Genomic DNA, 72,089 nt, shown 5'->3' with positions numbered 1-72,089 from the left:
GGAGACAGCACAAGGGCAGGTGAGAACCAAACAGACCCCAGGCAACTATTTCCCTCTCTGGGAAAAATCAAATAAACACTGGCTAAGGAGATCCTAGGAATGGGAATGGCAAAATGTCCTCCTAGGCATTCTCTGTGCCAACTTGCCTGGAGATGCATGGCAAAGCGTACTTGGATGCTTCTGTCAAGTTTTCAAAGTTCAGTACTCAGGAAAGCTAAAAGAAACCCAGTTAGAGAGAAAGCAGGTCATCAAGACTGAAAGGATCAAGAAAAAGGAAGGAAGAAAATGATGAAAGGGGGATGGAGGGAATGAGGAAGAGGAAGATGATAGATAAATTGGACCCAGCAGAGTTGTTTGTTTTGTTTTGTTTGTTTTTCCTTGTTTGTAAAGTATTTAACCACACTGCACAAAACTCCTTTTAGGAAAAAAAAACCTGAAATGTATCTGTGTCATGTTTTGTTTTAAACCATGTAGTGTCTATTTTTGTACGGTTAACACACTACCAAGTGTGTCTTTAGATAGCCCCATCCTGTGAGTATTTTTAATATCCACCAACCTTGCCTTGTACAACCTGGGGGTTGTAAATTGTCATAAAAATGTACAACAGGTTCTCAGTGCACAGCACAACTTAGTTGACTGAGGAAGGGTGGGTGTTTTTTTGTTTTGTTTTGTTTTATTTTCATTTTCACTTGTCTCTGATGCAGCTTATATGAAAATAATTGTTGTTCTGTTAACTAAGTAGGACTCTGTAGTTGCAAAACTGCAACCATTTTATATAACACATGGATACAAAATATTTCTGAATCCTTTTAAATAAATAAAATTTTAAATAAAAAGAAACATAAATTGAATTGACTGTTGTTTTACATGATTAAGAGAAATATTCTTAATTTTTCAAGTACAGCCTAAAATCAAATGACATTGTTATTTACTTTCTCGTGTTTGTTGAGTTTAGATGGCAATGTTTTGCTTTCCTTGTAGAGGAATCTGTTTAGTAGTGAGATTACCTAGTGTGAAATTTTACCAAAATTCCCCAGTAAGATCCTCTGGGTCTGTGTCAGGTTGGTTTGGTTGGTTGTTTATTTGTTTGTTTGCAGTCGTGGATCAAACGCAGGATCCCCTATGCCCACTGGGTAGCCAAACACTATCCCAAAGTCCCATTAGCAGTAACTACAGTCACTTTGAAGAAAAGACTGTTTAGCTTAATTAATAGTATTATTTCTCTCAATGAAAAATTGTATATTTGAAACTTCAGCCTGTCCTCGAGTCAGTTTTGGTACTGTGTATCCATGTAGAGAAATATTCTTTTTACCCAGATTTTCTAATGAACTTACACAGAATTATCCAAAATGAATTATTAGCAGTATTCATAACGATATTAGCATTAATATTAAATTATTATTGCTGGTTCCAGTGGTGTATGTCATACTGATCCCAGCACGCAGAAGAGGCTAGCCCTACTTGTCTTTAATTTCTTCTTCTTTTCTTTAATTATTTTGCTCTCTGTTCATATACTATTCTTGTTTCAACATTAGTGGGTGATTTCTCTAGTTTGTTTAAAGCTTTTTCAAAGAGGAGGTGTTTTCATTCATTGTTTATGTTACTCTATATCATTAACTCTATGTATTTGGGTATAATTTACTTCTCTTTTTACCAGCTTTTGGAGTTGAATTTAATTTATTTCTTGTTACACAGTTATATGATGGTCAGAGGTCATTAATGAGTAAAAGAGGCTGATTCTCTGAACAGTGATTTAAGTACATCAGTAAAAATTTTAACATGGCCGAGAGAGAGAGAGAGAGAGAGAGAGAGAGAGAGAGAGAGAGAGAGAGAGAGAGAGAGAGAGAGAGTTGCTTGGTAGAAGGGCTACTTTATTTCTTCCTCTACATTTGTTTTTCTCCTTACTCTGTGCCTAACATAAAGCTGTTCTTTGCTAAGGTACGGCATATTTTAGAAGAAAAGGTGTTTCCCATTACAGAACATAGATTTTATATATAGTCATTGGCATGCTGGTAAACTGGCCGTTATGGAAAAAGGAATAAAACTTCCTCGTAGCATTTGCCAATTTCTGTGTTATAAATGTTACTCCCACAGCCAGCTTCCAGCTTGTTGATGTGATTGCTGACCATGAATATGGGAAGAGACAGAATCAGTCCTTTCTCACCACATATGAGCCAGGTGGGGGCTCATCCTCCACACTGACTGCCGTGTCTATGAGAGAGCACTTGAATAGTTCAATTGAGGTGAGAAGCCCCTTCCTAAATGTGGGTGACACCATTCCATGGGCTAAGGCCTTGGAGTTGATAAAAAGGAGAAAGTGTGTTGAGCACTAGAATCCATCTCTGCTTCCTGACTGTAGATGCCCTGTGAGCAGCTGCCTCAAGCTCCTGCTGCTGTGCCTTCCCCACCATGATGGACTGTTGCATCAAACCATGAGCAAACTCTTCCCCCCTTAGGATGCCATTGTTCTGTATTTTGTCATGGCAACAGGAAAAGTAACCATGACTGTTTATCAGCCTTGAAAGGCTCCCAGATCCCTGCCTTACTGTTTTACTTGACCTGTCTTGAATTTGGAGTGATTTCAGAAAAGTTCTGTTTCTATCAATGCCAATGTATGTAGGAACTGTAGCTTCTGCATTAAGAGATAAACACTACAGTAATGACCATCAATACTGCTATGCCATGCTCATTCCTGCACCGTAGTAATATGAACCTGTTCATGGTCAACTCTGCTTGCTTCCTCCTCAGGACAGCAGTTCCTCCATGTTGTTTCCATTCACCTAACACTGGTCTGCCTGTGCTTTTGTTGCTGCTCATGTCTGAATTGTTGGACTACAGATATGTTTTTATTTACAGCACTGAGCTAGTTACACAGCTGCTTATTTTATACAAGTCATTGTAGAGGGATGCTGGAAGTCAGCAGGAAGAAAATGGAAACCTAGCAAGATCCAGAGACTTCTGGCAACAGCTTTGTAAGAGAAAGAAAATATCCCTACAGTTGCTGGCCCAGCTCCCAACCCAGGATGGGGTTGTCCTGCATCTGCAAGAATAATGGTGAACATTGTCAACACAGATTCAAATAATCCTGGCTCTTAGATAGTCCCATAACACTCGAGGGCTTGCAGCCAAACTGGATAAGCAACCTGAAGTTTCACAGTGATTTTCAGATTGAGAAAGGAATCCATGTAATGTCTTCAGTGGAAACCACAGCAAAAAGGAGCATATCACCCAGATTCGTACTGATTTGGGGCTATCTCTGGAACTCTATGGACTTTCTATTGCTCTTTTTCACCAGATCACTGCCAAACAAATCAAATGTGGCTCATCAGGGTGCCTGACTTAAACCCACTGAGTACACTATAATAAGCAGGTATAAAGATCTTAGCCTCCTGTTTCTTTGACCAGAGTATGACTAAAAACAAGAATTTACACCAAGATTGAAGATATGGTTCTGGCCACTGATACTGCCCCTCCCTCTTACAGGTACCTATCACTTGCAGAAGAGAATAGAACCTCTAATAGAATAGTTCTAATGTTATTCCATACACAGGCTGTTTCTGGGGTGGGAGATGAGCAGGACCACAGCTCCAGCTCTTACTTCACCACTGGCATACATCCAGAGAGAAACTATCCTATTGCATTATTCCTTACTCCCATTGGAATTTCATCAGGAGGAGACCAGGATAAAGAGTCTTAAGCATTACATCACCCTCATCTCCAGTACACACAACTAATGAACACAATAGGAGAGATGTCCAGATTTAAGCATGACACACCTGGTCCCTGATGGAAACTCATTGAATATGTCAGAATGAGAAAATACCATTCCACTCTACCCTTCAGAATTATAGTGTGGCCATAAGTTCCATACTGGATGGCCATGCCTATAGTAGCATCAAAGAAGACTACCCTAATTACTGTCTTCCAGCCTACACAGTATCTGCATTTTTGCCTCCAATATCCTACCAATATGAATGGTCTTCAGCTGTTGACAGGAATGGTTGTGATTGCCACAGAAGGAATGTTGTGGCTCTTACCTTCACATCTGTTCATGAAACACCTTGTCAAGGACTACTGTCTAGTAAAAAGATAATGGCTTCAGGTTCCTCTTCAGTACTGAAATAGCCAGTATCAGAGACTCATACAATAAAGAGCCAATAGCTACAGTTCCCAAAGACACCCTATCAACCAGTGGAGGCAAGGACTCTCAAAATGTAAGTATACACATGGTATTCTATATTCATATGCTTGCTGTCTATACCACATGTGCATAAAATACTAGAATATTCCTATTCTTGCCAACAGAGATGACATGTGTCTCAGTTTCCAACACATTAAGAACATACCCAAATTCACTAGCCACAACCAAAGAAGCTATTGATAAAAATAAACCATGGCAGCCAAGTATAAGTAGAGCCAATATTACTTTGTAAATCAGTATTTCAAGGTGCATCATCAGGTATCCCTTTCAACAGATGTATAAAGCCTAGTGTAGACATGAGGTAATATGAAACAACCACAAGGTCTCAACTTTCTCTTTGCATATGCTAAAGAAACCTAAAGGGATGAAATGCCTGATGAAAAATTAAAAAATGATGATGGACCAGCAGTGCTCACCAACATCTAGTGTGCCCTAGAAAAGCTGAGGAGAAATTACTCTTTGATGTATGTCACTCTGTAAAAACACTGGGGCTTTAGTGTTAGACAAGTAGGTCAGAAAAAGAAACAGAGGAGGAGGAGGAAAGCAAGGAGAAAGTAGAGGAAAAGTGGAAATGAAGAAGGGGAGAATAGAAAGGAGGAAAAAGGGAGGAGGGTAGTGATTTGGAAAGAGGAAGAGATGAAAGACCATGTCAAGCTATGGAGCACATATGACAGAGGTAGGATCTGAGTTGAGGTTGGGAGGTGGAAGCTCAAGACCACATACAGTTAACTTAGACTTACAAAGAATCTGGAGAGAGAGAGAGAGAGAGAGAGAGAGAGAGAGAGAGAGAGAGAGAGAGAGAGAGAGAGAGAGAGAGAGAGAGAGAGAGAGAGAGAGAGAGAGCAGAATATCTAAAGAGCAGATACAAAGAGAGAAGTAGTGGTTTAGCAGTGGAAGTCACTGAAGCAACCTAGCAGAAGGTATGGACAAAAACACCCAGAAAACACTATCAACACTGTTCTCAGTATCAAGTATATTTACATCTATCCAGACAGGTAGACTGGCATCTACACTCAATTCTGGTGCCCTCACTGTGTGATGGCGTTCTCACCACACACTGGCAGGGAGGAAGGCACCCTTTTCTTCTTGACTCTCCTTTCCCATCCACTTTCATTCTTTTTCTTCCCTCTCCCTCTCCCTCTCCCTCTCCCTCTCCCTCTCCCTCTCCCTCTCCCTCTCCCTCTCCCTCTCCCTCTCCCTCTCCCTCTCCCTCTCCCTCTCCCTCTCCCTCTCCCTCTCCCTCTCCCTCTCCCTCTCCCTCTCCCTCTCCCTCTCCCTCTCCCTCTCCCTCTCCCTCTCCCTCTCCCTCTCCCTCTCCCTCTGTGTGTGTGTCTAAGTTTTTCCATGTTTGTCTTATGTTTATTGCTCTGTAATTGGATCTACTCTATCTGACATATTTTCCTCTCCAATTGTGTTTTCTCTCTCCTCCTTTCTCTGTTATTCCAGTGTCATTTTCTAGCATCACATTTCTTGGTTTTTTATTCCTGTCTCTTCTAGCTTCTAGCCTCTTAGTGCATACCTTCCCTTATGGTGTTACTGGAGCCATTATCATTTATAATCTTACAATTCTTTATGTAATAAATCAGAAAGAACATTCAGATAAACAATTGGCATTAATACCATTTAATACTGTGATTGTTTCATTACAAGATGAGCAAATTGGTATATTTATGTATCAGTATTTATTAAATATAACCAACTATGTATATTTATAGTTAGTCAGCTATCAAAAGCACAATACGGAAGACCCTGCCTTATGCATGCCTTATGACAACCAATTACCTTTCAAGCACACTCAATGGCCTTAAAATATACCCCATCTCCTGGGATCCATTTCCTGGCACACAACTCCTTCTGCTTTCCCAGAGGTTATACTAGTACCAGGGACCCCAGAGGCAATGTTGGCAACCAAAACCCCAGAAATCACTAACACAGACCACAGAAATTTCAAAAGAAACACCCTACTGACCTAGAAAGACTTGCTAGTCACCAGAACCCCAGGCCACTCAGACCAGAAAACAGAAACCAAGATAAAAACATTCTCAAAGCATCCATGTAACAAAGATAAACTCAGACATCAGCACCTAAACCTATAATAATCCCTAAACCCAGATGACCAGAGGCCAGCTTAAAAACATCAACATCATCCAGGGCAATATAGCACAACCAGAGTCCAGCTGTCCTACAACAGCAAGCCCTGGCTATTCCAACACAGCTGAAGCACAAGAAAATGACTTAAAGTACAATACAAATCTGAGTTATAGAATGGCTCACTTAGTCATTTACAATTTTAGAAGTTGTAAAGTTGAATTATCTGGAAACTAGGTATACAGATTCATCGATAGATGGGTAAATTATAAAGTGTCTATGACTGCAATAGGTAAAAATCAGGCAACGAAATCCTGTTGCAAGAATGATATTGAAAGAGAAGAAGGAAAACAAGGAGGAGGAAGGGGGAAAAAGGAGGAAATAGAAAGGTGAGAAGAAGGGAAGAAGGAAGAAAGAATGAGGAAGAGAGGAGAAGGAGAAAGAAGGAAAGAAAAAAGAGGAAGAGGAGAGGATGGAAGGGAAAGGAGAAAGAAACATGAGGAAGTAATTGGGTGGAATAATAGAGGAATATACACATGAAAACTATTCTAGTAAAATATCCTTTTCCCAGAGGAAATGGTATATAATGCTAAGACTGTTTAAAGCTAAGTAGAAGGAAAACTGGGTTTGTTTTCTTTACAACCAATTTCTTACATCATGCCTGTAATATTCCAAGATACCTTTATTATTAAAGTCGAACATAGCTGTGCTAACAAGGAAAGATGTGCACTAATAAAGTTCAATTGGGAAGATGTGGCCATTTAGGGCAGTCATTACCCACGTGATATGGGTAGTGGAATACAAACTTGGGTTCTCTGGACAAGCAGCAAGCACCTTTCACCCTTGAAACATCTCTCCAACCCCTTATTTTTGATAACAATTATTCTAAAAAATAAGAGATAATATTTTACTGTAATATTTATCTGACATAAAAGGTTGAGCATTTTCATAAAAAAACAATAGAAGTTCAAATGTAATAGCATCTCTCAAGTTCAGGCTCCTGCTTGAGAAAGGAAGGATTCTCTGCGACACTGTGTTTAAGCAGTAACAATCACCAGCTCAGCAAATGACATAAACTACAGAGATCTCCCTGGATTTGTTAGTCATTTCCCTTCTCAAACCTTAGGAGAAGGCCTTGGGTCAGCGCACCTACCAAAGCATGTAAACACCTCTGGGTGCCTATGGTCCATCTCCTATTAGACATGGGTTAGTGCTTTCTCTTTCTCCAGGGGGCAGTAGATATATCACTGGATGAAGACAAATGACTTCATTGCTTAAAAAGCAAATGGCTCATACCGAAAAGTCTTTGCTGCTCTCTCTTCCCTCTTGTTTTTGCCGTTCCCAGAATTCATCTGTGCCATTCAACACTTAGTTTCTGATGGTCTGCAGATGATGAAGCATGTGTGCTTTCTCTCCCACTATTTAATAGAAACACCACAGGCTAATTCATTCTGTGTCCACTGTGATCCATCACGGAAACACAGAAGTCACTGCTCTAAAATTTTCCCTATGTGGCTTCTTATTCATAAAAGATGTGCCTGCCAATGCAGTGTCAGGCAGTCCAAACAACACCCCCAGTGCAAAGAGTACATACTATGTGGTAGTGTTCAAAGAAAGTTCAAAATTCCCGACTGAACAAAGTGAAGGAAACAGGAAGAATCATTGGTGGTGGCTGAGATGCAAGATTTCAAGACCAACTTAGTAAAACTCTAATCAAAACGGTGAACATGTGATCAACTGTCACAATTTTCTTACCAGTCCTGTTATAATTGTTGATGAAATTACCCCATGGTACCCTTTAAATGAATACAGTGTTGAAGCCTTTCCAGAAAACGCTGAAAATTTTTCAGCTCTAGACTGAGGAGAAAGTGGTTTGGTCACTAAAGCATTTGCATTCAAATGTGAAGGCCTGATTTTCATTCCCACAACTGACATAAGTAGGTAGTCCGTTCTTATAATCTCAGCATTGGGAAAGCAGATGCAAACAGAGACCAGGAGCTTAGTGGCCATGAGCAAAAACACTTGGCAGAATTCCAGGCCAATGAGAAACCTATGTTTCACAAAAAGTTGAGGACAATGTGTGTTTCACCTTAGCATGTCCCCTGATCTCCATACACATATGAGTGCATGCTCATGGTCACACACACAAGACACACACAATTCACAATTGCATCTTTGTTGGGTTAAGGGTTCTCTATTTTGTCTCATACAGATAGGCAGGGTGGGAATGGCTCTAGAGCTCAAGCTATGACTTCATCCTATTCCTGGAGATTTTCAATCTCTTGAACTCTGATGCTCTAAGATGACTCAGAGGTAGTGTTGCAATGGTTTCTCCTATTGACTATAGACCATGTCACCAGACTATCTATTTTGCATTCCATTATATCATGTGTCATTTTATTACCCATGATAAACACTAAAACTCCAACTTCTCAATTCAATATCCTATTCCTCATGCCTATTCCTCTTATTTTCTCACTGTGGGTATCCACAGCTTGAAGAGACAGTTTTACGACTATAGAAAGATAACAAAATATAAAAGTATGTTCTATGGGGATGTGGTGAGGTGTGGGGGAAGGGGGTGCCTCAGCGGGCTCACGCTGAGGAATCCCTTCCCCGTGAGGGACCAGACACATGACAATATAGTATAGAATAGAGTTTATTCAGGGCATGGGGAGGGTAGTAGAAGGAGGAGGATGAAGAGGAAGAAGAGGAGGAGGAGGCGGCGACTGGCCATGGCCATGTGGAGAGAGGGAGGAAAGGAACAAGGAGAAAGGGGAAGCAAGGGAGCAAGAGGAAAGAATAAGAGAATGTAAGAGAGAGAGGAGGGGCCAAGCAGCCCCTTTTAGAGTGGACCAGGCCTACCCAGAGCTGTTGCCAGGTAACTGTGGGGAGAAGAATACCTGGCTGTTGCCAGGTAACTGTGGGGGTGGAGTTCAGACAGAATAACAACACAAAATTCTTATAGTAGTCCAGAAACATTAGTGTTGATTTGGAAACAGGCACTGAAAGGGGTTAGAAGCACAATGCAAATGTTGGTCATATGAAATTGCTGAGCAAAGCCAGCAGCTGGGTGATCATGAATGCACGTGTTTCTCTCTGCTTTAGACGTTAAATGGAATGTGAGCTGTTTCAAGTCTCTACCCCCATGATATTCCTCCTATGATGGAGTATAACCTAGACCTGTGAACTAAAATAAACACTTTCTTCCATAAGTTGCTTCCTGCCTGACCATAGAACAAAATATATAACTAATGTTAGTCAGGTAAAAGGTGTGCATCTCTCTTAGCTCAGCTTGTTTAATATATGCGTTATATTTGTAGACCTTCCTAGATTAATTGAACTCTGGGTACCACGAAGAAATATGTGTTGCTAAAATCATCTAAACACTTTAAGTCTTTACATAAAAAAAATATTTGAGCATCTTTCATACCTCCAGACTCCTGGGCCAGTTCTACAGACAGAAGCCCTTGTAACTTTTAGTACTCTCTCTGGATCCATAAAACCAACTTAATATGAATAGAAATTTTCATTAATCGTTGAAAATAAACTTTTAAAAAACAAAATGAGACTTTTGGAAAGGTTTGTTTGTTTGGTTTGGTTTGGTTGTTTGTTGTTGTTGTTGTTGTTTTGAGATTTTGTGTTGGTGTATGTTCATGCTTACATACAGGTGTATCTACTTGTTAAAGTTTTAATGCACAAGTAAGTGTTGGTCTACATGTGCAAAATTGCATGTCCATGTAGAAACCAAGGGGTTGACACTAAATGTTTTGTGTAGTAAATATTCACCACTTTTTTGAGACAGATCTCACACTGAGATTGAAGCTTGTTCATTTGGCTAGGCTAGCTGTCCAACAGACTCCAGGAATCTAGCTGTCTCTGCTTCCCAGCTCCAGGATTATAGGGATATATTGTCACACCTGGATGCTATGTTGGGATAGAATTTGGGTCCTTATACTTTGATAGCAAATACTTTACCAACTAAGCCATTTCCAGCATCTGGTGTGTGTGTGTGTGTGTGTGTGTGTGTGTGTGTTTTCAGGTATGGGTATAGCTGAAGTTACAGTCATATACTAATCAGAATCCAATCATTAAAGAGAGATTAAATGGATGTGGCATCTCATACAAAGACTGAAGTCACAAGAATAGTTTATTTAAGGTACAGTGCTAGAGTCTTGCACATCTATTGAACTTGACCTACTTTAACATGATTCGTCTCTAGATGCATGTATTCTATGAACACACATAAAGAAGATGATAACTACAGATTAGGAAAAGATATTTACCAACCCTACATCTGATAGAGGGCTAATATCCAAAATATACAAAGAACTCAAGAAGGCAGATTCCAGAGAACCAAATAACCCTATTAAAAAGTAGAGTACAGAGCTAAATAGAGAATTTTCAACCAAGGAATCTCAAATGGCTGGGAAACACTTAAAGAAATGTTCAACATCCTTAGTCATCAGGGAAATGCAAATCAAAAAAACCCTGAGATACTACCTCACACCAATCAGAATGGCTAAGATCAAAACCACTGGTAACAACAGATGTGGAGAAAGAGGAGCACTCCTTCATTGCTGGTGGAACTACAAATAGTAAAACCACTCTGGAAATAAGTTTGGCAGTTCCTGAGAAAATTGGAAAGAGTTCTACCTGAAGATCCAGCTATACTGCTCCTGGGCATACACCCAAAGGATGCTCCAACTTATAACAAGGACACATACTCCACTATGTTCATATAGCCTTATTTATAATAGCCCGAAGCTGGAAACAACCCAGATGTCCCTCGACCAAAGAATGGATACAGAAAATGTGGTACATATACACAATGGTGATTAAAAACAATGACTTCATGAAATCTGCAGGCAAATGGGTGGAACTAGAAAATGTCATCCTGAGTGAGGTAACCCAGACACAAAAGAACATACCTGGTATGCACTCACTGATAAGTAGATATTAACCCGATAGCTCACAATTCTGATGATACAACCTACAGGCCATGTGGAGCATAGAAGGAAGGAAGACTAGGGGTGGATGATCTAGTCCTGCATTGAAGAGGGAACAGGATGATTGTGGGAGATGGAAAAAGAGGGAGAAAAGGGAGGAAAAAGGAGGAGGAAGAAATAAGGGTGGCAGTATCAGAATCTGGAGGAGATGTGAGAGAGGTACAGAGGGTTAGGAAATAGAATAAAAATAGGTAGCTGGGGTATGAGAAACCAGGGATAGCCACTGGAAGATCCCAAACACCAGAGAAAGATGAAGCTCCCAAGATCCAATGGGATTGACTTTAGCTGTAATGTTCAAAGAACAGGGAAATAGAACCTGTGGAGACCACCTCCAATAGACACTGGCCCCTGGTAGAGGGAAGGCGTCACCTACCCATCTCAAAGTTTCTTAACCCAGAAATGTTTATGTCCAAAGAAAGAACAGGGACAAAAAATGGAACAGAGACTGAAGGAAAGGCCCAACCAGGTAATGGGCCCACCTGGGGATACATCATGTCTGCAGACACCAAACCCAATATTGTTGCCATGGTCAAGAGGCGCTTGTCGACAGAACAAAGTGTGGCAGTTCCTGGGAAGGTCTAGCTAGTAACTGAGCAATGCAGATGAGGATACTTAAAGTCAACCATCAGACTATTGCAACCCCATTGGAAGAACAATGTCCTACAACCCAGCTCTCCCACAGACTAGACCTCCAACCAAGGATTATACCTAGAGGGATCCATGGCTCCACATACATATGTAGCAGAAGATGACCTTGCCTGGCCACAATGGGAGGAGGGTGTTGGTCCTAGGGAGGTTTGATGCCCCAGAGTAGGGGGATGCTGGAGCAGTGGGGCAGGAAAGTGTGGGTAGGTGGGGGAGCACTCATACAGGCAAAAGGGAGGGATGAGGGCAGATTTGGGATGAGGGTTGGCAGAGGGGTAACCAGGAAGTGGGGTAACATGAGATGGGGAATCGGTGGAGGATGTAAATGGGAAGTGGGATATCATGGGATACATGTGAGATGTAAACAAATATAATGATTAATAATATTTTCTTTAAAAAGGAAAAAAAAGCTTCAAAATATTCAGCCCTAAAGTAAACATGTGTCAAACACTCTGCCAGATCTATAACTTACAAATGTTGAGGAATGAGGGGTAGAGAGCATGTGAGAGCCAAAGTGGATAACCAAGTGGAAACATCTTCCCAACATGGTGGAACATTTTCACTAGGAACGCAGCATACACAAAACCTGTGAATGTTCAAGCCAGAAAAATTCCAGCATAAAGTAGACAAATGAACACAAACCTCTGGTGTGCATTTTACAGTAAAATTATTTTGTTCCTTTCATTGCAATATAAATGAAATTATTCCAAAATGGTTAAAAAGGAAGAAGAGGAGGAGGAGGAACAGGAGGAGGAGAAGAAAGAGGAGGAGGGGGAGGAGGAGACAGGTGGAACTGCCAGCAGAGTTTTTTAGCTCCAACATGAGCCCCTGTGATTTTCACTGGCATTGTTATGAGGCTTCCTCCCCACCCTCCTTCTCTCTGCCCTCTATCATGGATGTCAGAAGTTGATTTTTGTATATTTATGCTATTTATGCTAAAAAGCACTTTATAGATTACATCAAGAAAATACTTTGGATGATTTCTAATAAAAGGAGTACACCGTGTATTTAGACTATTCTAAAAGACATTGTAATTTATTACCATCTCTTTGCCCCTAAAAAGGGCCAAAGGACACTAAGGAGAAATCTAGAAATGGATACCCAAGGATAACACAAATTACAGATTCTGGGCATCAGAAGATAAGAATATAAGAAAGTTGTTTTTCATACAGTACCAATCTGATTTGGATGGTTATCTGGTTTATCAACATGGCATGCTCCTGTACTGGGTAATGAGGGAAGACAAGAAAATTTGAGGTGGTTCTAAACTTCTGCCTCAAGACCTTTCCCTTTTTCTGCTTTTAAAACCATGACTTGTAGGCAGAATTCAGGAAACTAGAAGGATTTATCTAGGCATATTAAGATCTGCTACCTCAAGGAGACTGTCATCCTTACTTTAAACATAACATTCCTTCTTTTTTTCTTCTTCTAATTTCTCACAGTGATCATTTCAGAAAACTATGAGAGGACTGTTAGTTGAAAAAGAGGGGGCTAGAGAGACATCTCTCTTAGTAAAAATGTTGCTACACAACATGAAGTTCTGAGTTTGAATACACACACACACACACACACACACACACACACACAATCTGAGCCTGGGTATAACTGCTTGTAATCCCAGTGTCAGGGAGGCAGAGGCAGGTGGACGGATCCCTGGGGCTCTCTGAACAGCTAGTTCAGCTGAAAGAATGAATTCCAAGGCATTCTGAGACTCTGCCTCAATAAAAGTAAGGTAGATGATGCCTCTGACCACCACGCAAAGCCAGGAACATGTGTATATACAAGTATACACACACACACACGCACACATACACTCATAGACACACAGTCACACACAAACTCCAAGGAGTATCTAAGATGGGAATTCTAAAAAAAAAATCTTTTCTGGGCTCAAACACTGCCATGGCAAAATATTTAATGTTCTGAAGTCAGAAATTTAAGCAGAGACATGCACTTAGCATAGCAGTGCCTTTTATTTTCTTTGATTTTTGTCTAAAAGTGCCTAAGTTACTCACTGTATGAAGTGTTCTCTTCCATAATCAGGCTTTTAACCCAAGGAATTATACATTTTATCAACTGTTTTATGAACTGTGACCCTCCCTGAATTTTTTACTTAGTTATGAGTAATTACTTTGAAGCAGTGTGGAATCGACTTCGTTCAGAAAGCAGCCCTCTGCCTCCCAGTTAACTTCCAGCAGAAAGCACGTTAAGAGATGACATCTGAGAAAGGCCAAGGCCACAATTTAAGTTCCTGTCATTTCACAGAACCTCAAAGCAGAGCTTATAATAGCTTGCATTTGAGACTCTGGCTGCCTGTTTTGGGTTTGTGAGTCAATTTAGATTGCAGCTCACAGGCAAGGAGCACCATCTCTCCTCCCCTGACAAAGCTATAATTGCTTCATATTAAAACAAAACAAAACGAAATAAAACAAAAACTTCTGCAAGGGCTGGAAAGATGGCTCATTGATTATGAGTGCACACTGCTCAATCAAAGGACCCTAGTTTGATTCCCAACACCCACATAGGTGGCTCACACGTTCCAGGAGTCTCTTTTGCTTCTGGCCTCTGTGAGCATCGCACTTGCAGGTACACGTGTGCACACACATACATTCACACAACTAAGATAAAAAAAAAAAGAATCTTAAAAAGAAACATTCTTGGTCTGGGCCAGCGCCCTGAGCAGACCTTGGGCGCAAACTCCACAGCCAGCCTCACAACACCCAGAAGCAGCTCCACTCCCAGGCACTCTAACACGCTCAGTATCAGAGGATCACAGGATCACAGGAGCTTGCTTATACCAGGATCTCAAGGTCCCAAAGGCAGCTTGACTCCCAGGAGCTCAGACACATCCAGTATCTCAGGATTGCAGGATCACAGAACACAGGATCACAGACACTGCTTGACTTGGAGGAGTTCTGACACAACCAGGATCACAGGAAGGACAGGCTCCAGTCAGACATAGCCAGGGCAGGTAGCACTAAAGATAACCAGATGGCAGGAGGCAAGAGCAAGAACATAAGCAACAGAAACCTAGGCATCATCAGAACCCAATTCTCCTACCATAGCAAGTCTTGGATACCCCAACACACCGGAAAAGCAAGATTCAGATCTAAAATCACTTCTCATGATGAAGATAGAGGGCATTAAGGACATAAATAATTCCCTTAAAGAAATACAGGAGAACACAGGTAAACAGTTAGACGAAACATAAAAATCCCTTAAAGAGTTACAGGAAAACACAATCAAACTGGTGAAGGAAGTGAAACAAACTATCCAGGGTCTAAAAATGGAAGTAGAAACAATAAAGAAATAACAAAGGGAGATAACCCTGGAGTTAGAAAGCCTAGGAAAGAGATCAGGAGTCATAGATGCAAGCATCACCAACAGAATACAAGAGATAAAAGAGAGTATATCAGGTGCAAAAGATACCATAGAAAACATTGACACAGCAGTGAAAGAAGAAGCAAAAAACAAACAGCTCCTAACCCCAAACATCCAGGAAATCCAAGACACAATGAAAAGTCCAAACCTAAGGATAATAGGTATAGAAGAGAGTAAAGATTCCCATTTTAAAGAGCCAGTAAATATCTTCAACAAAATTTGTTGGGAACTAAAAAGGGGCCTAGGGAAGAGAAGGATGATAGACCCACACCCTGCCAGAGTTCCACCTATACTCTGGTCAGGTGGACCTGGGAGGGCTGCCACATGCTATCCACTCAGCCCCAGGTGGGCATCCAAGCCTTTGACCTACTCTTCGGGGGTGAACAAGGGGCAGCCCAACCTGGGAGCCCCAGGGTTACTTTCCTAAAGTCCCAGGGTTATAGGAGAGAGGGATGAGGGAATGAGAGGTTCCCACATTGGCAAGAGTGAGTGCAGCTGATCTTGACTGGAGCACTGGAAGGCCTTCCATCGGGAGATCAGAAACAGCCCATTAGGAGAAAGTCTATCCCATACTCCAAGCGCAGTGGGCCTTGACAAGCAGAGACTTTCTATGGTTTTAGAGCTTTATTGTAGAAAGGCAAGGAGAAAAAGAGAAGGGAGAGAGAGAGAGAGAGAGAGAGAGAGAGAGAGAGAGAGAGAGAGAGAGAGAGAGAGAGAGAGAGGAAGGAAAGGCTAGAGATAAAAGAGTAAGAGGGAGAGAGGAGAGGTGAGAAGAGGAGAGGAGAGGAGAGGAGAGGAGAGGAGAGGAGAGGAGAGGAGAGGAGAGGAGAGGAGAGGAGAGGAGAGGAGAGGAGAGGAGAGGAGAGGAGAGGAGAGGAGAGGAGAGGAGTGAGAGGGTGAGAGTGAGAAGTAAGAGAGAGACAAGTAAGAGAGCTAGGAGGGGATAAACAGCCCTGTTTATGGTCTTTAGTGTTGCTAGGTAACTGGGGAGGAGTTTAGCCTGAGTGACATCTAGCCATGCTTCTCTTATGGGGGCTGTGGGGGATGGTAACTTAGGCAGGAGCCAGAGTTCCAGGAACATGAGGGAACGCCTACCGTGTCATGTAGGTGAATTATCACCCTTCCAGGGTTCAGGCCTCAGCTCAACTGGAGACTAGCCTGTCTGTGCATAGCCCAATGCCCCACAAAAATTATAGAAGAAAACTTCCCTAACCTAGAATAAGAGATGTTCATGAAAATACAAGAAGCCTACAGAACTCCAAATAGACTCAACCAGAAAAGAAATTCCTCCAGTCACATAATAATCAAAACATCAAATCACTAAACAAAGAAAAATTTAAAAGCAGTAAGAGAAAAAGGTCAAGTAACTTATAAAGGCATACTTATCAGCATTACACCAGACTTCTCACCAGAGACTATGGAAGCTAGAAGATCCTAGGCAGATGCCATACAGACCCTAAGCAAACACAAATGCCAACCCAGGCTACTATACCCAGCAAAACTCTCAATCACCATAGACAGAGAAAACAAGATATCCCATGGCAAAACCAAATCTACACAATATCTTTCCACAAATACAACCCTACAAAGGATAATAGATGGAAAACACCAACACAAGGAGTGAAACTATACCCTAGAAGCAAGAAATTAATCTTTCAACAAACCTACACAAACATAATTCCACCTCTAACAAGAAAATTAACAGGAATTAACAATCACTTTTCCTTAATATCTCTTAATATGAAAATTAATATTACCAACACATTCTAATCGATTAAAATTCAAAAATATGAGGAATTACAAATTTGTTGGCTATCATTGCATGGTCTCTCTAATTTGGTAATAGGAGAAATAGATCCAATATTGTACAATCCATAAACACTTTCTGCTTGTTTGTACATGACAGGGGCTTGCTGTGTGCCACTTAATGGTCTTGAAATCATGCTTCTCCTATCTCAGCCTCTCTATTTGTAGGATTGATTATTTGATATTTTTATACTATACTATCGTTTTCAGAACAGCTTACATATTTCAAAATTACTTATACAGCCAAAAGAAATGTAGACAATTAATTTGAGAGGTGGTTTGTAAGAGAAGAGCAAAGAGTGAGATCTAAGGCTTTGCTTGATATTTATAATTATTGTATCAATTTTGAAGAAGATGACTTTATAAGTTACTCTTATTCTGAGATGAATGCTTTTCAAATTCATCATAGCCAATGAACCAGAATCTTACCCTCACCTAAAGTGTGTGTCACCTTCCAAGCAATTCATTAACTGTTCATTGAAACAGTTAATGAATTACTTCATGAGTAGGCCGTCTTAATACACACACCATTTCTTAAAAGAATGTAACCTGTTCCATGTGGGCTGAGAATGATGACAATCACTCACGTCAAATAGCTTTGAGCATAGCAGGAAATCTGTATCCAAAAATCGTGCCTACAGTTCATTCCTTGGCACAGCAGAACTCTCAACTCTTAGCTTAGCTTCTATGGAGACAAAATCCTTTGGAGATGTGAGGAACATTCAAGTACAGCCTTATTACAATAAATTCCAATGTCCAAAAACTGTCCTTATTTGTGTTTGTACCAAGGTAAGAGTCAAGAGTTTAAGCTCTACTAAAAACAAAACAAAACAAAAAAATGTTATCTATTTATGGTCATTAAAAAAACAGTGATATATTATTTTAAAATATCATACAGTTAATATATTTTGAGTTATTTAAAATTTATAGTGAGAAAAATATATGTATTTTCAGTATTGCTGTATATAACATCTATATAAGACTGTTCAACTGATTGCTGTTTTATATCAAACAACTTTTATAATACTCATTTTTATTGTTACAATACTTTATAAATTTCAAAGAATATGATAAAAAATGAAAGGTATTGCAGGTTTGGGGGGCTCTCCAGGAGGAGTTGGAGTACAAAAGGGAAAGAAGAATGAGATATAACTCTATATACTCAAAATATATTTTTAAATATTAACAAATTCAGATAAATCAAAATTATGTATCTTTTCTCATCATAATGCAATAAAACTTACTTCTAATATATGGGTGCTCACTACCACAACTCCTAGGTTAGTTGTATAATCTGTGTGCCCTAATTGAATTGCCCCTTTTGAACATTGACTTTCTGTACTACTTAAAATGCATGTGCTTTGAGGTAACAGAACTAAGGATAGTACCCATGATTGTTCATATTGATTGTTAGCTTGGCAAGGTCTGACATCACCTAGGTGACAAACCTCTGCTAGTCTCCGCAAGAGATTTCTACTTTGGGTTCTTTAAGGTGGATAGACCCACCCTAAATGTGGGCAGCACCATCCCTTAGGCTGGGAGCCTAAACTGAATTAAAACAAGAAAGTCAGCTGAGCACCAGCATGCACCTTTCCTGGACTGCAGATGAAACTTGATTCCTTGCCTCATGCGCTGCCTTCATTTCTTCCCCACCATGAGGGACTTCATCACTTCAAACTGTGAGCCACAATAAACCCTTTTTTCCCCAAATTGATCAGGTCAGGGATTTTGTCACAGCAGCAAAATTAGCAACTAATGTGGTGATTTATTCACATCAGCTCTTATATCACAAGGAAACCATGTCTCATCCAAGTTCTGGCTACTTCTCTTGCTTGGTTCAGTCACTTGCAGCAAGTGGCTTTCTCATCAAAGGCTGTCTGTTTTACAGAACCAAATGGTAAGGGAGCTAGAGAGATATTTTTAAGTTGGTACATTGTTTCCACCAAACAATTTTGGGGTTTTCTTAATAGGGAGAAATAGAGAATCAATATCAAACTGAATGCAGAATTTGCCCTACAACCAAGCTGAAATAACACATTCAAAGTGAATTAAAATAGCCCAATCTTCTGCAAACTATTGAATTCAAGTGACATGTGGCTACAAGAGGTTTTATAATCCCTTTTATTAGATGATTTAGGATAATACAAGATCATAATGGCAACCAATTTATTCTCTTAATGTCTTGATAAAGTTGGGATTGCCATTCTAATTCTGTGTAGCATACTTCTGTGGAATGACCTAGCCACAATTCATCTCAATTGTGTTAGCATATCTTCTGAGACTTGGAGTAGCTTGGCTTACTCAGCTGTGACACAATGCCAAAACAATCCATGTCCACATACTTCTTGTCTTCCTTGGACCAATGGATTAGCCAATGCCTGTCCAAAGAGACAGCAATGCAAGGGACATGAATGTCCATGTATGTATCCTGAATCCTAACCTTCTACCACGTCACTTCTATTAAAATCTATTCATTAAATCCAGACCCATGAACAGCCCAATTCACCCTATTTCATGTGTGTGTGTGTGTGTGTGTGTGTGTGTGTGTGTGTGTAAGACTTAGACTACATATTGAAGTCAGACTACAACAACTTGGTTCTCTTCTTCCACTACGTAGGTTACAGGATTCAAAATCAGATCACCAATCTTGGTTGCAAATGCCTTTACCCACTGAGCCATCCTGCTGCCCTAATTGTTTATATATTTGAAATATCGGTTTAGAACTCGCCTTTATTTATTCTATAGAATATTAATGCTGGAATTTGATTAAAACATCCAAAGAGCTCTGGAAATTTTCATCTACAACTGAATAGGCCATTCTACAGTTCCTATAGACTGCTGGACATATGAACAGTAGCTCTTTCCACAGACCCATGGATATTATTAGCAAATTCATTTAACTGTTTCTTCCTTTTGTCCTTTTCTATTGAAACCCAGAAAAACATCAACCATTATATTTTAAAAGTATACTCACAGGACTAGAGAGAGATGCCTAAGTAGCTAAAAGAACATACTGCTTTGCAGAGAATCTGAGTTCAGTTCCTAGCATCTACATCAAACTGCCAACAACTTCCTGGACCTTCAGCTCCAGGGGACCCAGCAACCTCTCCTGGCCTCTTCAGGCACTACATTCGCATTTACAAGCCTATACACAGATGCAATACAATAAAACTCTTTAAATAAAAGAGTATCGTCATCACTAAGGACTCCAAAACAAATAATAGTAAACTGGGTAGTTCAATGCACCAAATATTAGCTAGCTCACTTACTCTACTTAGCTAGCCTCATCTGAAAACTTAGTGCTTGCTGAAGGCCCTGGGAGGGAGCTCCCCATCCCCCTTCCTAGCTTGTCATGGCTTCTGGCAGTCTATGGCACTCTTTGCTTATCTGTATTATGTTAAACAATATTTCTGTCTTCACCTTCCTGGTTTCCTAAATCTGCCTCTCTATATTCTTCCTCTTCTTATAAACTCTAGTTGTTAGATTTATGTCTCATTTAATTCAACTTTATTTCATCCCAACTAATTTACATCTTCAAAGATTGCTTCAAATGTAATCTGGAGAGATGGATCAATAGTAAAGTGCTTGCTAGAACCCGAGTCCAATGCCCAGAATCCACCTAAGAAATGCCAACTGTGATATATAATGCCAGAGCTGGGGAGGCATAACAGGTGGATTGCTGGGGCTTGATGGCCAGCCAACCTAACCTACTGGTGAGCTCCAAGCCTGTGAAAGGCCCTGTATTAAAAATCAAGCTGTGCAATGCTTGAAGAACAACACCTGGAATTGACCTTTTAATCTCAACACACACACACACACACACACACACACACACACACACACACACTGAGAGAGGGGGGGATTCAAATAAATTCACATCTTGGGATTTTAAGTGTATCTTATTTGGAGGGGGGAATCACCCTACTTCTCATGCTGAAATAATTAATTCAAATACATGATTAGATAGCATGGTTCCATTATGGTCTTTTTATTGATGTTATTTTTTTTTTCACCAAATTCACTGGGTGGGGTGGGGTAATATGCATACCACAGCATGTATGTAAATGTCAGAAGACAATGTTTGGGGGATTAATTCACTCCTTCCACAATGTTTGTCTAAGGGATGAAACTTGGCTCACCAGGGTTAGCAGCTTGCTTCCCCCTCCTTTATAGTCTTTTCTACTTTAGCCTACCACCTGAGTATCTACAGATCTGACTATATTATTTTGTTCTGAAGCCTTCATCTTCTAAGTCAACTACTGTTTTTCTTTCAAAGTCCTCCTCAAACTGATGGTGCAAATTACAAGTAACATGAGGTATTTTGAGCATCACTTCCCTCAAACTTCACAAGAAGAATTATTTGTGAGCTTCCATAGCTAGAAAACAGAATATGATTTTGTCCAATTCATAATTTAGCCCGGTGAGCAAATGCCTTGCCCCTTTGATCTTGTACCTGGTGATCCAAGATGGGAAAGATATGACATTGGAAATCATCCCTTCTGTCCTGGTGCTGACTTTTACACTCCACTGGGTGCTTTTTAGATTGTATTTTACTACCTGTGTCAAAAACCAATACTGGTCAAGACTTATTACCCACCAATGAGCTGTAAAGAGACTGCTGAAAAGGGCATCGGAGGCTACGGGAAATATGGATCATGCTCTACTAGGGCAAAATGCCCCTGGCCCAGACTTTATTAGCATCAGAGTTTCATTACTGCCCTTTCTGCTCTGCTATAGAGCCTCCCAAAGCAGCCCAAGTCTCAAGTGTCAAGGATTTCAGAAGGATGGCAATATTGAGAACACGCCTGATCCCATCCTCAGACATCAGAACGGGGACCATATCTTCATTCATGCTGCCTCTGTGCTAGCTCATAGGGGATTTTCATATCCTCAGACATCAGATCAGGGACCATATCTCTCCATTCACTCTACTTCTGTGCTAGCTCATAAGGGATTTTCATTCTAACTTTTCTTTTTCCATCTTTCCTCTCTGACTATTTTGCCTATCTTATTTTTATAAGGACATCAATTCTTTTTTATTAAATTTATTTATTTTGAGTATAAGGCATGTGCCCATGTGGAAGCCAGAGGACAGTTTCTGAGAATCAGTTCTCTCCATTCATCATGTGAATTCTGGCAATAAAACTCAGGTCTTCAGACTTGGTGACAAACATCTTAATGCATTGAGACATTTTGCTCAGTTCCTTAAAACATTTTTTAAGACAGAGTCTCAGGTAGACCAAGCTGAGACTCTTGCTCTTTCTTTAGCTTAGGATGACCTTGTCCAAGGATGACTATTCAGTCCTGGTCATCCTGTCTTCTCATTCCAAGTGCTGGGATCACAGGTGAGCATGGCCACATTTGGTCTATGCACTTCTGTGGATCAAACCCAGAGTTTATTGCATGCTAGAAAAGAGTGGATCAGCTGAGTACATCTCCAGCTGCTCCAAGCTCAAGCTAGCAATAGACAAAATGACACATCCTGGTTTGAAGTCTGATAGAAGATGAAAATAAATAAAATAAATATCAAGTAGTGCATTGGTGCTTGAGTCCTAGACGTATTCATGTAGCATTTGCTTTCAAATGTGAACTTATTACTTATAAGTTGAAAGCTACCTGTGTAAGTTTAAGAATTACTCTAAGCCTTGAATATTTCTCCTAGCAAATAATAATACTAATCTATGCATTTTCTAAGGTTATAGTAAAAACTTAATGAACAAATCCCTGAACTGTGGATGGCAGGATGCATAGCAGATGGTCAAAAGGTTTAGGTTACTTTTCTTGTAGTGGTATAAAGAAAAACAAGATATCAAAATTGTCAACTTGACACAGTCTAGAATCATCTGAAAAGAGAATCTGTTGATTAATTGACCTTATTGTGTTGGTGTATGCTGTAAGCATGTCTGTGGAAGATTCCCTTGGTCATTAAGGTCATGTAGCAGGGCCCCTCGCTGAATGAGAAAGGTACTTAAGCATGAGCCAGCAAGCCTCTTTCTCCCATAATTTCTGGTTTAGTTCCTGCTTGAATTCATATCCTAATTTCACTCAGTTATGAACTATAACTTGCAAGTATATGTTATTTAAATTCTCTCAGCCTTTATGTTGCATTTAAGTATTGTGATTGACAAATAAGCCTGTACTAATCTTAGGATGGAGTCTTGACACAAATACTTAGGAAGGACAAGAGTACAAAGTAGAGAACATACATGACACATGATAAGATAAGTGCCTTCTTTTTAGAGTCTTGCTATACAGTCAGGCCTACCTCAAACTACAGCCTCAACCTCCCAAGAAATGGAATTATAAGCAAGTGCCCCCATGCCCAACTAAGGTTGGTTTATACTTGGTGCTGTATCTAAAATAATCCAAAGAGAAAATGAATATTTTCAATGAATGGTTCTAAACAGTACCAAGTGTGGAAGTTGAAAGAAATTGAAACAAAGCAGTCACCATAAAATTAATTCATAAGCCATAAAGATGGTTCAAAGCCATCAAGATGGTTCAGTAGGTGATGGTGTTTTACCAAGTCTGATGCCCTGAGTTGCACCCCTAGGATTCACATGGTAAAAGGAGAGAACTGATTCCCACAAGTTCTCCTCTAACCACCAGAGTTAAACTGTGGCATATGCACGTCTAGTTATCTAACCCTACACACACTTGAATAAATGAATGACATCTTTAAACTTTACAAAAATTTATAAAAATGAATTTAAATTTTATAAAATTTATAAAAAATTGACATGACATATACAAACTCTTAAAAACCATGCTAGTTCGATACTGAAGAGCTCAGATGACAAAGAACAAAACAAAATCACAGGAATTTAAGGAAGAAAAATAAAAACACATCTATGATCTTGCGTTGCTCCAAATTCCTGCAGACAAAACATCAGAGAAACTGGGTTTTATCACAGTCTTTTTATTTGTCTTTTTAGAGAAAACTATGTAAAAGCACTAAAATTGCAACCCACAATTTGGGGGATGAGGACACCTTATAAACCATCTCTAATTTTTATTTTTATTTTTTATTTTTGGAAGGGAGTTTGTGGACAGCACATGTGGAAGGACTGAGAAATGAGCGGGATCAGAGTGCATGATGTGAAATTCCCAGAGATTTAATTTTAAAAATATGTTAAAAAATAGTAAGCAAATTATTTGAAGACTCTACCTAGGTCATGTGACAGCAAATATTTACATAAAAATGAGAGCTAAGGCAGAGGTAATTAAAGGAAGATTTATGGAAGCTGCAAGGAGATAGCATCACACTGCCATCAAAGTTCTAAAATAAAGAAAACTGAAAGTACATGGAGTTGAAAGTATGTGAGCTTTGTCAATATTTTCACAGAATGCTTGACTGAAACATCTTAATAGGCCCAAGGCTGTAGGTAAATGTAGTTTTCAATATGCAGGAAGCCCTGGGGTCCATCCCCAGCATATTGTGGGCATGATGACACACACCTGAAGGCAGGAGGGTCAGGAGTTTAAAGCCATTTTACCTACATAGTGAGTTTGAAGCTAACCTGTGCAACATAAGATCCTGTGACATTTTAAATTGTCAACTTGATATAATCTAGAATCACATGAGACAAGTGTGGCTGAGGGAATGTGTAGATGAGATGGGCAATATTCATGATTAATTCAGATGAGAAGACATGCTCACAATGGGTAGCAACCATTCCCTAACCAGTGTAAGAAGAGGTTTGAACATGAGTCAGCATGCATGTATTCATTCTCCCTGATCTTGACTGTGAATGTGATGAGCTGCTTCAATGTCCTGCCTTGAATTTCCCAGAATGATGCTCTGTAGCATGAATTGTAAGCCAAAGAAACCTCTTCCCCCTTTAAGTTGCTTTTGTCAGGACATTTTACTAAAGCAACAGAAATTAAACAGGGACAGATCCTATCTCAGAAAGCAAGAGCAAACATTAATAACATGAAAAACAAAGCAAGACTTGTCCACAATTTTAGTGTTCATCTAGGAAGCCATCCCTATCACTGTATGACTGAGGTCAGACTGACATCATAGCAACTATTTGACAGTGGAATATCTTCACTTCATGGTACACAAGAAGGAGAGATAAAGGAATAGTTAATTCCTTGAAAAGGCATGGTCTGCAGGGACAAGCTCCCAGCAATCTGCTTCCACCAGCCAGCACCTACCTCCTAAAGTTTCCAGAACTTCTACAGTTAGCATCTGACTTAGGAGCAAATTGTCAACACATGATCCAGTGGCAGAGATTTTTATATTCAAACCATCACAGCAAGAGTGTGCAGTGACATTTGACAGTTACCTGTAACTGGTTGGAATATAAAGTGCTGCAATCACATTGCAAGAGAATTTGGCAGTTTCTTACAAAATTAAATGCACACCAGTCATGTACCCTGGTATTATGTTACTAATTATTTACTCTTGAGAAATGAAATTATGTCAATAGAGAAATTTAAATGTTGCTTTGTTCATTCACTCAAGATAGTAAACTACTCAAATGCCCATTAGTTTATGAACAGATAAAGAATTATAATTACCCATTTAGTGTGTTCTTATTCTATAAGGTAGTTAACTTGAGTTGTCAATTTGACACAACCTAGAATTAGCTGGAAAGAGAGCCTCAGAGAGGGAGTGTCTAGGGTGGGTTGTCCTGTGGGCATACTGGTGAAGGTTGTCTTAAGTAAATTGGTGTGGGAAGGTATACCACAGTGTGGGCAGTGCCATTCTCTAGGCTAGCCTGGAACAGTAGAAGTCTGAAGAAATCAAGGTGAGCATCAACAAGCAAGCAAAAAACCCTGAATTCATTCATTTCTCTCTGCTCTTCAGAGTGGATATGATGTGACCAGCTGTCTCACACTCAGGTTGCCATGGCTTCTTCACAAGATGGACTGCACTCTAGAACTGTGAGCTAAAATAAATGTTTTCTTCTCTAAGCCATTTTCTGCCAGTGTATTTTATCATACCAACAGAAATGAAATGAGAACCTTAAACAAATGAAAAGGCTACTTATATATGCAATTACATGGACGAGTTTCCAATGCATGGTGACAAGGACAAGAGCCAGACAGATAACATTGCATGTAACATGATTTCATTCCGTGATGTTCTGGGCAAGGAAAATTTATAGGAACAAAAAAATAGATGTGAAGTTGCCAAAGGATGTCCCTGGGAGAAGGGATGTGACCGGCTGCAACCAGACATGGGGCTTGTTTTAGGAGTAATAAAATTGTCCTAAATCTTTTTTACAGTGTTAGTGATATGACATCATGCACTTAAATAACCTCTTCAAATGTGACACTTAAGAAAAAACAAACTTAGAACTGCTCACTGCACAGCCATGAGTATCTGAGTCTACACAATTATCACTCACAGTAAAAAATAATACTAGATGTGCTCATATATATGCTCCTGTAGCCTCTGTGCTGTGGAGGATGGAGATGGTAGATTCACTGGGTTTTGGTGGCCAGCCTGTCTAAAAAAGAAAACAAAACAATTCAAAAACAATGAGCTCAAAGTTCAATGAGTAACCCAGTCTCAAAGTGATGGAGCATGTCTAACGCCCTCTGTTAGCCTGCCCATGCATGCACAAGGACTTGCAAATACACATGAGCCAATGCCCATATAGTACACACAAACACAACTAAATGTACAGATAGTTAGTAATAGTTTCCAGAGGAAGGAGAGGCATTTTTTTCAGTGATGTAGCCACTAGCAATTTGATCATGCTGTTGTAAATAACTTCTTACCCATGCTCCTGTATGAAACCCTAATAAAATTCAGGTTCACCAAAAAATATTGTTTGTAAACTGCACATGAATAAAAATAGTTAACCACAATCATACAAGAGGTATAAAACCATGTTTAATTTACCACCAACAGAGACATAAACATAAAGAATTATATAAGGATGAGAATACCAAAATAACTCTTGTCCAACAATTTCATTTTAATCGTGTGTGTGTGTGTGTGTGTGTGTGTGTGTGTGTGTGTGTGTGTGTGCCCAAAAAGACTAGAAGAGACCACCAAATCCTTGGAGCTGAAATTATAGAAAGTTGTGTACCACCAGGCCTAGGTGCTGGGAACTGAATTTAGGTCCTCTGCGAGTGCAGCAAGCATTCTTAAACTACTTTTTTCAACTATGAAAACTTCATTTTAAAGAAGCTAACCAAACCCATACAGTGGTATATTAATTGTGTAGAAATAAATTGACCTTCATTGTCTGGAAAAAAATTTAAGCCTAATAGAAATGAGCAAGATTATAATAATAGTGTTCCCTTTCTAGACTATAAAGTAATGTGTGGGTTTAGGTTAGCAATGAAGTATGAAGGAGACATCAGAGAGGTAAGGAAAAGCAAAAGAAAATTCTGCTTAGTGACAGGAGATTTCCTTTGCCAGTGAGTATCAGGAGCTACATATGAGAGGACAACACTGACTTGGAAAGTCCACAGTAATAAAGGACTGGATGAATACAGCACGAATGAATAGATGAAGATGAATGGCCTTGTGAAGTCTGAAAGATGTGAGTAGCACTCTGAGGACAAAGGTTTGTGGACCTTGTCTCATTGCTGTTTCCACAGGAAACAATGTTTTGTTGATTCCATCCCATCACCATCTTTGAGAAACCATTACTGATTGGCCTACAGTAGACAATGTTTTGTTGATTCCATCACCATCTTTAAGAAAACATTATTTGACTGGCATATAACAGGGAGCCACATAATTGAGTACTTTCTTCATTGGGAAAATTGGAGTAATTCTTTTTGAACACTAAAAGTACCTTCTGAACTCTCTGAGTGGGTGGTTAAAGTATAAATATCAAAGACACACTTCTAAAGCTGGTTCTGTTGATTTCATCTGTATGAACTAGGGACTTCCTGTTTTATCTTAACAGTTTCCTTCTTTTCTTCTTTTTTATAAAATATTATTTATTTTATTTATATGAGTATAATGTCTCTCTCTTCAGACACACCAGAAGAAGGCATCAGATCCCATTACAGATGGTTGTGAGCTACCACATGGTTGCTGGGAACTCAGGCCCTCTAGGAAAATAGTCAGAGATGTTAACCACACTTAACCATGAACCATCTCTCCAGCCCGATATAGCCCTTTTTCGGGTATCTTATGTGCTGTCTTAAAAGCATGTTCACACTCTCATTTGCTCTCATAAATCCTCCCTTTAGACTCCTCCCTCCCCTAGCTCATTTTCTTATATACATACAAATAGTCATATATATCTACAAAGAAATTTATGGATGACACAGGAATAAGGACACGTGACATTTGTCTTTCTGCATCTAGAGTACTTAAATTATCATGATGATCTCAATTACATGAATTTTCTAGTAATTGGCATAAGTTGATTCTTGTTTGACTAAGGAAATTTTATGACTAAATGCCATATTTTCTTGTCCTGATGGTCATCTGTTGGGTGACTCTGGCTGATTTCCTAGCTTGGTTCTTAGGCAGACTAAAGTAATAGACATAGATATGTAGGTATCTCTGTGGTATACTGATTTACAGAATGTACTGGAGACTTTGAAGTAGGGGCTACATTTCTGAAATCATTAGAAACGAACATCTTCAAGATGCAGGACTAGGCAAGAACCTTCTAGAAATGATTCCAATAGTTTAGTAAATAATACTGAGAACTGGCCAGTGGTCTGTATGAGATTTAAAGGCTTGTGTACATCAGAGGATGTAAGTAAAGAGACAGTTTGGAGAATAATCAAAAATATTTTCTCACTAAATATCTGATAGAGGATTAACATCAATAGTATATAAAGAATGCAAAAACTAGACATCAAAACAATCAACTCAGTCAGTTAATGAGCTAATGAAAGTAATAGGCAATTCTCAAATGGTGGCATGCAGATGGACAATAAACATAAAAAATATTCAACAATAATAGCCATAGGAAAAGCACCTTAAAACTACATTAAGATTCTACTGTATTCCAGTTACAATGACTATCATTGATAAAACAAAGAAGAACAAATCCTAGCAAGAGTGTCTCCATTACTGTTGGCATGACCAAAGCATAAAAGAGAACATTTAATTGGGCGCTTGCTTAGAGTTTCAAAGGTTTATTCAATGATCATCATGGCAGGAGGCATGTTGGCAGGCAGAGGTGCATGAGAGATTACATCCTGATCCACAGGTAAGCAAACAGAGAGAGAAACTAGGTCTTGTATGAGTTTTTGAAACCTCAAAGTCCACTCCCAATGACACATCTTCTCCAAGACCACACCTCTTAAACTTTCCCAAACATTTCCAACATGGAAACAAGCATTGAAGCATATAAATTCACAAAGCCATTCTCATTTAGAGCATCAAAGATTTGGAACTACATAGAGTGCTGGTGGGGAGATAAATTGGTTCAGCTACAACAGAAGTCAATATTCAGGTTTCTAAAGAAACTAAAAGTGAAATCATCACAGCACCCAGCTCTACCATCTCTGGACACACACCCTGAGGCTCATCTGAATTATTCAGCAGTTAAAAAGTAAATCATAAAAATGGAGAATGCTAAAAACTCATATAATATTTGGTGATATCTTTATGGGTCTCATATAAATGGGAAATTGATGTGATAATAATAGGTTATGCATTTCTATATAAATATTTATAACATTCTGTTTGTGAAGCCTATCAGATGGCCCTAAAGAGTTCATAGTCAAGGTAAATTCTAGTTTATCTCAATATAGAAATAGAAAGTCTAAATGGCCCACTAAAATTATGTGTGTGTCCAGGAAATTCTCCAATTAGAATTAACATTAGAGAGATTGAATATTCAAAATAAACAATAATTTCACATAACCTAAGGCTCATAGGTATACTTTTCAGTAGTCAAAACGAAATTGTGCACAGGTTAAAGACAACCAAATGCCTCTTTGGTAATTAAAAATCAAAGAATTTAGTAAAGAAAATAGGTAGATGCCACAGTTAATAAAAGGTGTTACCTTGCAAACACAGTATCTAGCCTTGGCATTTGGTTATCAAAATTCAGCTTAAGAAAAATATATCCAGGCACAGAGGTGTGTGCTTATAATCTCAGCACTGGAGAGTGGGATACAGGAGGATCCTTGTAACTTACTGGCCTGACAGTGAGAGATCCTTTATCAATGGGCAAAAAGTGGACAATATCTGAGGAATGGTGCACAAGAAGTTCTCTGACACCCTTGGGCATGTGTCCACTTTTACACACACACATACACACACACACACATGAACACACTCATGAACACACACATACACAGAAATCAAAAGGGAAATGGACTTTTTTATTCACAAATATATTTATCACTCTTCTACCAACATGGGAAATACATAATACTACAGCATGGAGAAAGTCAGAGCCTTGAAAGCTTCTCTGTACTCCTGCCTTGCAAAGGGTTTTGGCACCCACACCCAACCCTGGTTTCTTTAGTGATATCACAGTGGGCAAGTCTACTTTGTGTGTGCATCAGGACCCTGCAAAGGTTCTACTATGTCAAGAGAGGCCCAGATGTCTGAGTGCAATCTCCTTGTTTTTATGCTTGTGTGACCTGAAGAAGGTAACACTCCTCTTAGATCCTCAGTTTCTTCCCAAGCAACTAGAGAAAATGTTCTTGTGTGGTTTCTTCAGGCACTTAGAGCAGTGTGGTACCCACCTCAGCAGAGCAGTGAACTGGTCAGTCTGTTGTAGCAATGACTGACCTGACAAAGCTCAGCAACCTTGGCCTGCCTTGTCCCTGGCTGAAATGGAATGACCCATGACTTGGTGGCTAAGGCTGACTGAGGGAGCAGTCACTGCCTGACTGATTCCCACAGGAGTAACCATGGCAACCAAGAACTAAGCTTCCCTGGCTCATTTCTCTGTCTTCCCTTCAGTGTGTGTCCATGCCTGTCCTCTGTCTTTGCCCCTCAGTCAGGATTTCATGCAGTACAATCATTTCCAAATTAAAACACACTCCCACTCGAATCCATTTCCTCAACTTCTAGTACCCAATGTTCTCCCACTTCTAGAAGGAACTGAGATCCAAAAGCATGTCTTGCTGGGCATGGTGGCACATGCCTTCAATCCCAGCACTTGGGAGGCAGAGGCAGGTGGATTTCTGAGTTAGAGGCCAGCCTGGTCTACAAAGTGAGTTCCAGGACAGCCAGGGCTATACAGAGAAACCCTGTCTCGAAAAACAAAAAGACAAACAAACAAACAAACAAACAAACAAAAGCATGCCTTGGGTTTCTGTTTGAAATGTCCTAAGAGTGAATCATTTTTACCCCCTTGGTCATGAAGGGGACCTTACCCATCCCACCTCCAAAGACATGGGCCAGATGGAATGAACCTGTTCCGTATGTGCCAAGATCTCAGATGTAGCCAGGGCTTTTCTAATAGAGGATGTGTCTCCACCCAGCATCTTTGACCACTGGAAATATGTTGCCCTCTTTTTGTGCTGCAACAAGGGCTATCTAGACACTTTGTGTCCTCTCTACCAGTCCTACTTCACCATCTTAGGTAACTGGTCCCTTCTGAGCTATGGGGTCTTGGCGAATTCCCTTAGCTTCCCTTCCCCTGGGCCTTCATTTCCCAATGTGGAAAAGAGCCCATAGTATGAGTCTCGGTCCCTTTTCCAAACTTTCTCTGGCTTTTCTCCAAGGTTTTTATCTTTTTCATTTTTCTTGATCCTCTTCCTCCTCTTCCTCCTCCTGCTCCTCTTTCACAGTGTCTTTCACAGACACTGAACTGCATTGTTCTGAAGTGAACCTCATAGTTACTTGTAACTACCAACAAGGAAGAAAACACTTTTCTGATGGGCAACAGCCCTTGTCTAACTAGATCCCAATCAGACTTGAGCCCTGGTTCCATTTTTGCTCTTTCCAGAGAAATGAGAAAACATGTTGGTCAGGACCTAGGAAGTTTTACATAATTCTGGGTTGGCCATGAACACTGTAGACAGCCCCAGTGAGTCAAATGTTGGAGGGCTCTGTCTGAAAGCTTCTCCTTATGGGGTGCTCCCTGGGAGCAGATGGCAGGGACCTGTTAGATCCTGAAGGATCCAACACATGAGTTTTTAGGGTACATTTCTCATGTACTGTAATAATATGTACCTACAAGTCACAGTTACATTAAGATCCCAGTAGCTTCTGCTTGACCAGGGCAGGGCAGGCAGAATGGTTTCAGGAAAAGATCAAGTTGAGTTACACAGGGCCACAAATAAATCCAGGCCTCAGCAGCTGGCTATTTCTTGGATGAAGATGTTGCCTGGCACTTAAGAGTAAAGTGCACATTGCAGATTTGGGTGTGTACCTCCTGCAGCTCAGCTTGCAGCTTCTCCAGAGTACTCAGCATGGGTGTCAATAGTGTTTGAACCTGTGCCAGCACCAGGTATCCCGTGGCATCCCTCAGCACATCCAGACTGTCTGTTGCTCCTCTTCCTTTCAGTGCTGCTCTGTTTGATGGGAGCAATAGTCTATGACCAAGCAGCTTCTGTCCATGATAATTATGCTGACCTCACCCAAGTAGCTCAGTGTCCTGATTTGGTCTCACCTCCTGGTGCAGGTACTTGATGGTTGTGTCCCAGAAGCTTTTCTCCTCCAAACCACAATACCACTACAAGCCATACATGTAGCATATGGATGAAGAGTCACCTTGCATTGTTTGCAGTATTTTGCTAACACTCCATGAGTGTGACCAAATAACATTGTTTTTATATCAAATTAAAAATTTTTAACACTGGAGAAAAAAATGATAATATCTCTAATTTGAATTAAAATAATTATAGTCATTTGCATAAAAACAGGTGAGGGCCTCCCCCAACAGCAATTTGTCTTACTAAATGACCTAGCAATAAATTAGTTTCTCCTAAATTCCATCAGGATAACATTAATCTAAAATTACATCAGAATATAAACCACACAGAAAAACATCGTCTTTTTTATATTATCACAAAATAACTCACCTTTGAAACACATGAATATGAACAATTCAACTATTACACTCTTTTGCTTGTAAATAATAAAACAAAACAAAACAGACAAACAGTAACAAAATGAGAAAAAAATATCACAATATATATAATTCATTTTCTCCTCTGGTGTCTTCATCAATCACTTTCTTACCTTATTCCTTGAGACAGAGTCTTGGTCTAAGCCTGGAGATCACTGGTATGTGGGGCTGGTTGCCATGAACACGAGAGTTCATCATGCATCAACGTCTACAGTGCTGGGATTGTAGCACATTGCATCTAGTTGTAGAAGTATGGATTCTAAGTATCAAAACCAGGCCTGCATGCTTGCCTGGCCACTGTGCCTGCTTATTACAGGGGTAATGTGGCTTCAACTCAGGCCCACATGCTTGAATGACGAGCAGGTAACCAAGTGAGCCCAGGTCTCTCTATTTCTCTTTGTATAAACCACATTGCTCTGCTACTCTGAGAACACAGTGGAACACAGCTGACCCACAGTTCAGAGGTGTTTATTAGTGTCTTAGTCAGGGTTTCTATTCCTGCACAAACATCAAGACCAAGAAGCAAGTTGGGGAGGAAAGGGTTTATTCGGCTTACACTTCCATACTGCTGTTCATCACCAAAGGAAGTCAGGACTGGAACTCAAGCAGGTCAGAAAGCAGGAGCTGATGCAGAGGTCATGGAGGGATGTTCTTTACTGGCTTGCCTTGCCTGGCTTGCTCAGCCTACTCTCTTATAGAACTCAAGACTACCAGCCCAGGGATGGTCCCACCCACAAGGGCCTTTCCCCCTTGATCACTAATTGAGAAAATGCCTTACAGTTGGATCTCATGGAGGCATTTTCTCAACTGAAGCTCCTTTCTCTGTGATAACTCCAGCTGTGTCAAGTTGACACAAAACTAGCCAGTACAATTAGTCTCTGTTCAGGGCACCTACTTTGATTATAAACCAAACCTGTCAGCTACTTTGTCAAATTTGATCATCTGTTGGTGTCATTGTTAGCTCCAACTATCAATTGGATACAACCTGGAGTCGTCAAAGGGAGATGACAACTGTCTCAAAAGAAGATGGATGACTTTTCTGAGTAATGACACCCTCCCAAGGTTGTCACTGACCTCTGCACACACTCACATGAATGTGTATGCACACTCTCAAACAAAAGAACATCTATACACACACACATGAAAATTATACACACACAGTTTTTAATTTTATTTTATTCTTCTACTTATTCACTCTACATCCCACTCACTGTTCCCTCCCAGTTACACCCTCCCCCAATCCTCCCTCTACTTCTTCTCTGAGTGGGTGGGTCCTGCCTGGGTATCTCCCTACCCTGGCACTTCAAGTCTCTGTGAAACTAAGTGCTTCCTCTCCCACTAAGACCAGACAAGGCAGCTCAGCTAGAAGAATTTATCCCACATGTAGGAAACAGCTTTTGGGATAGTCTTTGCTCCCATAGTTTGAGACTCACATGAGGACCAAGCTGCACAGCTGCTACATATGTGCAGGGAGGCCTAGATTCTTCGGTTGGTGGTTCAGACTCCGAGAGCCTGAAGGATCCATGTTAGTTGACTCTGTTGGTCTTCCTATGGAGTTTCTATCCCCTTCAGGGCTCACAATCCTTCATCCTATTCTTCCAGAAGAGTCCTCAAGCTATACCCACTGTTGGGCTGTGGGTGTCTGTATCTGTCTGAGTCACCTGCTGGGTAGAGCCTCTCAGAGGAAAACATGCTCTGGTCTGCAAGCATAGCAGATTATCATTAATAGTGTCAGGGATTGGGCACACACATACTTCTAAAACAGAAAACAGAACACTGCCCTACCATGTGACTATCTTTCACTTTTAAAAATTACCTACATTGCCACCATTTTGTTATAAATTAGTGAATGTTTACCTTGCTTTTAATGCCTTATAGTTATAAATATGTGCAAATATGGTGCTGAAAACAGGTTCTGTACTTAGACTATATTGTTGACTCAGACCCATAGGAACAGAATTTCTGAGCCAACTCATGCTAGTCTATGTACTCCACCTATCACAAAGTAGGCAAAAAGCCATAGAATCTTTCTAAAGACACTCTTCCAGCCAGCATAACAAGCTTATTTATTTTCATTACTTTAGGGATGAGAAATGATGCAGATGGGCTGCAAAGACAGTGGGGGGTAGGGATGGGGGCTAAGGTTGCCATTCCTAGTATGGACCAGTTCCCTCAGGGTAACTTTCAGAATGTCACTGAGACAGTCGCTGTGACTACAGAGAAACACACAGCACATTGATCAGAGTAGCAGTCAACGTTTCAAACAGATTCTATGTGAATCTTAACCAAAGAGCATTTTGCATGCAGGCATCATTTTCTTCCTCCCACAAGCCCTTCTTGACAACACAACAAACAATAATCTGAAATCAAACCCGACACTACCGGCAGGACCCAACTCCAGCAGATGGAGCTGGCTGTAAATAGCTTCAGTTGCCAGTTACAATAAAGACAACATACACAGAAGTCCAAAACTAAAGTGAAGGGTGTTGGAATTTGACAGAAAATCAGATAAGCACAAGGTATAAAAACTACTAAAGTCTCTATCCATGAGGATCCCACAATCCCTTAGAAATGGCTGCAAAAGTCACAGCCATGGCTGATATCCAATACATCTTGGACAGGTAGAATAAGGTTTGAGGTGCTTCGGCACTTCCACTCAGTCTATAAGGATCAACAGGGAAAGACGCCAGGTTTCTGATCTGTGTTGTGCTGGTGAGGGACAACAGCTGCTTTTGTTATCTGCAAATGAGGCATCTTGGACATGTGGGATTGCTCTAGGCTTAATGACTTGTGGAATGGTTAAATGAAGTCAAGTCAAATGGCATTCCAGTAGAGGACAAGACCTCAAAAGTTTCAAGACAAAGAAACAACCTTACCATGAATTTTATCTGTTCCAGTGGGAGTATATGCATGTATCAAACTTAATATCCTACAAAATACTTCACAATTATTATTTTTCTTTTTGTAGAGCCTTTTATCCTCAACATGATTTGAACTGGTTCCAGCACCATCTGGATAAAGTATTAAATTTGTTCACTTTGATCATATGTAGCAAAGAACCTTGCTTTACAGTCTATGGTGTTTAGAGCACTCTTCTTTGGGGAACTGGTCATAATTTCTCAGCACGATGGCCAGATCCAACTCTGCCGCAGCATCCTGGGTATTTTGTTTTGTAGTTGGTATTACCCTAGACTAACTTTGATTGTGTTATTGAGCCTTATAGACTAGGAACTAGGAAGATGACTCAGTTGGTAAAAAAAAATGCTTGCTGTACAAACATCAAGACCTGAGTTCAATTATCAAGACCCAAGGAAAAAAGCCAAGCATGGTAGCATTTATTTATACGCATAGCACAGGGGAGGCAGGGACAACTAGATGCTTGGTACTTGTTGCCCAGCCAACTTAGGTGAACTACTGAAGCCAGGGTCAATGAGAGAGTCTGTCATTAGTTAGTTACTTCCTGAAGGTTAGTTGATCTTTGACTTCTACACACATGGGTCTACATGAGCACAGGCACACGTATGCAGAAAAGATAAATACACACACACACACACACATACACACACATACACACACACACACACACACACACACACACACACATGTCCCTAAATGTAGAATCCAGTGAAAACAAAGCATTTGAACAACAAATAAACAAACCCCAGGGCTGAGTATAGGGTTGGTCATTTCCATGGTGTCTGAAAGGCCTGGCTTTGTACCTATCCTGGGTAGCCTGGTGCAAATATACTGGAAGGCTGTATTTCCTGAGCTTAAGTAACTAAGTGAGCACTTCAGGGATATGGAAATAGCTTAACAGATAAGAGAGCACGTTTTTCTTGCAGAAGACCAATGTTTCGGTGTCAGGACCCATCTCAAAGAGTGAATAAATGCCTATAACTCCAGATCCAGGGGATTCAATGGATTCTCCTGTTCTTCCTAAGAACTTTCATACACATGCAAACACACACACACACACACACACTTTCGCAAAATAAAATTTATATGTATTTTTAAGGAACACCTCTATTGATCTGTGCAGAGCTTTATAAATGGACATGGACTTTTTTCTGGGAACAACCTGAGCTGAATATTAATACCTTGAAATGCATAATTTTATTATAATATACACTTTCCTAGCAGCTAGATGTCAGCAAGATAGAAACTCTCACTATAATCTAGGTTGCCAAGCCTGAGATTATATTTATTCACTTATTTTCTGATAAACTGAAATTGGCTCCCCTATCACTAATAATCATTATTGCCTATGTGACCAAAATTTTCACTGTACATATTCATGTGTTATATGCAGAAATTTTCATGTACTTATCCATTGTACATTGAGCATATTTCCTTAATCCACATACACTTCTTGCAATTCTGTTGTAATTTCCTTCTGCTGCTATGAAAAAGCCACATGACCAACAGCAGAAAGTGTTGTTTACTTGATGGAGACTTCCAAGTAAGAGACCATCATGGAGAAAATCCAGGGCAAGAACTGAAAGCAGAACTCATAGAGGAACACTGCTTGCCAATTTGCTTTTTGCTCATTCAGCTAGCTTTCTTATACTGACCAGGTTCACCAGTCCAGGGATGATGCTGCCTAACGTGAACTGGACAAGTGTATGTGAACAATCAGTCAAGACAGCCCATCACAGACATGGCCATGACAGATGCATGAGAGATGGATCTGGTCAGAGCAATTCCTCAGCTGGGGCTCCCTCAGATTACTAGTCTACACAGTTTCCTGTTGAAAGCTGAAACTAACCAAGATGCCTTCTCTTTGTCACTTCTTCTACCTCTATTAGGCCACTTTCTCCCTAGACAGTTTCATGGTTACTTTCATATATCTGCATTCGATATAGGAGCCACACATGAGAGAAAGTGCATAGCATTTCTTACACTGGTTTAATTTGCATTGTATGACAGTGTCCAGTTGCATAACTATTCTTTAATGTGAAGGGATTCTTGACTAAATGCCATAAAAGCAAACATACAAGAGCATATCTTTGATGGCTATTCAAGTCTAATAATTTTTACAAGTCATCACTTGGTTTGAATTTTTTACGATTTTGTGTGTTGAAATACATCTAACATGAAATGTACTATTATCATTAGCTCTAGTTGTCAATTTTACTTAAATCTAAGTCACCTGGGAGAAAAAAATAGAACCTCACCTGAAGCAGGGCCTCTATGAGACCAGCCTATAGGCATGTACATACATTACTTACTGATTTCTCATTCCTATAGGAGGGCACATCCCACTGTGGGCAGAACTAGACCTGGGCCAGAATACCTGAACTCTATAAGAATGGTAGCCAAGAAAGATGAAAAACAATCCAATAAGTGCTCCTTCAAGATTTATGCTTTAGTTCCTGCCTCCAGGTTCCTGCCTTGAGTTCTTCTCCTCCTGTCTCTTGATAACAGACTGTAATATGGAAGAGTTACTTTTGACCAAAAAGCAACTTTGAGAGGAGCTGGTTTGTTTGACTAACAGTTAAAGCTCCTCACTGATAGGAGTAATGGTCTGGGATATGAAGTAATAACAAGTAAGCAGAATCTAGATCCCTGATGCTTGGAAATCAATGTCCTAATCATCCATACTTCTGTAAATTTCAAAGCAGCTTCTTTCAGAATATTTTATAGATTAATAATAATTGGTTTTTTTCCAGATGTTTTGGGTATGTGTGGGCATATTTGGTAGTCATATTGAGTAATGTCACACTCAATGCCTTCTTCTTAAATCTGAAGTCTCAGATGACTAGTATCTGCATCTCAGCTGACTAGTAAAGCACAAAATGTTATTCTTAATTGGTATTAAATTGTTTAATGACAATATGAATGTTCTACAGTGTTTCCCATATGTATTGCTGTCCAATGGGCCTAGGGAAACTAAGACTGACTTTCCAACAAGCTTCAAGACATACCCATGATTCATTCACAACATTGAGTATCAAGGCTAGAGAGTGCATGTAATATAGTGTAGGCTTTCGGGGGAACTTTTGCTTTTGTGTCCGTATTAGTTTGTATCATTTGTTTTCAATGTAGTTATTTCAGTGTGTGTGTGTGTGTGTGTGTGTGTGTGTGTGTGTGTGTTACTGTTACACATGTGTTCATAAATATATAAATACAACCTGTTGGTTCCAGTTAGTTCTACTTCTATGTACATGATTTCAGAGCTAACTACTGCTTTAAAAAAAAAAAAGATTTTATTGTATTATTTGAAATTTTATGGGAAGTCTGTGAGTGAGTTTGTACATGTGAATGTCAGGACCCATGGATGTCAGGGGCATCAGATCTCCTGGATCTGAAGGTTAAGGCTGTTCTGAGCTATCTGATCAGGTAGCTACCTGCTGAACTCAAATACTCTATATGTGTACCCTTAACAGCTGAGCCATCTCTTGAGCTCAGGGTTTGAGTATTTTTAGCCTGGTAACACTTCCTGTTTTCTCTCTAAGCTTCCATTGCATTAATGGAATAAAATAATATCAGTCTAGTTTTTGAGTACCAGGCCAGCTTCACCACCAGGTGCCTTCCCCACCACTGGCCGCTGGCCTCTGGCTCTGTCAAATTTATTAATAATAAAACATATCTTCTTTAAGTTAATTTTTGTCTGTGCATTTTATTGTATCAACAGAAGATTAACATAATTGAGTTTGTAAAAAGAGTTTATTGTACCAAAAAGGTTTCAAGGTATATTAATATAATTTTTCATTTAATTATCCTAAGAAAAGTCTCCAGTTATTTTGTTTTGTTTGGAACTGAAATTATAATTGTTTAAGCAACTTATCTACATTTACTTGAACACCATGGCCAAATTTAAAAATAAACCAACTCTAATTTATTGTGCTTTTTGGATTTGTTTTTATTTTTATTAAACTAATTCAATTTACTTTAAAAAATATAACTCAGTATTGACATTTTACTTAAGCAATCAAAATTATTTATATTAGTTAAATGCCTCTTAAATAAACATGATATCTTCTGAAACTAAAAGTAATAGACATTCAAGCAGTTTTAAAATCTATTTGGAATATTAAACATGGTAGAAGTAGAAGAAAATCTTTTATGAAGTCCTCTATGAAAGGAAATTGTGACAAGTTCCTAATTAGACAGAAATCATTTCATCTCCAAGGGAGAATGCTAAGCATAAAGGTGGCTTCATAGAATGAATTAGGTAGTGTTCCTTCTGTTTCTATTTTGTGGAATAGTTTGAAGAGTATTAGTATTAGGTTATCTTTGAAGGTCTGATAGAATTCTGCACTAAACTCATCCAGTCCTGGGCTTTTTATGGTTAGGAGACTTTTAATAGCTGCTTCTATTTCTTTAGGAGCTATGAGACTGTTTAGATGGTTTATCTGATCCTGACTTAATTTTAGTACCTAGTATCTGTCTAGAAAATTTTCCATTTCATACAGATTTTCCAGTTCTGTTTAGTATAAGCTATGTAGTAGGATCTAATGAAATCTTCACTCTCTTCTAAACTTATTACCCTTAGGTTTGGTCTTCTCATTGTGTACTGTATTTCCTGGATGTTTTGGGTTAGGATCTTTTTGCATTTTGCATTTTCTTTGATTGTTGTGTCAATGTTTTCTATGGTATCATCTGTTCCTGAGATTCTCTCTTCTATCTTTTTCATTCTGTTGCTGATGCTTGCATCTATGACACCTAATCTCTTTCCTAGGTTTTCTATCTACAAGGTTGTCTCCCATTGTGATTTATTTATTATTTCTATTTTTAGATCCTGGATGGTTTTGTTCACTTCCTTCAAGTGTTTCATTGTGTTTTACTGTAATTCTTTATGGGATTTTTGTGTTTCCTTTTTTAAGGGCTTCTAGCTGTTTACTTGTATTCTTCTGTATTTCTTTAAGGGAGTTATTTATGTCCTTCTTAAATTCCTCTATCATCATCATGAGATGTGATTTTAAATCAGAGTCTTGCTTTTCTGGTGTGTTGGAGTATGCAGGGCTCACTGTAATGGGAGAACTGGGTTCTTGTGATTCCAAGTAGCCTTGGTTTCTGTTGCTTATGTTCTTGCCCTTGCCTCTCACCATCTGGTTATCTCTGGCATTAGCTGATCTTGCTGTCTTTGACTGTGGCTTGTCCTTCCTGTAAGCCTGTATGTCAGTACTCTTGGGAGGCCAATTCTCTCTAGGAGGAATTTGAGTATGGAGAGCTGTGGCACAGGGTCAGCTCCAGAGTGCAGACAGAAACCAGAAGGATTCTGTCCCTGACTGTTCCTTGGTTCCTGTGTCCTCATAGTTCTGGGCAGTTCCTTCTGAGCAGGCATGGTGCCCTGACCTGTGCTCACAGCCTTGTCAGCATTCCTGGGAAACCTGCTCTCTCACAGCAGTATTTGGATATGGAGTGCTATGGCACAGGATCAGCTCCAGGCACAGGTGGAAACCAGAAAGATACGAACTGTGCTTGCTGTGATGTCTATACCTAGTTGTCAACTTGACTACATATGGAATTTATGACAATCCAGAAATGGAGTGCCTCCTGTGATCCAGATCTTGATGATGAAAGTCACAGGCTTCTGACCCAGATCTTGACTCGGGATGACACATGCTTTTGATCCATATCTTGAGATAGAGTGGCCATGAAAAGCTTAGGCCCAGGCAAGGTAGAACATGCCTTTAATCCCAGGAGTCTGAAGCAGATTTCTCCTGTTCTGATTTTTTGTAAACTTTTTCCAAATTTTTATTAGGTACTTTCTTCATATACATTTCAAATGCTATCCCAAAAGTCCTCTATGCCATCCCCCCACCCTGCTCCCCTACCCACCCCCTCCCACTTTTTGGCCCTGGTGTTCCTCTGTACTGAGGCATATAAAGTTTGCAAGATCAAGGGGCCTCTCTTCATAATGATGGTCGACTAGGCCATCTTCTGCTACATATGCAGCTAGAGACACAAGCTCCAGGGGTACTAGTTAGTTCATATTGTAGTTCCACCTATAGGGTTGCAGACTCCTTCAGCTCCTTGGGTACTTTCTCTAGCTCCTTCATTGGGGGCCCTGTGTTACAGCCAATAGCTGACTGTGAGCATCCACTTCTGTGTTTGCCAGGCACTGGCATAGCATCACAAGAGACAGCTATATCAGTGTCCTCAAGATTTTGCTGGAAGGACCCTGATATAACTGTCTCTTATTCTGCTTTTTAAATTGGTTATATTTTTCCTCTGACACTCAGTACTCTTTCACATTGTTTCTATTAGTTACTTATTTAAAACAAATTTTATAACTATAATTTCACAAATTCTTTTTTGATTTTTAATTTTTATTTATATGTGTCTGTCTCTCTGTGTGTATAGTGTGTGTGTGTGTGTGTGTGTGTGTGTGTGTGTGTGTGACATGTGCACTGGTGCCCAGGAGGCCAGAAGAAGGTGTCAAATTCTCTGGAGCTGATGCTGTGATCCACTCAATATAGGTGATGGTAACTGAACTCAAGTTCTCTGGGAGATCCTCAAGCAGTTTTCACTACTGAGTTGTCTCTTTAGTCTCCTCATGAATACTTCACAACATTAAAAATACTTTATTTCCCTATAATTTAACCTTTTTAAAAAATTAATTTTCATTAATTTTTTGAGAATTTTGTACATGTTTTGATCATATTCACCATCCCACCCCCCATTGGTGGTGGGGACTTCTCCTAGATCCACCTTTTTACCCTTACCTCCCAACCCGTCCAATTTTCAGGTTCTTTTTATTTAAGACATTTTTAAACCATCAAATTCAACTTGTGTTACATAACTACTTGAGGTAGATACCTCTACTTTCTTTGGAAAGTTATATCAAATGATGTTTGGCTGGTGCACACAGGTGAAAAGATGTCTTTCAAAGCAGATGCGTGAAAGAATATTTTCCTGAAGCAGACATAGGTGAAAGGATATTTTGATATAAGAAAACTACTTCTGAACAGGTCCAACTCCCCCATATCCTAATCACTTTTCTCTTCCACATCCTCTGCTGGATGGTGGGCTAGAGGGGAGGTTGAACCTTTATTAAAAGTAGGTTGCAAAAAATGTATGACTACAACTACACGTGGGAAAAAGTCTCCCCTGGAATGTGACTGGCCTATAGCAAATTATATTATCAAAGCAAACTAACTCTTCCTCTCCTGGCAGCCATCAAATCCAAAATTGCACCTCCAATATAAATAGAAATTCTTTCCCACACATAAATACTGTCTGGTTTGATCATGCAAATGTCTTGTGCATGCTTACACAACCAATGTGAGTTTGTATGTGCAACTGCCCTTTGTGACTAGAAAACATTGTTTCCTTTAGTTTATCCATCATCTCTTACTTTTACACTCTTTTCACTCGTACTTCCATAAAGATATTTAAACTGTGGAGATCTATGTGAAATACAGTTATCATTTAGAGCTGAACACTCCATAGTCTCTTATTCTCTGCACATGCAGCAATTAGGTGTTCTCTGTTAATTCTCACATATTGCAAGCTTTTCTGGTAAGGGCTGAGAGATGCCCTGACCTATAGGTATAGCAATAAGTCATTAGGAGTAATTTTATTAGTATATCATTTAGCAGAATAATAGTACTATGTTCTCTCCTAGGCCCTATGACTTTTCTAGCCACAAATTATTGGCCCTATTAACAGTGCAATGTTTGGAATCCAACTCATGGAACAGGCCTTAGAAATTAGTTGGTTGTTGAGAAGCAGACTGATTTGAGGCTTTCTCAGAATCCCCAATGAAAGGACAAAAAGAACATTAGTTCTGTGTAATTGCCCAAGGGCAGACTTGACAAGGTCTACTCTGGAGCTAGGGCCAGGACCTCAAAAGAGTCATGATTTTGGTTTCTGGGAACTCAACTTTTCCAGTTGTGCTGTGCTTGGTTATCAATCCTAAGGCAGCTGAGTCTGAGGTTTCCTGTTTTAATTTTACCAAAATTGCTTAATTGGATTTCCAGGGACTCTGTCTCATTCTCCTCATACAGATGCTATAAAAGATATTGTTTCTTAATAAGCATATAAGGCACAGCTTGTTTAATACATTATGACCTGGGTTTCCTGTGTTCTTTATTATCTCCTGTTTTGTTTTGTTTTTCTTTTCCAAGAACTTGTCATGAGGAATAACCTATTGATCCCCATCAGCTGGTTACTCCCATAATATTTATGCCATGATTGCACCAGTGGGCATATCTTGTGAGATCAATCATTAGTGTCGCTACCAAGGTTCATGGATGAATTGAATGGATGATGAGTTCTCTCCTCCAGAGTGCATATAGCACCTTCTACCATTACAAATGTTAATCACTATGGATGAAGATTTCCGATGGGTATGGGCTTGATTTCTCCAAGTTCTGTGATTCAAGTATATGGTATCTTTAGCAATATGGCCCTATTCTAAGTTTCTGAAGGATAGCCAAGATTGCTGGCAATAGCTTGTAATGCTTGGGGATATATGGAAACCCACTAGCCAACAATTCTAAAAAGAGTAACTTATTACTGTAGGATTTATTCTTGCTAGCTTGGGGCATCTAGTTGGGAATGAAAAGAGGAACAAGGAGAATGTTAACTATCACTAAAGGCCTCTTGAAAAAGACATACAGAAACCTACTACAGTAGAAACTATCTAAAATATATACATGTTCTTTAAGCATCTTTGTGATAACTCTAGTACATAGAATTGGATATAAAACAAAACAAAATTAAGGAAGCATGCACATACTTCAAATCCCAGAACCCAGAAGTCATCCTAAAAAGCTAGGTAATTTATTTTTCTGACATGTCCTTGTATGCTAATGATAACCTTTCTTTTTAAAAAAGGAAATATGATTTAGTGTGTTTGTTTTTATAATTGCCTTTTCTCATGTAACCATATATTTTAATTATCTAGCCATACTAATAAGCATACTTCCAGAATGTTATTTTTAGTGAATATAAGACATTGGTTTAATTGGGGAGTGCCTAACTCATTTGACCTGTCTCTTGTTCTTGGGTATTTTCATTTTCTGCTGCATTCTAATTATTATTTTGGAATTTAAATTGTATGATAGCCAACAGCATGTATATTTTTGTTTGATTTTGTTTTACTTCTAACTGCTAGCATTTCAAAACATTCTTATTGGGGCTAAGGAGGTGGCTAAGTTGTTAGCATGCTTGTCATTAAAACATGAGGACTTGGTTTCAATTCCTAATACCTAAATAAAGATCAGGATATATCACATGCATATGATATGAGTGTTAAGAGGCCAGAAACACGGGGATCTCTGGAGTTCATTTTCCAGATACTTTAGCCAAATCAGTGAGCACCTGGTTCACTGAGAGACCCTATATCAAAAAGAAAGAAACAAAGAAAGAAAGAAAGAAAGAAAGAAAGAAAGAAAGAAAGAAAGAAAGAAAGAAAGAAAGAAAGAAAGGAAAGAAGGAAGGAGGGAGGGAGGGAGGGAGGGAGGAAGGAAGGAAGGAAGGAAGGAAGGAAGGAAGGAAGGAAGGAAGGAAGGAAGGAAGGAAGATCGAAGAGTGTCTCCATAGATAAAGTGCTTCTTATGCAAGCTTGAGAACATGAGTTCAGATCCTCAATGCTCATGTAAAAGTTAGGTCTTGGAGGTAGGGACAAGTGGATCCTAAGAACTCACTATCCAGTTGGTCTAGCTAAAGTGGAAAACTATGTTCCAGGTGTTAAGAGAGAGACTCTATATCAACAAGATAGAGGGGAGAGAAATAGAGGAAGATACTCTCGGTAGACCTATGGCCTCCACATGCATGTGTGAAGGCAAGAACACCTACACATGCATGTACACACACACACACACAAACACACACACACATACATGCACATACACACACACCAAAAAATAAAGTGGACAATGATTCAGGAAGACATCCAACATCGACCTCTGGCCTCCAAATGTACATGTACATGTGAGCAGGCATAGGCAGACCTACATGTATATAATGTACACACACACACACACACACACACACGCATACACACATTATTCCTATAAATTATTTGACTGAAACGGTGAAAGGAAAATAAAATACACACACTCACGTAGGTTTTTAAGTAATTTATATTTCTCCTTATTTAATAAGTGTCTTTTGCAAAGCAAAAATGTCTTACCTTAATGGTGTCAAAATTATCAGTTTTTATTTTATGGGTTATAATTTTGGTGGTTTTATCTCAAAATTCTTTCCCTCACCTAAGTTCAGAAAGATTTTTTCTCTTATGTTTTATTCAAAAGGTTTTACAGTTTTATACTTTCATTTATACTCGTAATCCATTCTGAATTAATTTTGCACAGGTCTGAATTATAGCCTGAGGGTTTTTCCCTCTATAGCTGGTTCTCTGGTTGTTCCAATAAAATTTCTTTAAAAAAATATCTTTTCTCCCCTGAATTTTCCTTAAACCTTTGTCAAAAAATCAATGTGACCCTATTTCTAGGTGTCTATTTCTGCACTTTCTATTCAGTTGCATGTATCCATCTACACATTTTTCCTACCCTCTTCCCTGCCTTGAATCCTGTAGTTATATTAAAGTTGAAAGCCCTCCTAAGTCTTAGAGTCAATGATATGCACCCTCTAACTTTATTTCTTCTCAGTATCACTTTAGTTATCATCAGCGTTTTCTCTTTCATATGAATTGAGAGAATATCTTATTAATACTGCCAAGGATTATGATGAAATTTAATTGAAATTGCCTTGAATCTATAGATTAGTTTGTGAGACTTTACATCTTTAACATACTATGTTTTTCACCACATACACACACACACACACACACACAGACACACACACACACGCACGGTATCTTTCTCTTGCCTGTCTTTTGTACTTTTCACCAAAGATATAACTCAGATAATATTAGATTTGTACCTAAGAATTTTATTATCTTTAGTGCTCTTTTTAATACTTTTGATTAGCAAGTATTCATTGTGTAGATAAAGAATTTCCAGTGATTTTTTTAAAAAGCACTACTTAGCTACAGCCTTACAACATGTATTTGTTGAGAAAGCCAAGGATCTGAATCTTGGGGAGGGTTCCCTATTCAATCACGAGAGAATAACAAGCCTGAGATGGACTGGAGAGAAATAGATATGAGACACTAAGAAAATAATAATAACAATTAATAATAATAATTAATGAAAAAAGAAAGAGAGAAGGAAGGAAGGAAGGAAGGAAGGAAGGAAGGAAGGAAGGAAGGAAGGAAGGAAGGAAGGAAGGAAGGAAGGAAGGAAAAGTAGGAAAGAAGGAAAAGAAAAACATGCCCCACTCTGGGAGCTTTTCCTCAGAGTCAAAAACTTGGAATCTTCTGTGTAAAGTACCAACTTGGAAACTTCATTTATTCAAATTTTTCTTCACAACTTTAAATTTTGCTTTACATTTGACTCCTCCAAAATTCTTAGATATATTTTACTTACTGGAGTTTTAGGCACTCCAAAAATCTCAGTTCAAGCATTCCAACAGGGGTTGCATGGTAACTGTCTCAGAAGTAAAGGACCAGAATTTGGTTTCTAGCACACACAGCTGATGCCTCACAACACATGTAACTTAAACTCCAGATGATTCAAAGTCCTCTTCAGAAACACACACACATATACACACATACTGTTCAAGAAGAAGAAGAAGAAGAAGAAGAAGAAGAAGAAGAAGAAGAAGAAGAAGAAGAAGAAGAAGAAGAAGAGGAGGAGGAGGAGGAGGAGGAGGAGGAGGAGGAGGAGGAGGAGGAGGAGGAAATAATTTCAAATAACTAGGCTCAGACATCAAAGTATATGAATCAGAGACAGAGTAGTGGTGAAGGACAGAAAAGGCCTTACAACCAGGGTGACCACATTGAAAAGAGAGAAAGGGGCTCAATGACCTCATCCCTGTCTTCCTAGAAAGGAGAGGGAATTCTGGGATTGAAAGGCTCTCTAACAGGCTTCAACATGGCAAACATGGTGCCAGCAGATCTTGCCTTCCCCCATTTTCTCTCCCTTGCTGAAACCTATATTATATTGCTAAAGCTAGCCCCCAAGTTGTATTCTCTTATTTGAGCACTTCCTCATTCCTTACTCCAAGGTCCATCTATTAAAACATCAAGGTCCAGAAATTCAAGTTCATTATTTAGCTACACTGGCTAACATGTCCAATCAGGACTTACCAACTTTGGTGTTTTGATAGGAATGGCCACCATAGACTCATGTGTCTGAATGCTTAGACCATAAAGAGTGCCACTACTAGGAGGTTTGGCCTTGTTCGAGTGGGTATGGCATGTAGGAAGTGTTTCACGGTGGAGCCGGGCTTTGAGGTCTCTTGTGGGATCATGATAGGCAGCCTATTTTGGTTGAATGTGGCTTTCTCCAGTGACCCAGTAGAGAACTCTACAAGGGACAGAAAAGCAAGACATGTTCCCAGAGTCAGGTACTTGACACCACAGAGCCCCCAACTCCATAATTCTGTGACTATAAGTCATGCAGACAATGTCCCATGCTTCTGGCATTCTGGCTAGATTCCACCCCAAGAGTTTCCTGACTATAACCAGTTTTGCTCCTCCCCACAGTTACCTGATAGCTCAGCCCAATATAAAGAGGGGCTGCTTGACCCCTCCACACTCTCTTTAAGCTTTCACCTTTTTTACTCTCTTCTCTATCCCTCCTTTTCTCTCTCCCTTCCCCCTTTCTCCAAGTGACCATGGCTGCTGGACTCTCTCTCTCTCTCTCTCTCTCTCTCTCTCTCTCTCTCTCTCTCTCTCTCTCTCTCTCTCTCTCTCTCTCTCTCTCTCTCTCTCTCCCTCCCTCCCTCCTTCTACCATCTCTCTTCCTCCATGCTTTCTACAATAACGACTGTCTCTGCTCATCAAGGCCCATCATGCTTTAACGATAGTTTCTCCTAACAAGCTGTGGCATCTAATCTCCTGCAAAAAGGCCATCCTGCGCTCCAGCCACGGACCTGACCAAGGACTCTAGCCTGCGTGGGAAACATCAAGCACCCTCTCCCCCGCCCTCTCCTCCCTTCAGCCCTGGGGCTCAATGCCGCCCCAGAGCCCCTACTCTGTTCTCAACTCTTCCGTGGTGTCCATCAGTGTATGGGAAGCCTGAAGCTGGGAACCTGGTGCCTAGGACTGCCCCTTGTCCACTGCCCACAGAGCTTGGAGTCAGCGGCCACATGGAAAGCTTGCAGCAGTCTTTCTGTGTCTGCCCACCCAGAGCACTGGAACTCTGGCAGGACTCGGGTTATCTTCCCTCTTTCCCCCACACGCACGGCCCCAGTCTCCTAATGCTCAAACTACGCTCAGTGTGACAGACACACCATCTCCTTCTGCTACCTGCAGATCAAGATGCAAAACTCTCAGTTCTTCCAATGCCATGTCTGCCTATACAGCACCATGGTTCCCACCATGATGATAATGGAGTAAACTTCAGAAAATATAAGTCAGTCCCAGTTAAATGTTTTCCTTTATAAGAGGTCACTTGGTCATGATATCTCTTCACAGGAATAGAACCCTAGCTAAGATACCAACTCATCATTAGCACAGACTTCCCCTCCTTTCTTTCTCTCTTTAAAAAGCATTCTCTAGCTGCGTATGTATCAAAAGATGGCCTAGTCGGCCATCACTGGAAAGAGAGGCCCATTGGACATGCAAACTTTATATGCCCCAGTACAGGGGAAAGCCAGGGCCAAAAAGGGGGAGTAGGTGGGTAGGGGAGTTGGGGGGTTGGTGGGTATGGGGGACTTTTGGGATAGCATTGGAAATGTAAATGAGGAAAATACCTAATAAAAATTTTTAAAAATGTAAATAAAGAAAATATCTAATAGAAAGAAAGAAAGAAAGAAAGAAAGAAGAAAGAAAGAAAGAAAGAAAGAAAGAAAGAAAGAAAGAAAGAAAGAAAGAAAGAAAGAAAGAAAGCATTCTCTAGGAAACACCTGCTATCTGTCTTTGCCTAATCCAGGGGCAGATGCCCCTCCCTCCATTGTACCTTCAGGGTAATTAATCTCCTCTCTGCTGAGAATTTTACATCTGTGTGTGTGTTCTGTGCAGATGCTAAGGCCTCCTTTCAGGGACTTTTATAGAAGAGAAGAATAAAGTGGGGGTATGTAGTTGGCACAATAGATAGCTAAGGAATAGGCTGTGGTCTGATCACATACCACATGGTGTTAAAATTGATCATATCATGAGAAATGATTACTCCTACTTAGGAGTAGTCTCAGTTACTACCTTAGGGCAACTGTCCCCCCTTGGCAGGGATCTTACTGTGGATCATCTGTTCTGTGAAACTTTCTATTTCCTGCAGTTTCAGTTCTTTAACAGAGAGGAATTGATCAAGCAGATCTATTGTACCTGGAATCCAAAGAAACTGAAGTAGAGAGCCCATGGCTTGCATAGATATCTTTGTGTAAAGTGCTTGCCTGCAAACTTACATAACTGAAGCCAAACTGATATTGAAAAGCCAGGCATGATAATATGTGTTTGCAATCTCATTGTTGAGAAGATACAGACAGTCAGGTTCCTGAGTCTTTCTGGCTAGCCAGAATAACCTATTTATCAAGGCGTAGCCAGAAGCTGGAAAGAACCCAGATGCCCCTCAACAGAGGAATGGATACAGAAAAAATGTGGTACATTTACACAATGGAGTACTACTCAGCTATTAAAAAGAATGAATTTATGAAATTCCTAGGCAAATGGATGGACCTGGAGGGCACCATCCTGAGTGAGGTAACCCAATCACAAAAGAACTCACACAATGTGTACTCACTGATAAGTGGATATTAGCCCAAGATATAAGATACAATTTGCAAAACACATGAAACTCAAGAAGAACGAAGACCAAAGTGTGGACACTTTGTCCCTTCTTAGACTTGGGAACAAAACACCCATGGAAGGAGTTACAGAGACAAAGTTTGGAGGTGAGACGAAAGGATGGACCATCTAGTGACTGCCATATCTGGGGATCCATCCCATAATCAGCTTTCAAACACTGACACTATTGCATATACTAGCAAGATTTTGCTGAAAGAACCCAGATATAGCTGTCTCTTGTGAGACTATGCCGGGGCCTAGCAAACACAGAAGTGGATGCTCACAGTCAGCTATTGGATGGATCACAGGGCCCCCAATGAAGGAGCTAGAGAAAATACCCAAGGAGCTAAAGGGATCTGCAATCCTATAGGTGGAACAACAATATGAACTAACCAGTAGCCCCCTGGAGCTCATGTCTCTAGCTGCATATGTATCAGAAGATGGCCTAGTCGGCCATCAGTGGAAAGAGAGGCCCATTGGTCATGCAAACTTTATATGCCTCAGTACAGGGGAAATGCCAGGACCAAGAAGTGGGAGTGGGTGGGTGGGGTAGTGGGTGGGGGAGTGTGTGGGGGACTTTTGGGATAGCATTGGAAATGTAAATGAAATAAATACCCAATTAAAAAATGAAAAAAAAAATCAAGGCTCCAGGACAGTAAGAGACCCTATCCCAAAAATAGGTAGATGGGACCTGAAGAATTAAAACTGAGATTGGCCCCGAGCTTCCACACATGTATATGTACCCCTACCACACACACACACACACACACACACCTAAATAAAGTGGTTTGGAAAAAGAACATAATTTTAAGAGCAGTATGAATACAAAGAAAAACATGAATGGGGTTAAAGCCAATGCTGGGCTCTTCAATGTAAAGTCAGAAAAACTTTAAAGATGGATACATAGAGCAACAGCATGGCCTTGGCTGACATCCTTCTGCTCCAAGTCGTTTCCTCTAACCACTGACGTGTTATAGCTGAGTTCTTCCCTTAATAGTTATTCATTGTGACATTCAAAGCTCTACAGAGGACACTTGAGAGGCAGAGAAAGGTCTCTGTCCTAGATAGGTTTAACTATTAACTTGAAATAGCTTAGTGTCACCTGAAAGAAGAGTCTCATTTGAGGGATTGTCCAGATCCAGATGTGGGGGCTTGGGGAGGACTACCTCGACTACTAGTTGATATAGGGCAATACTGTCCACCATTCCCTGGGAAGGCAGGCCTATATTATGTTAAGAAAGCTAGCTAAGCATGAGCCAGAAAGAGTCATCAAAGAGCACTCCTCCATAGTTTCTGCTCCAAATTCATGCTTGAATTCCAGACTTCTCAAAATCAGAGACTAAAAACTGGAAATGAGAGCCAAGTAAATCCTTTCCTCCTCAATGTTGCTTTTAGGTCTGAGTATTTTATCATAGCCACAGATATCAAATTAGACCAGTTCAAATTCTAAGTAAGTAATGAATTTGACAGGGTAGGCTGGAGAAAAAACATAACTTGGAAACAGAGACCTTGCTATCTTTCCTCCTTCCCCTCTAGAATACTAACCTTCCCTTTCTCTGATATATATATATATATATATATATATATATATATATATATATTCCAATTTTATTTACCATTCTTTTCTCTAGTCTATAAGTTGCCTTAAAGTGAGTGCATTGTTATTCACACCATTGAATTCCTGCCTGTGGTCAACTCTGTAACAGTTCTGATTTCTCTCTCAATGAACCATCTCCAAGGCGCTTCTAATTACAGAGTCCTTTTAATTAGAACTTCCTTAATCACTGTGGTAAGTGATTATATCCACTTAACTCACTCTTCTGAGTCCTCCCTTTCTATTCTTACACAAATCTCTTTGGCCTTTTCTCTTCCTTCTTTGTAGTATTATATTGGTTAATCCTTCCATGCCTGCTTCGGGTCCAATGTGTGGACCACCTAGCCTTCCTTCCAGACTCAGGTGACCACTAATATTTCTGCTCATTTATTCTGGTTCATTTTTACAAGCTCCCAGTGCATAAACATTCAGATTCCTGAAAACCCCATATTACGAGACTTTGGGGGCTTGGAAGATGGCTCAGTGGGTAAAGCATTTCCCTTGCAAGTAGAGGGACCCAATTATGCATTCCTAGAATTCACATAAAGACTAGCACAGTAGCACATGCCTATAATCCAGTACTCTTTCAGGGAGCTGGGGTCAATGGAGGGAATCTCTTGAAGCTTGTGTGCCCTGTAGCCTGAAGAAAACAGTGACAATGGCAAAACTGGCTGAAACAAAGTATAATGCTGTCACTGACACATAAGGTTGTCCTATGACCTTCACTATGTGTAACATACACACATACACCCATATACATCAGAGGGAGGGGAGAGGGAGGGGAGGGGGAGGGGGAGGGGGAGAGAGAGGGTGCTCAGGTGGGAAATTCCTGGGTTTGAGACAAATGCTGTCAGAGTAACACTGGCTGCTGGGAATGTGAAGGAGGGGTTCCCTCTCCATGCTTCCCCTCAGGGCATTTATGGACCAGGCAGGGAGGGGGTGGAACCTGGCTTGATTTTCAGTGGTGCCTAGCTTGTGGAAAGGCCTTCTCAGGAGATTTAAGCAAAGCTTCTTTAAGATAGAAGTTATCCTTGACAAAGGAGATGGTCCTTGCTTGTCCAAACTGCTTCATTTGATGGAGCATGTGAATGCATATACTCAGGGTGACCCAGAGATTAAATACTCTTTGGAGAAATAATGCACAGGAGGGGAAACTCATTGGCTGGATACTTAGGGCCTATGTAGATACCTCATTAGCATGGAGAACTCCAGGTTTTTATGCTACCTGACAAATTGCTATGGCCCTCTCAGTGTTAAGTGTTCCACATCAGGTAATTTGACAGGGAGCTGGTTCCACTCGTACAGTTCTCAAGTCTGAGATTCACTGGGGCCTGAGCCTGCTCATAATCCATTTGCTTATGTCACATGCATACATCTTTCCTGGCCTTGAACATAGTCTGTTCTCCTTGCCACCCCATGGTCTTCTCTCTTCTGTTCCCACTTCTCAGGATGCAGCAAACCTCTGGAGATCCTGTGGCTGCTCCACTTGGTTCAGCAGGCCTGGTCACTATAGTGCAACTTTCTCCAGCTCTCCACACGGTCCTTGTTGATTCTTAAACTCTTGTTTCTCTTCTGGTTGTGCCTCTGAAACATTCTAGGTCAGAAAGCTCTATCTTATTGCAGAGTGATAAAGACTCCTTTCTCTCTGTTCTGTGTTAAGGTAAGGACATATCATTGAAGTATTGTTTTGAATGTCACATTAGCCAACTAATAATTATATACTAAAACCACAAGTTGGGTGACTTCAACATTGGACACAATTTTTAAATATATGTATACATATATATAAATAAAACCCAATTTTCCTTTTATTGCTGTGATTAATACTATGACCTAAAGCATTTTGAGGAAGAAAAAGGTTTATTTCATCTTACAGCTTAGAGTCCATCATTAGATGAGATCAGGGCAGGAACTCAAGGTAGGAACCTGGAGTCAGGAACTTAGGAAGAGATCTTGGAGCTTTCTGGCTTCCTTACCATGGCTTGCTTGGTCTGTTTTACTATACATCCCAGGACCATTAGCACCTGTGTGGCACCACCCAAAGTAGAGTGACCAATCTGATGAAGATATTTTCTCAGTTGGAGGTCCCACATCAAAGTTGATACTTGCTTATGTCAAGTTGACAAAAACATAACCAGTGACTGTGAGTGTGTGTGCACATGAATGAAGACACCCAAGGAGTCCAGAAGGGGATGTCACATCCCCAGTAACTGAAGCTATATGCAGTATGAGTCACCTAACACTGATGCTGGTAACCAAACTCTGGTCATCTGTAAGGACAGAAAGTGCTCTTAACTGCTGAGCTAGCTCACCATTCTCAATAGGAGATAGTCTAGCCTCACAGACCAGAAATGGAAATATCAGTCAAGGCATGAACACCTTAGATTCTTTCTGAAGCTTCCCACGTGCTACTAGCTGCCATCTCTATATGCCATGCATTTTTCTCTGTAAGTGTACATCTGAGGCACTCTAATCTCCTTAGGAAGACACCACTTTGCTTGGATTAGTGCCTACTCTAAATGCCTCCTTTTTAATTAATTTATGTTTCCAAAAATCCTGCCTCCAAAGAGTTACTGCTGACATTCCAAGAGATAGAGCACTGGGTGTTCTTGGTGTTCTCTCTCTCTCTCTCTCTCTCTCTCTCTCTCTCTCTCTCTCTCTCTCTCTCTCTCTCTGTGTGTGTGTGTGTGTGTGTGTCTGTCTGTCTGTCTGTCTGTCTGTCTGTCTGTCTCTGTCTCTCTTTCTCTTTTTCCCCCACTTCTAATCTTCTCTGTCTCCTTCTCATTCTATTTTCTCTCCTGTCTCTTCTCCCATTGTCTTTTATCTGTTTTTCTCCCCCACTTTCTCTCTCCTCATTTTTGCTCCCCTCTCCCTTTGCTTTTCTCTCCCCTTTTATTTCTTTCCTCCTCCTTTCCTCCTCTTTCCCTTCACTTCAATTCCTTCTCTCTAATTCCATCCCCCTCTATCTATCTATTTCCTTCTGACATTAATACCCATTATCAAACTAAGTATAGTAATTTGCCCACACATCACTGAGAATCACTCCACACTGCTAAAATCTGGCCCTGTGTTTTTTCTGTGACTTCCATAGTCCCATGGGCCAGAAGCTCTCCCAGATATTAAGCCAAATGCTGTACTTAGTACCCCATCAGTTCATCGTACACTCTAAGGCATTCTAGAACCTTCTGTGAGCATGGCCACATGTATTTCAGGGGAATCAATGCTGAACATCCCTCATGTTTTATGTCTAATTGGTGTTGGAGACTATGATATCTAAGACATGTAACTTTCTGTGGCAGGGGTGTGAGGTAAAAAGGGAGTTAGAGAAAACCTGCATCCTGCCAGAGTTCCAGTACACTGGGCATGCAGACACAGAAACACTGCTGCACAATTTCCACATGGCCCCGGGTGGGTGCCTGCCATGGACTGGACTCAGTCAATCCCTCAACCCATGGGAGAATCAGAGTTCCAGAACTCAGGTGAGGAAGGAGTCTGTGGGGTGACAGATACAAACACCAGAGAGAGTGCTGTATCTGAATGTAATTTCTCAAAGCAATCATCAGACTTACATTACAAATGAAAACAAGGAAGTTAAGCGATAAAATAAGGTCATCCAAGGTACATTGAGGTTACGCAATGCAAAATGACTATTTACACAAAACAGAGAAATGCATACATAAAAGCTAACAGGAACCATGCAGTGTTTACAGCTGGGATAAAAAGCAGCCCCACGTAAGATTAGCTTATTCTTAGAAGCCAGGGGCAAGGGCTTTATACCCTTGCCATAGTTCCAATTCTAGTCTATTGTATAATCCACATTCTCCCTAGGCCATTGTAAATTCCTGTGTATGGGAGTAACAGCTGTTATTCTAAGTATTTACTCTAGCTCCTTCTTGGACCACAACCTTCCTTCTTCCTAGGCCATTGTAAATTCCCATATATGGGAGTGACTTGGCTGTTATTCTAAGTAATTTTGTGGGGGACTTTTTTCTATTAAGTAATGTAGTCTGCCATACATAACTATAATAAGAATTCTAAAGTTACTTTGCTAAGCTTGCCTTGAAATTTCTAACTCTATGTAGTAGATAGTAATGCCTGATTTCTTTCACTATCTCTCTTTCAATACTGGAGGCAATTCATCTGACTAGGTAACATTCTTACTAAATTCTAAGCCCAGGGTTGGCTCAAGGACTGCCTAGGACATTGGTAAAGGACAGGAAGCAAAGCTCAATGTAACTTAGGTACTTGTCAAATCATTCCTTGGAGGCACTTATAATAAAACAATATTGAAGAAAAGCACACAGATCCATTCACCGACTGACATACGGACAAGTTTGGAGCATTTGTGCTACAGGATGCCAAGACTCCAGGAGACTAGTTTCTGTGAAACTTTTCACCTCAGTACTGTGTCCAACCTTTTGGGCTTGCCACACAGACTTCAATGGAGTGACTGTGGCAGGTGCCTGGCTGTGTGAAGCCACTAAACCCCAGCTCAGAGGGTGGTGGAAAAGGAGAAGTCCTAGGTATCAGGTTCTCAGTCTTGGGTATCTCACACTGGACACCACGGAAGAGCTGAGAACAAAATGGGGACCCTGGGGGATGCTTGCTCAGCCCTGTGATCAAAGGGAGGAGAGGGCAGGGGAAGAGGGGCACTGGGTGGTTTTTACGTGGGCGAGAGTCTTTGGTCTGGTCCTTGGCTGGAGCATAGGAAGGCCTTCCATCCGGGAAGTTGTGGGTTAGACATGGCTCATTAGGTGAAAGCCTATCCCATCGTTCAAGCAAGGCAGGGCTTGACGACAGTCTATGGCTTTAGAGCTTTATTGTAGAAATCAGGGGGGGGGGATGAGAAGGTAGAAAGAGAGAGAGGCTGGCCATTGTCACGTGGAGAGATGGGGGGAGGGAGAGAGAAAAGGAGCGATAGAGATGAGAGTAAGAAAGGTGAAAGCTTCAAGAGAGTGAGGAGGGGCCAAGCAGCCCCTTTTATAGTGGGCTGGGCTATCAGGTAACTGAGGGGAGAGCATACCTGGCAATAGTCAGGTAACTGTGAGGTGGAGTCTAGCCAGAACGCCAAGAGTTTGGGACATTGTCTGCATGACTGATAGTCACACACTGCGGGGGATGTGGGGATGGTAACTTCGACAGGAGCCAGGGATCCAGGAGACATGATCGAAAACCTTCTGCCCCATGTAGGTGGAAATCACCACCCATGGTATCTACCAGGGTTCAAGACCTATGCTCAATTAGAGACAAGGCTGGCTGTGTGCAGACCACTGCCCCACATAACCTGATTTTATGAGGGCTTCTTTCTAAGGCTAAGTTAGCTGTGTGACCCTGGGTAACCCATAAACTTCTCTGTACCTCAGTCTTATTTTCCTTCCTCTCTACCACATATATGACAATTTGAATGGTTTTCAGCAAATCGACTAGCGGAACATTTGGCACATCATCACTCGCTAATATATTTTCATTTTTAAAAAAAAGAAAATTCAAATGATTCTGAGTTCAAAAAAAATCGGTAAATTACTTAAAAATAAGCATGTTCCAATTGGAAAGTTTGGCTACTCCTCTGCTCCAGAAACCTGTAGTGATTTCTGTGAATTTATGTCTGTCTAGCAACATTTGAAGGGCAAGGAATCAAAGAAGATGAAATTCATCACTGAAGTAAGAGTCCATGTGTTATATTCTTGCTACTGCCAAAGAAAGTGTTAATTCCCATGTCATCATGCTTGGACCTCAAAATGGCTCTGCTAGTGATAAAGTACCATGGTTTATTGACTTCTTTGTCCCTTGTTGTCTGTCTATCATGTCAGGCTCTAATGCCAGAGTCACAAAGGACATCAATCCTGCTCTATGATCAGCTTAAAGTCAGCACTTTAGATTGTACAGTTTATAAAGGACTCAGAAAATTGTATAACATTCAGGCTTATCCACCAACACCTATATCAAACAGCCCAGTAATTGTGAGTATGAAGGATATCACTCTGCTGAACAGATCTTGAGTTTCCTTGGGGATCATAAAACCTTACGTGGTCTCTCTTCCACCAACCACTTTCAATGAACTAGTTAAATAAAGAAAGCATGATGAAGCCTGGATCATTGATTCCTAGTCTCCATAGTGTCATCCCTGTCAGGTCTTAATGCCAGAATGAAAAAGAATGGCCAAGACATTAACTGGACTGCTCAATGTGGGCAGAGTGGACTGCCAACAGTATCACTCTTTTTATACCTAAAGAAAAAACAATATACTCTGAGTTAAGCTTCTATTGCCCAAAGTCAAGTAAAGCTTATCCACTTCATGGTTACAGTGGCTGGAACAGGGGTGTCTATTCCCTGAAAATCTGTGGTTTTGTGTTTTTACCACAGGTATCCATAGATTTAACATCACAGATTTTAATGAAAATGTTTTACAAGGGAAAACTCACTAGGTGGTTAATTTCTACTATCCTTGGTGTGGCTCTTGCCAGAATTTTGCTTCAGAGTTTGAACTCTTGGCTGTAATTGAAAGAAATGTGAAACCCTGGGGATGTACACTGCGAGGCTTATGCCCAAACATGCTGGAAGACTTGCACCAAAGCATACCCAAGTGTTGAATTTTATTACTATGAACAAACAGTATTTGGGAAAGCAAATACATTCCAGAGATGCAAAAACTATTGTGGCCTTAATTCATAGAAAGTAAGAAACTCTCCTAAGCCAATAAAGGGAAATAAGAATGAGTTTTAACAATAGTGAAATAAGAACCTAGAAAGAAAAGAATGTGAAAATTGCATCAAAGGATCCCTTTTCCAAGCACTGAGATTGCTCCTGAAGGAATAAGATGCGTGATATCTTGGTCTTGCAATTGAGCACAGACTCTAACACAGCTAAGAATTTGCAGGCCCCATATGCTGCTTTGTTGAACCCATACTCTTAATTCTTTTCAAAATTCAAACATCACTTCTTTTCATTAATTTATTTATCCACTTTAAATCCCAATCATACCCCCTCTCTCCTCTCTTCCCAGCCCCACCTTCACAAATCCCCCTCCCCATTACCCTCTCTACTTCTCTTCAGAGAAGGAGAAGCTCCCATGGGTAACAACCCACCCTGGCACATCAAGTCACAGAAGGACTAAGCATGTCCTCGCCTTCTGATGACCAACAAAGCAGTCCAGTTAGGGGAAAGAGATCCAATGGCAGGCAGCAGAGTCAGAAACAGCCCCGACTCCAGGTGTTGGAATGCCTACATGAAGACCAAGGTGCACATCAGCTGCAAATATGTAGGGGTCCTAGATCTAGCCACTGCATGCTCTTTGGCTGGTTATTCATTCTCTGTGAGCCTCATGGACCCAGGTGAGTTGACATTGTAGCTCTTCTTGCAGTGTCTTTGACAACTCCAGCCCCCTCAGTCCTATACCCCCTCTCTTCCACAAGATTACCCTAGCTCTACCTAATATTTGGCTGTGGGTCTCTGCATCTGTTTCCATCAGCTGCTGGGTGAAGCTTCTCAGAAGACAGTTATGTTAGATTTCTGTCTACAAGCATAGCAGAATATCATTAATGGTGTCAGGGGTTGGCTCTCCCATTGGGATGGTTCTCAAGTTGGGGCGGTCATTGGTTGGCCATTCCCTCAGTTTCTGCTTCATCTTTATCCCTGAGCATCTTATAGGCAGGACAAATTTTCAGTTAAATTTTTTATTGGGGTTGCTGTCCCTTCTCTTTCCTTGGAAATCCTGCCTGGATACTGGAGGTGGCCATTTCAGTTTTCATATCCATAACAGAGAACAGCAAACACCATTCTTAGCCCAAGGCCACACAGAAATATTCCACAAGCCAAATCATATTTGCATGGGAGCTAGTCTTCTGACCTAGAAGTGGAGCTTAGAATACATGGCTCTCTGGTACACCTGGATCTATGATCTTCCTACTGAACTTAGAATTTTATGATGGGCCTAAAATACATGAATTGGTTTTTCTGCCACTCCTTCAATACTTTCTAACTCTAACTACATTATTTTATTTTAAATATTCTCACTATATAGCAAAATAAAAATATACTCCATTTTATAGGCTAGAGATAGACAGACAGATAAAATATATGATTGATAGATAGATAGATAGATAGATAGATAGATAGATAGATAGATAGATAGATGATAGAAACATAGATAGTAATAATTAGATAACACATGACATGCCTCACTGTGTTGTGGGGAATGACATTGGCTAGAGCACATAAAACTTCAGGAGCAGAGCCCCACATAGAGGAGACCTGGAACACTGGTAGTTAGTACCACTGCCCTGTATTTGAGTGTCAGGAGTCGGTAGAAGAGTGACCATTGTTCTTACAATGGGCACCCAATCAGTTTATGTGCAGTCAATGCCTTCTATATCATAATGCACAATAGTACAGCTCAATATTCACTCAGTTCTTATCAGGAAATTACACCTAATCAATTGGAAAGGTAAGAATGTCTATCTCATCTGATAGATAAGAAAACTAAGCAAAAGGGTTGAAGGAATTTTACCAAAGTCACATAAAATTAATATTAATATACACATCTGTACTGGCTATTTTTGTGTCAACTTGACACAGCTGGAGTTATCACAGAGAAAGGAGCTTCAGTTGAGGAAATGCCTCCATGAGATCCAACTGTAAGGCATTTTCTCAATTAGTGATCAAGGGGGAAAGGCCCCTTGTGAGTGGGACCATACCTGGGCTGGTAGTCTTGGGTTCTATAAGAGAGCAGGCTGAGCAAGCCAGGGGAGGCAAGCCAGTAAAGAACATCCCTCCATGGCCTCTGTATCAGCTCCTGCTCCCTGACCTGTCTGAGTTCCAGTCCTGACTTCCTTTGGTGATGAACAGCAGCATGGAAGTGTAAGCCGAATAAACCCTTTCCTCCCCAACTTGCTTCTTGGTCATGATGTTTGTGCAGGAATAGAAACCCTGACTAAGACAAATTGGTACCAGCAGAGTGGGGTATTCCTGTGACAACCTGACCATGTTTTTGGGAGGACTGTGGAAGGACTTTGGAACTTTGGGCTTGAAGATCCATTTGTTGTTAAGAGCTCTGTCAGATGTTGTGTAGGAGCTTGGAAGATAATGTTGAGAACAGTGCAGAAGATGGAGGTCTGGTTTGTGAAATTTCAGAGGGAAAATTAAAGACTCTTTTCAGGGCCATTGCTGTTTTGATTGTGAAGATTTTGTAGTTCTGGTTAGCTCGGGCTGAAGAATCAGCTGTGATTAACAAGATACCAGAACTACTAAAGCAAAAACTTGGCATTATTGGGACTATTGATGCTGGTTAGCTGGAGCTAAGAAATTAGCGGTGATTAAGAAGAGACCAGCATCGTTGAGGTGACATCTTCTGGGAAGTGTTTTCTGAAAGCACAAAGAGGCTGTGTTCCAGAGATAGGCAAGGTTGTACTCCTTCTGCAGTGGGACTTGGTAATGTGTAAGGGTCACCCAGGTGGTACTGGTTTTGAAGGCACGAAGGGGTCACACAGCAGCTCAGGCTCGGCACTGTGAGAGGCCATGGAAGGCCATTGGTGAAGGTGCAGCCCCAGTTGTAACTGAAGGCCCAGGACTGAAGGGGTCATGCAGTGTTTTGGAGATGCCAGTACCACGAGATGACCACCAAGAGCAGCAGCAGCAGTGGAGTACAGGCATCTGGAGCCCAGAGGACGACGTATGTGCTACAAAGGGCATGGCTGGAGAAGGGACCCAAGCCCTTGGAGGAGCCCAGAAGATCGTGAGTTGGATCCCAGACGTTGGATGGTTGGAGATTGATTTTTGCTTTGATTGTGACTGTGCCCTGATATTTTCCCTCTTGAAGGAAGAAACTGTTTTAGTGGAGCCCACAGTTAAGAGACTTTTAATTGTAAAGGGACTTTGGATTTTAAAAGAGATGGATATTTTAAAGAGATTGAAATTTTAAGAATATGTAAAGACTGTGGGACTTTTTAAGTTATTTAGATCTTGGGGATGAATAAGAATGTAAGGGTTGAGGCTTACTAGTGATGTGTTTGTGTGTCAAGTTGACAAGGGGTCAATTGTACTGGCTATTTTTGTGTCAACTTGACACAGCTGGAGTTATCACAGAGAAAGGAGCTTCAGTTGAGGAAATGCCTCCATGAGATCCAACTGTAAGGCATTTTCTCAATTAGTGATCAAGGGGGAAAGGCCCCTTGTGAGTGGGACCATACCTGGGCTGGTAGTCTTGGGTTCTATAAGAGAGCAGGCTGAGCAAGCCAGGGGAGGCAAGCCAGTAAAGAACATCCCTCCATGGCCTCTGTATCAGCTCCTGCTCCCTGACCTGTCTGAGTTCCAGTCCTGACTTCCTTTGGTGATGAACAGCAGCATGGAAGTGTAAGCCAAATAAACCCTTTCCTCCCCAACTTGCTTCTTGGTCATGATGTTTGTGCAGGAATAGAAACCCTGACTAAGACAACATCATAACTGAACATTTTAAACATTATCATATATCCCTTGTATACAATAATGGGCTTGAATTTCAACATTTTAGGATGTATATGCAATGTACTTTGCTCATATTCACATATACATATTCATTATCATTATTCTCTCTCATGTGGATGTGCTTTTATGTAAATGTGTGTGCATGGTCAAGTATGTGCAGGTGCACTTGTATATGTGAATGTGAATACACAGGTGTGCATACTCATGCTCATGTGAATACAGAGGCCAAAGGACAGCTTTAGTTTTCTTTTCTCAGAGATATGTGCATTGCATTTCAAGAAAAGAATCTCTCAACACCCTGGAGCTTGCTGACTGGACTATGCTAGGTGGTTAGCAAGCCTCAGGAATCCACCTATTTCTTGTGCCAACATGTCTAATTTTTATTTTAATGTGATTTCTGGGGGTAGAACTCACTATAATCACTTTACTAAGTGATTCCCTTCCACAGCTCCATTATCCTGTCTCAAGGCAAGAGAATGGTCTCCCCACAGGGCAGAGTGGCAGCCTGCAAGCCTAGGCAGACAAGTAAAACTGTAAGAAAATCAAACCAGTGAATCTGTCTAAGTTTCTAAGCTCTCTCTGTGTGTGTGTGTGTGTGTGTGTGTGTGTGTGTGTATTTGTGTGTGTGTATGTCTGTGTGTGTTTATGTGTCTGTGTGTGTGCCTGTGTGTGTGTCTGTGTGTGTCTGTGTGTGTGTGTGTCTGTGTGTGTGCCTGTGTATGCCAGTAAAGGATGTTGGACTGCCTGAAGCTGGAGTTACAGGCAATTTTGAGTGACCAGACATGCGGGCTGGGAACTAAACTGAGGTCTTCCAAAGAACAGGAAATATTCCTAACTCTTAATTCATCTCTCCAGTCCCATCTGTGACCTTGTTGCTTCCTGATCTCATATCTAGGTTTTCCATTCTCTTTTCCCTGTTCCTAGTATCTTACATAATTGCTCTTTCCATTACATTCAAATCTCTGAGACAGACAATGTGATCTGCCTGTCAATCTCTCAGCACTTCCTAGCAGCTGGTGACAGTGATGTTATTATTTACTGTCACTTGTTAGACTTACAGCTTCAGTATTTAAGAAGCTGTTTATGGCATCCTAAGTACTTTAACTGATGACAAGGGCAGATCCACAAGATACAGAGGATTTTACTGTCAGCTTCCCGGCTTACAGTTAAGAGCATTGGAAGGAAGGAGTCCTGTTCTTGATTGGTTGCTGTGAAACAGAGGTGATATTACTTGTTCTGCAGAATGGCGAAGAACCAAAGCAAAGATGTTGATGAAACCCTTAATATATTTAGAGGGAGCTGAAAGATAGTTCAGTGGATAAGGATGTTTGCTGTGCCCACACAAAGATTTAGGTTCAAATCCCCAACATCCATATGAAGAGTCAGCTATGCACAGTCATGAGCATCTATAATCCCAGCACTATGAAGGGTAAAGACAGGAAGATTACTGGGGTGTGCTGACCACCAGGATCAGGGAGAGAGCTTGTCTGAAGATCTTAAGGTAAAGAGAAATAGAGCAGGACTCTGATGCTCTGCTGTGGAGTCCATACACGCACATACCACACACACACACACACACACACACACACACACACACACACACACACCACAAATCAATCTGTAGGCTCTATCTGACTGACTTCAGTAACATAACACAAGCAAATGTGATTGCCAATCACATTTCTCCTGGGGAAGCAGAGTTACCTGTGCTTGAGTTCAGCTATCTAGGAGCCCCATTTACCCTGCCTCCACTCTTCAAAACGCCGGCAGCCAGGAAGTGATCCCTGGCCTAAGCTGCCCTGCCCATAGGTGACAATCAGGAGAAGAACCCCAGCCAAGTCATTTATCTTTTGAGAGTAGAATAATCAAACTAACCCAATGATTTTGTCTTTCCCCAACAAAGATCATCTGGGGCTGAAGGACATAATGTTTTTAAAAACCTTATTTATTAAATATAAGTAAGTAAAAAATAATAATTAAGTGTATAATGGAGAGTCATTAAGCAAAGATGCTTGTCATAGGAATAAATTAATGGGATGCAAAAAAACAGTTATGAAGAAACATATTGCATTGGTGTAATATTTTACTTAAATGTATTATATTGAAATACTGCCAGATTTACTTGGGATTAAAAGAAATAATAACCAAACTGCCATTTTCTCAGTTTCTTCTTTTTTATAAAACTATACTCCAACACCACAACATGGTTGTTGATATTCATGGATGAGGATACAAGTCCACAAAGATAAGCCTTGTAATCTATAACTGCCTCCAAATTGTTCTTCTATATCACCCATCCCATGCCACCTGTGGTCAGAAAGATGCCTAGAGGTTCTTCTGCAACCCCTGAGAATTAGAAAATGAGGTAGGATTTATTCTCTGAAAATCTGGTTGAATCTGATACTATTTCCAGCTCTTTTGTTTCTGCCTTTGGGGACATTTTTGTTGACTGGGAAAGTTTGTTGAGTAACTACTTCCTTTTAGAAAATTTATTTTCTGTTTTGAAGTATGTGTGTGTGTGTGTGTGTGTGTGTGTGTGTGTGTGTGCACGTGCGTGCTTGATGTGTACATGAATGCCGGCATCTCTGGAGGCCAGAAGAGGTATTGGATCCCATGGAGTGGACTTACAGGCTGCTATGAGCAGCTTAACATGGACACTGGGAACCACACCCAGCTCTTCTGCAGGATCTTACAAGCTCTTATACAATCACTCCACTCATAGCTCTTCCTTCTTAAATCCTTCTTTTGAACCACAGTGCAAACTCTGTTGGTTGAATTCCCTAGCTGGCGTTGCTGCTCTACCTTCTAGCTGATGCTGTGGGTCATCAGCTCTCATCCATCTACTCTCTGCCCTTTTCCTTCTTCACACAAACCTACTTTTTGTTTTATTCTTCTTTTTCTGAGAATTCTTTTTCCCCCTAGGAATGCTAGCTCCCTCATCAAGTCCAAAGAATACACTTTTATTTGTCTAACACATTCTGGGCTTGCTCCTCTGGCTTCCACTGCAGGTGTCAGCATGTGTTTCTAGTATGAGCCACAGAAACATAACTAATATGTAAGCTACCTATGACAATTCTTTAAACCTAAATATAATGCCAACAGACAGAGGACAGAATAAAAAGGCCTTCGGGGAACTATGGTGGATCATGCCTGTAATACCAACACCAGGGAGGCTGAGACAGGGGGATTGTCAAGAGTTCAAGGCCAACCTTGGCTATATAGCAAGACTACCAAAAATAAAAAGAAAACAAATTTTAAAAAATTAAGGAGATAGGAATGGGTTCCAGTTATTCAATGCCTCTCTCAGAAAGGGGTTGAGAGGATCCATGATCTTATTATTCATTCTCCTGATCTATAAGGTTTGCTGGACAGAATCTTAAATAGACCTTTAGTCTTGAAACAAAGTATCAGTTTGCAGAAACAGACGAGACACCCACAAGAGCCTGAATGCCATTTCCAGCCTTCTCAGTCACCGTTCTGGTTGTCATGACAGCATACCTAACAAAATCAAATTGTGAAAGAAAGGGTTTATATTTGACTCACAGTTCAAAGGTGCAGAGTATCATGACAAGAAAAATACAGAACATGAAGCAGTTGGCCATGATTTACATCCACACTGAGGAAGAAGAGAGAGATGAATGCTGGTGTTTCTTACTCAGCCCTGGACTTCAGCACACATGATGCTGCTGACCACATCTGTGATGAATAGTCACACCTCCTCAATTAACCCAACCTAGAAACTCCCTCGCCCACATGTCAAAGGTTTGTCTACTAGGTGATTCCAGATCCAGTTTACAATCAATATCAATCACCACACTGACAATTTTCATTTCCAACTTTTCTAATGCTCACGCTGTGCCCCAGAGACATCTGATAGCCTCTGCACATTTGGTCAGCTACTGTGTAGTTCTCCAAGTACATCCTCCATAACCCATCCCATTTATTTGCCCTTGAATTCAACTACATGGATTTCTCTTGGTTTCAGATAAAGGCATCTTAACTGGGACACCACTCGGCGGGTTTTGAAGAAGGCTGGGAAATAATAGTTCTTTTCTGGGCTCTTGTACTTGGAATTGTGTCAGTAAGAACCAATTCAGAGAGAAAAAGAAACACCCTAGCAACTTCAAATAGAGAATTTAATCCAATAACCAGCTTATGGAAGTAATGGAAAGCTTCAAAACCCATGAAGAAAGAAACCACGAAATACAGGTTACCCTGACATTCAGAGTGGTCTCAAGCCCCTCCCTGTGCCCACATCTCACTTAAAACTGTGTCATAGGAGAAGTGGATATTTCACCCCTGGGGTTGCAATTGACCATTTGGCTTGCTAAATGTTAAGTGGCTAGATGAAGATTAGTACCATTAGAAGCCACTGAGGATGAACACTCCCTCACAGTCAGCTTTGGGTTCTACATCCCATTTCCCTGTAACACTAGAAAGCAAAACATTACAGCCATCCTTCCTCACTCCTCCTGGACCCAAAACAACTCTATCTCCAATCCTGAGGATAAGATGACATGATCTGCTCCAAAGGTTAGGATATTACATACTATTGTCTCCTCCCTAAAGAGTTCATTCAACTGGACCTGTCAGTCACCGAGCCATGAGTCTTCCCCCTCCTGTCCTGAAAAGCTGATACACCTGAAGACATAATAAGGCAGTGGGAGGAATAAATATCCTTTTACTGAGATAATGCGCTTACAAGTCCTAGAAAATCCTCCATCTATACAGCAGCTTACAGATCCTCAGTGCTAAGCCTGTCTACTCTTTTGAGTTCTACTTCATAAAGTATACCTTTTTCTTCTCCACTTGTGTTCTCTTCTTTCAGATCCAGGCCAGGATGTGAGCATGATTTTGCTAATGCTCTGAGCTTTCTCAGTCTTTCTTTGAAAGACAATCCCCTTCCACCATGTAGCTTGCAGTCTCCATTGCAAAAGACCCGGTTTTCTTTCTTCTTCTCCATCTCCTTTCTTCCTGTTGGGATTTTCCATCTTGCCTGTCTTGTTTTCCCTCTAGACCACTATGAAAATTATAATCAAGCTTCTACCTAAGTCTATCTCTATATTTTAACTTTACTTTTGATAATGCCAACCATATATATAATGAAACCTAGTTGTATATCCTCCTGCTTCCTCCTCCAACTCCCTGTTTTTCCCTGTTTCATGTATTTTTATAATACACTAATTCAAATTAGTGCTGCCCACTTGTAAAGGTAGGTGGTAGGCGATCATCCACTGAAGCATGCTAAACCTACAAGCACCCATAGCCTCAAAAAAGAGTAACATCTGTTCCCCATGCAGCTACCCTATCAAAAGCTCCTTTGTTAGGGGTGGGATATGAGACCTGACTGGCTTGATCTTGTTTGTCTTGTGTAGGTGACCACTGCTATGGGTCATGATTGCATTAACCATGTCATGTCCAGAAGACAGCAACTCTCCCTCATTCTCTGGCTCTTATATTCTTTCTGCCTTCTATTGCTTAATGTTTCCTGGGTATTGTTGGTAGTGGGACTAGCATAGATTTTCCACTTAGGGCAGAGCATACTTCCTTTTATTCCTGACACTTTGACTAGTTTTTTATCTCTTCACTGAATGCTTCCCACTATACAAAGAAATTCCTGACTAAGGTTGAAAGCATCCTAAGGTCCATGGCTGTGTGTGCAACATGAAGCATAAGTGAAAGCCAGCAGGCTAGGAGGGGTATTTGGGGAATAGGCATGCTAATAGAAGAAGGAATATATTGTAGATAAAATAAAGGTAATGGGCTATTCGAAGTTGACAGGCTTAAGCAGGGAGGGGCATGGGAGTATGGGAGATGTCAGGGGTTCAAGGGAAGGGCTAACTCAAGAGGAAGGGAGTCTGAAAAGTCTGCTACTATACAATGCAACTTAAAAGCAATTGAAAGAATTATAGAACACATGTGAAATGGCAACACAACAGGGAACAGTGGAGATAAAAGATGAAGTAAGGATCATGAAGATGGGATAAAGGGAAGGATAGTGGATGGGTTAACCAAAACTAAGGCTCTATGGGAAAGCCTTATGAGAACCCATTAGCTAGTAAGCTAATTTCAAAACACAATGTTTAAAAAAAAACTTTGAACAAAATCACCATCTCCTGAAATAACTTGGAGCCTACTTCACTGGAAGGAATTTCAAGTCTGGTTATGTAATCCTGGGCAAAAGTCCATAGCTTTGGAGACCATCTCCCCCAAGATAGAACCTGCTGATTTTATTTTCTTATTGGCAATGCTGCCTAAATTCTCCTACTAATGGGGGACCCTCAATTTCTAAATCAATAATAAAACCTCAATTTCTAAGCAATTTCTACTGAATAATATGTGGGTCAAAGTAAAATTTGACCAGTTTTAGACTTCTAGTTTCAGAGACAGTGTATGAAGAGCTTGGATACAGAATCTCTGTTTCACAAGAGAACAAAGGTAGATTGAACACCAGTTACTTTCCTTAAATCAAATGGAAAAAAACCTGCAGGCTTCAAGGCAATGCGCCAACCCAAATTTTGCAGTCTGAAGCATGTACAGAGCCACAAGTGAAATAGTAAGTAAACTCACCAGACTCATAAGCAAAACAAAACAAAACAAAACAACAAAAGCATCTTGTAGTAACTGAAGATTGTTGGAGGCTGAAGTAGCCTGCATTAAGAATAAGTCACTCAGGCTGGAGAGATGACTCATAGGATAAAACCGCTGATTGCTGCTCTTCCAGAGGTCAATTCCCAGCAACCACATGGTGGCTCATAACCATCTATCATGAGATCTGGTGCCCTCTTTTATCCTGCAAAAATGCAAGCAGGCAGAAATATATATATATATATATATATTAAATAAATAAATCTTTAAAGAATAAGACACTGTTGACATTGGGTGATAGTTCTATGGAATCCCCACCTTTCTGTGAACTTCACCTGCAAGGACCCTGACAGGTTCTCAAAACAGAGGATCAGAGAAAGAGTTCTTCAATACTGGAGCTTCTTTTGTAGATGAACAAGAATGTAGAATCTATCCAGAACTTGCTCTGTACCTAAAACCAGAGCCTTGCCTACCAGAAGAAAGGGTGTCTCCACTTCATGTCCTTCCAAGACTCTAATCTCAGCTTAGAAAAGAAACATTCTCAGTAGACGACGGGGCAAGGAATATATCAGGAGAGCAGTCCATGAGTGGGGATAAAAATCTAAAGTAGACAACTCTTCTAGGGCCCTTCAGAGACGACAATTTATGAGGATATCTACATGATCCTCTTCCTGCCCTAAACCATAACACAACTCTGACAGGCATCCAGTGTAATAGAAGGAATTATAATCGAAGAGCTGCACACTGCGACTTCTCTCCTTTGAAATGGTAAGGGTACTCTGTGAGGGCCTGTCTTGTCATGACTCCCCTCATGTTCTCTATCCCTTATATGCTACTCTCAACAGTTAGGATCTGTCTCAGTTAGGGTTTCTATTGCTGGAATGAAACACCATGACCAAAAGACAAGTTGGAGAGGAAAGCATATATTCAGCTCACACACACCTCCACATTGCTGTTCATCACCAAAGGAAGTCAGGACAGGAACTCAAACAGGGCCTGAATCTGGAGGCATCAGCTAAGGCAGACTCAATGGAAGGGTGCTGCTTACTGGCTTGCTTCACATGGCTTGCTCAGCCTGCTTTCTTATAAAGTCCTGGACCACTAAATCATAACAAAAGTTGAATACTGAAAAAAAAAAGAATTTTTTGTGACCAAATTTTAAAATTATTATGAGCTTGCCCTTCACAAAAACAAAAATGAAATAAAACAAATCTCTCCCTGATACAGATCATAGCCTTTGATCCATTACTTTAAAAAACACCAGCAAACAAAACATAAGGGTTGCAAGGATGTCTGTCTGCATTCCTTTCTGTCTGACTTTATAGAGATGGTGGTACAGAAACTGTAGGTCAGAGTTCTCTCTCCATTTATTAAATCTGGCAGGAAAATAAAATCACTTTCATAGAAATTCCTTTACTAAATGCAAAAGAGATAAAGGAAAATGTGAAGAAGGAGAGGAAGAAAGAATGATGACTGAGGACATGGGATGAAAGAGAATGTTCTATATAATTAGATGGTTGACACTATAGAGATGGAGAAGAAAGTACGGCCCCGAATCTAAAATGCTCAGCTTGGGTGCAGGGAGGTGGGCCCTTTGCTCATGTGCTTCTACAAAAGCTGAGCACTGGCCTTGGATTACCCAAATAAAAAGCAGGGCATAGCAGTGTACACTTACAGTTCCTGGTTAACAGTGGACTCGTTTTTTATAGCTTCATACCCATAAAATCTTCTCACATTTAGTAATGTTTAACTTATGAGAAAGACTTTGTAAAAGTCAACTTGAGTCTGAAACAGAGCATACACAGAGTGGGCATTTTTCATTACAATAGCACTGGGCTTCCACATGTTGGTTGGGTTTTTTTTTTTCTCCCCCTGATTGTGAAAGTAAATTTGTTGCAAATCATGTACATTAGATTCCTTATTAGACTCTGGTTGCTAAGATGTAGAGATAAGCAAAGCTTATGTGTACATGTGGAAAACGTAGATGCTATGTAAGTGGATGTGTGCTAAGTACTCATATTCCATAAAGCTTTGAGTGTTTGTAGGCACCCATCAGAGTTCATTTTTTCATTTGTTGTCTTTCTGAATCTCCTTTATATAGGTCTATCGTTGGCTTCCTTACGACAATAATTCAAAAATGACAATAATAATGTCCTTTCCTTATTTACTGACATATGTCATTAGCCCTGAGCTTAAGAGTCAAGAGGCCACTGCTATTAATGAGCCCTGCTGCTAACAGACATCTGACCATCGACCATCCCTGACCTTTATAACCATAATTTGACCACCTGCTAAATGGGGGATCTGCATTAGATAACCCTAGAGGACCTTTCATGACAACATCCCACAACTACAAAAATAAATAAATAATGTTTAACCTCTGAATAACTAACCAGAAGCTGACATTTTCCAAACTTTACATTGTCTCCAGGAGAAGAGTTGCCAAGATAATCTTTCTGTCCTCTGAAGAAAACACAGCTAAGCATTTATTTTTTAATCTGAGGTTTAATCAAGGTGTTTTCACAGTAGTTCAAAATCTCTCCACATTCTATATAAAATAAATTCAGAGAAGTCATGGTATTTGGAGTATACAGATACTGAG

General features: G+C 40.4%; 1 pseudogene; it reads left to right on the top strand.

The window, feature by feature from the left end:
- The first annotated feature begins 55,862 nt into the window (after positions 1–55,862).
- On the top strand, positions 55,863–66,580 carry LOC110295985 (endoplasmic reticulum disulfide reductase DNAJC10 pseudogene; annotated as a pseudogene).
- Positions 66,581–72,089: the final 5,509 nt, after the last annotated feature.

Source organism: Mus caroli, unplaced genomic scaffold (genome assembly GCF_978045245.1).
Source record: "Mus caroli unplaced genomic scaffold, Mus_caroli_1 scaffold_1, whole genome shotgun sequence".
Lineage (NCBI taxonomy): Eukaryota > Metazoa > Chordata > Mammalia > Rodentia > Muridae > Mus > Mus caroli.
The sequence above is the reverse complement of the archived record's forward strand: the minus strand, read 5'-3'. Positions and strand labels throughout refer to the sequence as shown.